The sequence below is a fragment of the Triticum urartu genome, chromosome 1A (assembly GCF_056163025.1).
Source record: "Triticum urartu cultivar PI428250 chromosome 1A, HENAU_Tu73, whole genome shotgun sequence".
NCBI lineage: Eukaryota > Viridiplantae > Streptophyta > Magnoliopsida > Poales > Poaceae > Triticum > Triticum urartu.
The window spans coordinates 47,647,921-47,720,009 of record NC_141873.1 but is presented as its reverse complement, the minus strand read 5'-3'; the positions used below and the strand labels follow the sequence as shown (position 1 = coordinate 47,720,009).

The 72,089-nt window shown below is 41.9% G+C and overlaps 1 pseudogene; it reads left to right on the top strand.

Annotated features, from left to right (window-relative positions):
- Positions 1–27,004: 27,004 nt before the first annotated feature.
- Positions 27,005–29,189, top strand: LOC125532674 (uncharacterized; annotated as a pseudogene).
- The last annotated feature ends 42,900 nt before the right edge of the window (positions 29,190–72,089 follow it).

Genomic DNA, 72,089 nt, shown 5'->3' with positions numbered 1-72,089 from the left:
AAGGATTCATCATGTTTTACGATACGGAGCCGCCGCCAAGCCCTAATCTCTCTAGGGAGGGCTGATCTGGAGTCCATTCGGGGCTCCGAGGAGGGGAATCCGTCGCCATCGTCATCATCAACAATCCTACACCAATTTCATGATGCCCACCGCCGTGCGTGAGCAATTCCATCGTATGCTTGCTGGACGGTGATGGGTTGGATGAGATTTACCATGTAATTGTTGGGGAACATAGTAATTTCAAAAAAATTCCTACGCACACGCAGGATCATGGTGATGCATAGCAACGAGAGGGGAGAGTGTTGTCCACGTACCCTCATAGACCGAAAGCGGAAGCGTTAGCACAACGCGGTTGATGTAGTCGTACATCTTCACGATCCGACCGATCCAAGTACCGAACGTACGGCACCTCCGAGTTTAGCACACGTTCAGCTCGATGATGTCCCGCGAACTCTGATCCATCAGAGCTTCACGGGAGAGTTCCATCAGCACGATGGCATGATGACGGTGATGATGTTGCTACCGACGCAGGGCTTTGCCTAAGCACCGCTACGATATGACCGAGGTGGAATATGGTGGAGGGGGCACCGCACATGGCTGGAATAGATCAACATATCAACTTGTGTGTCTAGAGGTGCCCCCTGCCCCCATATATAAATGAGCAAGGGGGAGGCGGCCGGCCAGGAGGAGGGCGCGCCAAGGGGGGAGTCCTACTCCCGCTGAGTGGGACTCCTCCTTTTCCTTGTTGGAGTAGGAGAGAGAAGGAAGGAAGAGAGCAGGAGAAGGAAAAAGGGGGGGCGCCACCCCCCTACTTGTCCAATTCGGACTAGAGGGGGAGGGGCGCGCGGCTGCCCTAGCCGCCCCTCATCTTCTCCCACTAAGGCCCATGAGGCCCAATTAACTCCCCGGGAGGTTCCGGTAACCCCCCGGCACTCCGGTTTTCTCCAAAACCACTCAGAACACTTCCGGTGTCCGAATAAAGTCGTCCAATATATCGATCTTTACGTCTCAACCATTTCGAGACTCCTCGTCATGTTTGTGATCATATCCAGGACTCCGAATTACCTTCGGTACATCAAAACGCAAAAACTCATAATACCGATCGTCACCAAACTTTAAGCGTGCGGACCCTACGGGTTCGAGAACTATGTACACATGACCAAGACATGTCTCCGGTTAATAACCAATAGAGGAACCTGGATGCTCATATTGGCTCCTACATATTCTATGAAGATCTTTATCAGTCAAACCGCATAACAACATACATTGTTCCCTTTGTCATCGGTATGTTACTTGCCCGAGATTCGATCGTCGGTATCTCAATAGCTAGTTCAATCACGTTACCGGCAAGTCTCTTTATTCGTTCTGTAATGCATCATCCCGCAACTAACTCATTAGTCACATTGCTTGCATGGCTTATAGTGATGTGCATTACCGAGAGGGCCCAGAGATACCTCTCTGACAATCGGAGTGACAAATCCTAATCTCGAAATACGCCAACTCAACAAGTACCTTCGGAGACACCTGTAGAGCACCTTTATAATCACCCAGTTATGTTGTGAAGTTTGGTAGTACACACAGTGTTCCTCCGGTAAACGGGAGTTGCATAATCTCATAGTCATAGGAACATGTATAAGTCATGAAGAAAGCAATAACAACATACTAAATGATCAAGTGCTAAGCTAACGGAATGGGTCAAGTCAATCACATCATTCTCCTAATGATGTGATCCCATTAATCAAGTGACAACTCATGTCCATGGCTAGGAAACTCAACCATCTTTGATTAACGAGCTAGTCAAGTAGAGGCATACTAGTGACAGTATGTTTGTCTATGTATTCACACATGTATTATGTTTCTGGTTAATACAATTCTACTATGAATAATAAACATTTATCATGATATGAGGAAATAAATAATATCTTTATTATTGCCTCTGGGGCATATTTCCTTAAGTCTCCCAGTTGCACTAGAGTCAATAATCTAGATTACACAGTAATGATTCTAACACCCATGGAGTTTTGATGCTGATCATGTTTTGCTCGTGGAAGAGGGTTAGTCAACGGGTCTGCAACATTCAGATCCGTATGTATCTTACAAATCTCTATGTCTCCCACCTGGACATGGTCCCAGATGGAATTGAAGCGTCTCTTGATGTGCTTGGTCCTCTTGTGAAATCTGGATTCCTTTGCCAATGCAATTGCACCAGTATTGTCACCAAAGATTTTCATTGGACCCGATGCACTAGGTATGACACCTAGATCAGATATGAACTCCTTCATCCAGACTCCTTCATTTGTTGCTTCCGAAGCAGCTATGTACTCCGCTTAACACGTAGATCCCGCCACGAAGGTTTGTTTAGAACTGCACCAACTGACACCTCCTCCGTTCAATGTAAACACGTATCCGGTTTGCGATTTAGAATCGTCCAGATCAGTGTCAAAGCTTGCATCGACGTAACCATTTATGACTAGCTCTTTGTCACCTCCATAAACGAGAAACATATCCTTAGTCCTTTTCAGGTATTTGAGGATGGTCTTGACCGTTGTCCAGTGATCCACTCCTAGATTACTTTGGTACCTCCCTGCTAGGCTAATATCAAGGCACACACCAGGTCTGGTACACAGCATTGCATACATGATAGAGCCTATGGCTGAAGCATAGGGAACATCTTTCATTTTCTCTCTATCTTCTACAGTGGCCGGGTATTGAGTCTGACTCAACTTCACACGTTGTGACATAGGCAAGAACCCTTTCTTTGCTTCATCCATTTTGAACTTCTTCAAAACTTTGTCAAGGTATGTGCTTTGTGAAAGTCCTATCAAGCGCCTTGATCTATCTCTATAGATCTTGATGCCTAATATGTAAGCAGCTACACCGAGGTCTTTCATTGATAAACTCTTATTCAAGTATCCTTTTATGCTATCCAAAAATTCTATATCATTTCCAATCAGCAATATGTCATCCACATATAATATCAGAAATGTTGTAGAGCTCCCACTCACTTTCTTGTAAATACAGTCTTCTCCAAAAGTCTGTATAAAACCATATGCTTTGATCACACTATCAAAACGTTTATTCCAACTCTGAGAGGCTTGCACCAGTCCATAAATGGATCGCTTGAGCCTGTACACTTTGTTAGCTCCCTTTGGATCGACAAAACCTTCTGTTGCATCATATACAACTCTTCTTCCAGAAATCCATTCAGGAATCCAGTTTTGACATCCATTGCCAAATTTTCATAATCATAAAATTTGGCAATTGCTAACATGATTCGGACAGACTTAAGCATGGCTACGGGTGAGAAAGTCTCATCGTAGTCAATCCCTTGAACTTGTCAAAAACCTTTCGCAACAAGTCGAGCTTTATAGACAGTAACATTACCGTCAGCGTCAGTCTTCTTCTTGAAGATCCATTTATTCTCAATGGCTTGCCGATCATCGGGCAAGTCAACCAAAGTCCACACTTTGTTCTCGTACATGGATCCCATCTCAGATTTCATGGCCTCAAGCCATCTTGCGGAATCTGGGCTCACCATCGCTTCTTCATAGTTCGTAGGTTCGCCTTGGTCAAGTAACATGACCTCCAGAATAGGATTACCGTACCACTCTGTTGCGGATCTCACTCTGGTTGACCTACGAGGTTCAGTAGTAACTTGATCTGAAGTTTCATGATCAATATCATTAGTTTCCTTACTAATTGGTGTAGGTGTCACAGGAACCGGTTTCTGTGATGAACTACTTTCCAATAAGGGAGCAGGTACAGTTACCTCATCAAGTTCTACTTTCCTCCCACTCCCTTCTTTCGAGAGAAACTCCTTATCTAGAAAGGATCCATTCTTAGCGATGAATGTCTTGCCTTTGGATCTATGATAGAAGGTGTACCCAACAGTTTCCTTTGGGTATCCTGTGAAGACACATTTCTCCAATTTGGGTTTGAGCTTATCAGCTTGAACTTTTTTCACATAAGCATCGCAGCCCCAAACTTTAAGAAACGACAACTTTGGTTTCTTGCCAAACCACAGTTCATAAGGCGTCGTCTCAACGGATTTCGATGGTGCCCTATTTAACGTGAATGCAGCCATGTCTAAAGCATAACCCCAAAACGATAGCGGTAAATCAGTAATAGACATCATAGATCGCACCATATCTAGTAAAGTATGATTACAACGTTCGGACACACCATTACGCTGTGGTGTTCCGAGTGGCGTGAGTTGCGAAACTATTCCGCATTCTTTCAAATGTAAACCAAACTCGTAACTCAAATATTCTCCTCCACGATCAGATCGTAGAAACTTTATTTTCTTGTTACGATGATTTTCCACTTCACTCTGAAATTCTTTGAACTTTTCAAATGGTTCATACTTATGTTTCATTAAGTAGATATACCCATATCTGCTCAAATCATCTGTGAAGGTGAGAAAATAATGATACCCACCGCGAGCCTCAACATTCATCGGACCACATACATCAGTATGTATGATCTCCAACAAATCTGTTGCAAGCTCCATTGTTTCGGAGAATGGCGTCTTAGTCATCTTGCCCATAAGGCATGGTTCACAAGTACCAAGTGATTCATAATCAAGTGATTCCAAAAGTCCATCAGTATGGACTTTCTTCATGCGCTTTACACCACTATGACCCAAACGGCAGTGCCACAAATAAGTTGCACTATCATTATCAACTCTACATCTTTTGGCTTCAACATTATGAATATGTGTATCACTACTATCGAGATTCAACAAAAATAGACCATTCTTCAAGGGTGCATGACCATAAAAGATATTACTCATATAAATAGAACAGCCATTTTTCTCAAATTTAAATGAATAACTGTCTCGCATCAAACAAGATACAGATATAATGTTCATGCTTAACGTTGGCACCAAATAACAATTATTTAGGTCTAAAACTAATCCCGAAGGTAGATGTAGAGGTAGTGTGCCGACGGCGATCACATACACTTTAGAACCATTTCCCACGCACATCGTCACCTCGTCCTTAGCCTGTCTTCGCTTAATCCGTAGTCCCTGTTTCGAGTTGCAAATATTAGCAACAGAACCAGTATCATATAACCAGGTGCTACTGCGAGCTCTAGTAAGGTACACATCAATAACATGTATATCACATATACCTTTGTTCACCTTGCCATCCTTCTTATCCGCCAAATACTTGTGGCAGTTCCGCTTCTAGTGACCAATCTGTTTGAAGTAGAAGCACTCAATCTCAGGCTTAGGTCCAGACTTGGGTTTCTTCTCTTGAGCAGCAACTTGTTTGCTGTTCTTCTTGAAGTTCCCCTTCTTATTCCCTTTGCCCTTTTTCTTGAAACTGGTGGACTTGTTGACCATCAACACTTGATGCTCCTTCTTGATTTCTACCTCCGCAGCCTTTAGCATTGCGAAGAGCTCGGGAATTGTCTTATCCATCCCTTGCATATTATAGTTCATCACGAAGCTCTTGTAGCTTGGTGGCAGTGATTGAAGAATTCTGTCAATGACACTATCATCCGGAAGATTAACTCCTAGTTGAATCAAGTGATTGTTAAACCCGGACATTTTGAGTATATGTTCACTGACAGAACTATTCTCCTCCATCTTGCAACTGTAGAACTTATTGGAGACTTCATATCTCTCAATCCAGGCATTTGCTTGAAATATTAACTTCAACTCCTAGAACATCTCATATGCTCCATGACGTTCAAAACGTCATTGAAGTCCCGGTTCTAAGCCGTAAAGCATGGCACACTGAACTATCGAGTAGTCATCAGCTTTCTCTGCCAGACGCTCTTAACGTTGTCAGTTGCATCTGCAGCAGGCCTGGCACCCAGCGGTGCTTCGAGGACATAATTCTTCTATGCAGCAATGAGGATAATCCTCAAGATACGGACCCGGTCCGTGTAATTGCTACCATCATCTTTCAACTTTGCTTTCTCAAGGAACGCATTAAAATTCAACGGAACAGCAGCACGGGCCATCTATCTACAATTAACATAGACAAGAAAAATACTATCAGGTACTAAGTTCATGATAAATTTAAGTTCAATTAATCATATTACTTAAGAACTCCCACTTAGATAGACATCCCTATAATCATCTAAGTGATCACGTGATCCAAATCAACTAAACCATGTACGGTCATCACGTGAGATGGAGTAGTTTTCAATGGTGAACATCACTATGTTGATCATATCTACTATATGATTCACACTCGACCTTTCGGTCTCAGTGTTTTGAGGCCATATCTGCATATGCTAGGCTCGTCAAGTTTAACCCGAGTATTATGCGTGTGCAAAACTGGCTTGCACCCATTGTAGATGAACGTAGAGCTTATCACACCCGATCATCACGTGGTGTCTCGGCACGACGAACTTTGGCAACGGTGCATACTCAGGGAGAACAATTTTATCTTTAAATTTTAGTGAGATATCATCTTATAATGCAACCGTCAATCAAAGCAAAATAAGATGGATAAAAGATAAACATCACATGCAATCAATATAAGTGATATGATATGGCCATCATCATCTTGTGCTTGTGATCTCCATCTCCGAAGCACCGTCATGATCACCATCGTCACCGGCGTGACACCTTGACCTCCATCGTAGCATCGTTGTCGTCTCGCCAACTATTGCTTCTACGACTATCGCTACCGCTTAGTGATAAAGTAAAGCAATTAATGGGCGATTGCATTGCATACAATAAAGCGACAACCATATGGCTCCTGCCAGTTGCCGATAACTCGGTTACAAAACATGATCATCTCATAAAATAAAATATAGCATCATGCCTTGACCATATCACATCACAACATGCCCTACAAAAACAAGTTAGACGTCCTCTACTTTGTTGTTGCAAGTTTTTTCGTGGCTGCTACGGGCTGAGCAAGAACTGTTCTTACCTACGCATCAAAACCACAACGATAGTTCGTCAAGTTAGTGTTGTTTTAACCTTCTCAAGGACCGGGCGTAGCCACACTCGGTTCAACTAAAGTTGGAGAAACTGACACCCGCCAACCACCTATGTGCAAAGCACGTCGGTAGAACCAGTCTCGCGTAAGCGTACACGTAATGTCGGTCCAGGCCGCTTCATCCAACAATACCGCTGAACCAAAGTATGACATGCTGGTAAGCAGTATGACTTGTATCGCCCACAACTCACTTGTGTTCTACTCGTGCATATAACATCTACGCATAAAACCTGGCTCGGATGCCACTGTTGGGGAACGTAGTAATTTCAAAAAAATTCCTACGCACACGCAGGATAATAGTGATGCATAGCAACGAGAGGGGAGAGTGTTGTCCACGTACCCTCGTAGACCGAAAGCGGAAGCATTAGCACAACGCGGTTGATGTAGTCGTACGTCTTCACGATCCGACCGATCCAAGTACCGAACGTACGGCACCTCCGAGTTCAGCACACGTTCAGCTCGATGACGTCCCGCGAACTCCGATCCATCAGAGCTTCACGAGAGAGTTCCGTCAGCACGATGGCGTGATAACGGTGATGATGTTGCTACCGACGCAGGGCTTTGCCTAAGCACCGCTATGATATGACCGAGGTGGAATATGGTGGAGGGGGGCATCGCACACGGCTGGAATAGATCAACATATCAACTTGTGTGTCTAGAGGTGCCCCCTGCCCCCATATATAAAGGAGCAAGGGGGAGGCGGCCGGCCAGGAGGAGGGTGCGCCAAGGGGGGAGTCCTACTCCCGGTGAGTGGGACTCCTCCTTTTCCTTGTTGGAGTAGGAGAGGGAAGGAAGGGAGAGAGGAGGAGAAGGAAAAAGGGGGGCACCGACCCCCCTCCTTGTCCAATTTGTACTAGAGGGGGAGGGGGCATGCGGCTGCCCTAGCCACCCCTCCTCTTCTCCCACTAAGGCCCATGAGGCCCAATTAACTCCCCGGGGGGTTCCGGTAACCCCCCGGCACTCCTATTTTCTCCGAAACCCCTCGAAACACTTCCGGTGTCCGAATAAAGTCATCCAATATATCGATCTTTACATCTCGACCATTTCTAGACCCCTCGTCATGTTCGTGATCATATCCGGGACTCCGAACAACCTTCGGTACGTCAAAACACAAAAACTCATAATACCGATCGTCACCAAACTTTAAGCGTGCGGACCCTACGGCTTCGAGAACTATGTACACATGACCGAGACACGTCTCCGATCAATAACCAATAGCGGAACCTGGATGCTCATATTGGCTCCTACATATTCTATGAAGATCTTTATCGGTCAAACCGCATCACAACATACGTTGTTCCCTTTGTCATCGATATGTTACTTTCCCGAGATTCGATCGTCGGTATCTCAATTCCTAGTTCAATGTCGTTACCGGCAAGTCTCTTTACTCATTCCGTAATGCATCATCCCACAACTAACTCATTAGTCACATTGCTTGCAAGGCTTATAGTGATGTGCATTACCGAGAGGGCCCAGAGATACCTCTCCGACAATCGGAGTGACAAATCCTAATCTCGAAATACACCGACTGAACAAGTACCTTTGGAGACACCTGTAGAGCACCTTTATAATCACCCAGTTACGTTGTGATGTTTGGTAGCACACAAAGTGTTCCTCCGGTAAACGGGAGTTGCATAATCTCATAGTCATAGGAACATGTATAAGTCATGAAGAAAGCAATAGCAACATACTAAACGATCAAGTGCTAAGCTAACGGAATGGGTCGAGTCAATCACATCATTCTAGGAAACTCAACCATCTTTGATTAACGAGCTAGTCAAGTAGAGGCATACTAGTGACACTATGTTTGTCTATGTATTCACAGATGTATTATGTTTCCGGTTAATACAATTCTAGCATGAATAATAAACATTTATCATGATATGAGGAAATAAATAATAACTTTATTATTGCCTCTAGGGCATATTTTCTTTAGTAATCGAGTTAGTTTTGTTAGGGTTTGATCCCTAGTATCCATTATGTTCTAAGATTGATGTTGCTATGACTTTGCTATGCTTAATGCTTGTCACTAGGGCCCGAGTGCCATGATTTCAGATCTGAACCTATTATGTTTTCATGAATATATGTGATTTCTTGATCCTATCTTGCAAGTCAATAGTCACCTACTATGTGTTATGATCCGACAACCCCGAAGTGACAATAATCGGGACCACTCCCGGTGATGACCATAGTTTGAGGAGTTCATGTATTCACTATGTGTTAATGCTTTGGTCTAGTACTCTATTAAAAGGAGGCCTTAATATCCCTTAGTTTCCAATAGGACCCCGCTGCCACGGGAGGGTAGGACAAAAGATGTCATGCAAGTTCTTTTCCATAAGCACGTATGACTATATTCGGAATACATGCGTACATTACATTGATGAACTGGAGCTAGTTTTGTGTCACCTTATGTTATAACTGTTGCATGAGGAATCGCATCCGACATAATTCTCCATCATTGATCCATTCCCGACGAGCTTTTCACATATTGATCTTTGCTTAGTTACTTTTCCGTTGCCACTGTTACAATTACTACAAAACTACTACTGTTACTTTTGCCACCTTTACCGTTACTTCCATACTACTTTGCTGCAGATATTAAGTCTTCCAGATGTGGTTGAATTGACAACTCAACTACTAATACTTGAGAATATTCTTTGGCTCCCCTTGTGTCGAAACAATAAATTTGGGTTGAATACTCTACCCTCGAAAACTGTTGCGGTCCCCTATACTTGTGGGTTATCAAGTACTTTGATGTAAGAACATGGTGCGATAGACATATATTGTATGCTCTAGAAATAGGAACATGATACGTCTCCAACGTATCTATAATTTTTTTATTGTTCCATGCTATTATATTATCTGTTCTGGATGTTTAATGGGCTTTAATATGCTGTTTTATATTATTTTTGGGACTAACCTATTAACCGGAGGCCCAGTGCCAGTTTCTGTTTTTTGTCTATTTTAGAGTTCCGCAAAAAGGAATATAAAACGGAATCCAAATGGAATGAAACCTTCGCGATGATCTTTATTGGACCGAAAGCAATCCAAAAGACTTGGAGTTGAAGTTTGGAACGCCACGAGGCAGCCACGAGGCAGGAGGGCGCGCTGCCCACCCTCGTGGGTCCCTTGTAGCTCCACCGGCGTACTTCTTTCACCTATATATACTCTTATACCCTGGATCGATCAGAGAGATCCACGAAACCACTTTTCCACCGCCGCAACCTTCTGTACCTGTGAGATCCCATCTTGGGGCCTTTTTCGGCGATCTGCCGGAGGGGGAATCGATCACGGAGGGCTTCTACATCAACATCATTGCCTCTCCGATGAAGCGTGAGTAGTTTACCACAGACCTTCGGGTCCATAGTTATTAGCTAGATGGCTTCTTCTCTCTCTTTGATTCTCAATACAAAGTACTCCTCGATGTTCTTGGAGATCTATTCGATGTAATACTCTTTTGCGGTGTGTTTGCCGAGATCCGATAAATTGTGGATTTATGAACAAGATTATCTATGAATATTATTTGGTTCTTCTCTGAATTCTTATATGCATGATTTGATATCTTTGCAAGTCTCTTCAAATTATCGGTTTAGTTTGGCCTACTAGATTGATCTTTCTTGCAATGGGAGAAGTGCTTAGCTTTGGGTTCAATCTTGTGGTGTCCTTTCTCAATGACAGTAGGGGCAGCAAGGCACGTATTTTATTGTTGCCATCGAGGATAAAAATATGGGGTTTATATCATATTGCTTGAGTTTATCCCTCTACATCATGTCATCTTGCTTAATGCGTTACTCCGTTCTTATGAACTTAATAATCTAGATGCATGCTGGATAGCGGTCGATGTGTGGAGTAATAGTAGTAGATGCAGAATCGTTTCGATCTACTTGACACAGACGTGATGCCTATATTAATGATCATTGCCTTATATATCTTCATAACTATGCGCTTTTCTATCAATTGCTCGGCAGTAATTTGTTCACCCACCGTAATACATGCTATCTTGAGAGAAGCCACTAGTGAAACCTATGGCCCCCGGGTCTCTTTCTTATTATATTTGCATCTCTTTTATTTTCATCGCATCTTGTTTACTATTTTGCAATCTTTATTTTCCAATCTATACAACAAAAATACCAAAAATATTTACTTTACTATCTTTATTAGATCTCACTTTTGCGAGTGACCGTGAAGGGATTGACAACCCCTTTATCGCGTTGGTTGCAAGGTTCTTGATTGTGTGTGCAGGTACTAGGTGACCTGTGTGTTTTCTCCTACTGGATTGATACCTTGGTTCTCAAAACTGAGGGAAATACTTACGCTACTTTGCTGCATCACCCTTTCCTCTTCAAGGGAAAACCAACACATGCTCAAAAGGTAGCAAGAAGGATTTCTGGTGCCGTTGCCGGGGAGATCTACGCCAAGTCAAGACATACCAAGTAACCATCATAAACTCTTCTCCCTCGCATTACATTATTTGCCATTCGCCTCTCATTTTCCTCTTCCTCGCTTCGATAACGATTTTTTAAAACCTTTGCCTTTCTATCGCCATGGCCGAACCAAAAGGGGCTAAGGGTTTTCTCTCGGGTTTTAATACTTTGGATAGTCCCTCTGTCCTTTCTAAGCTCATAAATAATGATGCTATGGAAAGACCTACCGGGAGTATCGATGAGAGTTTGAATAATTTTTATGAAGATGACCCTGGAATTTTTCGTTATTTGCTTGATGAATCTTTGAAAGATGCTTGGGATAGGCTATTAAGGATCTGATCCAGCTATGCGCCCCAATATCAAATCGAGATTTACTTAAAAAGTTTTTATGTTGGCTTACCTTCTTCTTTCAAGCAAATTTTGGATTCTATTTTTGAAGAAGGTTTTCTTGAGGGGGATGCCATCGATACCTATGAAAAGATGAAAGCTATATTTGGGCACCCCATGAGTGAAAAGGTTGAATCCACCTCTCTATTGTGTTTTTATCAAAATGAAATTATCAAAGAGATGAAGGCTAGCTTAGATACAAATTTCCGTAGTGTGCTTAATCTTTCTTCTACCATTAACGGCCACGTACTCTCACAAAATATAAAGATAAGTGCTTTAGATATGAAATTGTCTCTTTATCATCAAAAGGGAGAAGATTACAATACATAGATCTATTCTTGCTTTTATGCCTAGGTAGGGGCGTTAAACAATAGCGCTTGTTGGGAGGCAACCCAATTTTATTTTTGTTCTTTACTTTTTGCTCCTGTTTAGTAATAAATAATTCATATATCTTCTGTTTAGATGTGGTTTTATGTTTTAATTAGTGTTTGTGCCAAGTAGAACCTTTGGGAAGACTTGGGTGAAGTCTTTGCGATCTTGCTATAAAAAACAGAAACTTTTGCGCTCACGAGATTAGCTGCCATTTTTTTTACTGGAGAGTGATTTTAGGTTGATTATTTTTGCACATGATTAATAGACAAATTACTCACATCCACCAATTTATTTCAGAATTTTTGGAGTTCCAGAAGTATTCGAATAAGTCAGATTACTACATATTGTTCTGTTTTGACAGATTCTATTTTTGTGTGTTGTTTCCTTATTTTGATGAATCTATGAGTAGTATCGGGGGGTATGAACCATAGAGAAGTTGGAATACAGTAGGTTTAACACCAATATAAATGAAGAATGAGTTCATTACATTACCTTAAAGTGGTGGTTTATTTTCTTATACTAACGGAGCTCATGAGATTTTCTGTTGAAGTTTTGTGTTGTGAAGTTTTCAAGTTTTTGGGTAAAGATTTGATGGATTTTGGAATAAGGAGTGGCAAGAGACTAAGCTTGGGGATGCCCAAGGCATCCCAAGGTAAAATTCAAGGACAACTAAAAGCCTAAGCTTGGGGAAGCCCCGGAAGGCATCCCCTCTTTCGTCTTCGTCTATCGGTAATTTTACTTGAGGCTATATTTTTATTCACCACATGATATGTGTTTTGCTTGGAGCGTCTTGTATGATTTGAGTCTTTGATTTCTAGTTTACCACAATCATCCTTACTGTACACATCTTTTGGGAGAGACACGCATGAATCAGAATTTATTAGAATACTCTATGTGCTTCACTTATATCTTTTGAGCTAGATAATTTTGCTCTAGTGCTTCACTTATATCTTTTTAGAGCACGGTGGTGGTTTTATTTTATAGAAATTATTGATCTCTCATGCTTAACTTATATTATTTTGACAGTCTTTTAGAACAGCATGGTAATTTTTTTTGGTTATAAAATTAGTCCTAATATGATGGGCATCCAAGATGGGTATAATAAAAACTTTCATATAAAGTGAATTGAATACTATGAGAAGTTTGATTCCTTATGATTGTTTTGAGATATGAAGATGGTGATATTAGAGTCATGCTAGTTGAGTAGTTGTGAATTTAAGAGATACTTGTGTTAAAGTTTGTGATTCTCGTAGCATGCACGTATGGTGAACCGTTATGTCATGAAGTCGGAGCATGATTTATTTTTTGATTGTCTTCCTTATGAGTGGCGGTCGGGGAAGAGCGATGGTATTTTCCTACCAATCTATCCCCCTAGGAGCATGCGCGTAGCACTTCGTTTTGATAACTAATATATTTTTGCAATAAGTATGTGAGTTCTTTATGACTAATGTTGAGTCCATGGATTATACGCACTCTCACCCTTCCACCGTTGCTAGCCTCTCTAGTACCATGTAACTTTCGCCGGTATCATAAACCCACCATTTACCTTCCTCAAAACAGCCACCATACCTACCTATTATGGCATTTCCATAGCCATTCCGAGATATATTGCCATGCAACTTTCCACCTTTCCGTTTATTATGACACGCTTCATCATTGTCATATTGCTTTGCATGATCATGTAGTTGACATTGTATTTGTGGCAAAGCCACCATTCATAAATCTTTCATACATGTCACTCTTGATTCATTGCACATCCCGGTACACCGCCGAAGGCATTCACATAGAGTCATATTTTTTCTAATAATTGAGTTGTAATTTTTGAGTTGTAAGTAAATAAAAGTGTGATGATCTTCATTATTAGAGCATTGTCCCAGTGAGGAAAGGATGATGGAGACTATGATTCCCCCACAAGTCGGGATGAGACTCCGGACGAATAAAACGAAAGAGGCCATAAAAAAGAGAAAAGGCCCAAATAAAAAAATGAGAGAAAAAAAGAGAAGGAGAAATGCTACTATCCTTTTTCCACACTTGTGCTTCAAAGTAGCACCATGATCTTCATGATAGAGAGTCTCCTATGTTGTCACTTTCATATACTAGTGGGAATCTTTCATTATAAAACTTGGCTTGTATGTTCCAATGATGAGCTACCTCAAATTGCCCGAGGTCTTCGTGAGCAAGCGAGTTGGATGCACACCCACTTAGTTTCTTTTTGAGCTTTCATACACTTATAGCTCTCGTGCATCCGTTGCATGGCAATCCCTACTCACTCACATTGATATCTATTGGTGGGCATCTCCATAGTCCGTTGATACGCCTAGTTGATGTGAGACTATCTTCTTCCTTTTTGTCTTCTCCACAACCACCATTCTATTCCATCTATAGTGCTATGTCCATGGCTCACGCTCATGTATTGTGTGAAGATTGAAAAAGTTTGAGAACATCAAAAGTATGAAACAATTGCTTGGCTTGTCATCGGGGTTGTGCATGATTTAAATATTTTGTGTGATGAAGATAGAGCATAGCCAGACTATATGATTTTTTAGGGATAGCTTTCTTTGGCCATGTTATTTTGAGAAGACATGATTGCTTTATTAAGTATTATTATTTTTATGTCAATATTAAACTTTTGTTTTGAATCTTTCGGATCTGAACATTCATGCCACGATAAAGAAAATTACATTGATAATTATGATAGGTAGCATTCCACATCAAAAATTCTATTTTTATCATTTACCTACTCGGAGACGAGCAGGAATTAAGCTTAGGGATGCTTGATACATCTCCAACGTATCTATAATTTTTTATTGTTCCATGCTATTATATTATCTGTTCTGGATGTTTAATGGGCTTTAATATGCTCTTTTATATTATTTTTGGGACTAACCTATTAACCGGAGGCCCAGTGCCAGTTTCTGTTTTTTGTCTATTTTAGAGTTTCGCAAAAAGGAATATCAGATGGAATCCAAACGGAATGAAACCTTCGCGATGATCTTTCTTGGACCGAAGGCAATCCACAAGACTTGGAGTTGAAGTTTGGAACGCCACGAGGTAGCCACGAGGCAGGAGGGCGCGCCCAGGAGGGTAGGCGCGCCCCCCACCCTCGTGGGCGCCTCGTAGCTCCACCGACGTACTTCTTTCGCCTATATATACTCTTATACCCTAGATCAATCGGAGACAGCCACGAAACCACTTTTCCAGCGCTGCAACCTTCTGTACCCGCGAGATCCTATCTTGGGGCCTTTTCCGGCGATCTGTCGAAGGGCGAAATGGGAGAAGTGCTTAGCTTTGGGTTCAATCTTGCGGTGTCCTTTCCCAGTGACAGTAGGGGCAGCAAGGCACATATTGTATTGTTGTCATCGAGGATAAAAAGATGGGGTTTATATCATATTGCTTGAGTTTATCCCTCTACATCATGTCATCTTGCTTAATGCGTTATTTCATTATTATGAACTTAATACTCTAGATGCATGCTGGATAGCGATCAATGTGTGGAGTAATAGTAGTAGATGCAGAATGTTTCGATCTACTTGACATGGACGTGATGCCTATATTCATGATCATTGCCTTAGATATCTTCATAACTATGCGCTTTTCTATCAATTGCTCGGCAGTAATTTGTTCACCCACCATAATACATGCTATCTTGAGAGAAGCCACTAGTGAAACCTATGGCCCCCGGGTCTCTTTCTTATTATATTTGCATCTCTTTTATTTTCATCGCATCTCGTTTACTATTTTGCAATCTTTACTTTCCAATCTATACAACAAAAATACAAAAAATATTTACTTTACTATCTTTATTAGATCTCACTCTTGCGAGTGATCGTGAAGGGATTGACAACCCCTTGATCGCATTGGTTGCAAGGTTCTTAATTGTTTGTGCAGGTACTAGGTGACTTATGGGTTGTCTCCTACTGGATTGATACCTTTGTTCTCAAAATTGAGGGAAATACTTACGCTACTTTACTGCATCACCCTTTGCTCTTCAAGGGAAAACCATCGCATGCTCAAGAGGTAGTAGAACACGTGTCTTATTCACAAGTATAAATGTGTAAAGTAAGCAGATGGAATTCAATAAAATTAGAAGCAATACAAGCTAGACATCATACATAATATGCAACCACATATAACAGTGCCAAGTTAGAGGGAGCACCTGTGATGGTGCACTAGGGGAGACGTGCTCATCATCAGCACAACTACGTTGAGTGTCTATGCATGTGTTGTCTTGCAAATCTTCTTGGGGTGGCGGAGTAGAATCTGTAGAGGCTCTTCGTTTGGAAGGAGCAACTTTATCCGTTGTCTTGCTACTTTACCTCCACTTTATTGATTCTGAATTGTCAAGTAAAACCGACAAGAAAAAGCAATACAATTCACTCTTCAGAACTCATTCGTGTATGGTACCACTACAACAAAATAGGCATGTAAGGACGTTTTCGTGTTGACGCTTGTATATACATCTCATTATTCAAAATCACTTTGTGCATAGGGACGATTTATGAGGCGCAAAGGACATCGTCCCTTGATTCCAATTAAAAAAAAGATCCCGGTGGTTCAGAATATCTTGCTCCACCACCATCACCATAATCCCCCATCGTGCGAGATGTCCCAAGAAAGTAGTAACTACCATGTAAAAAGGGTGCGATCTCTAGCCTAAACCTAGCACCGCCATGCCACACCGCCGCCTCTGCCAAGATCCTGCTCCTCCTCACCTCAGAAGCTCAGACTCGCTGTAGCAGGTCCACCCCCCTCGTCCGTCGGCATCCAACAGCAGGCCCGGGGACGCCGGCCTCCAGGCGGCGGCCCAGCCCCACTCCGGCCGCCTCGACCTGCAGCTCCGGCACACGGTGCACTCCGGCTGAAAGGGAAGATGACAGGTGGCGGAGTGGGCAACAGATCCGAACTGGACATCGCACCTTCTCCTACTGAGATTGTAGTGACATACGACCCGACAGGAAACATGGTAGAAGATGAACAAGATCGACGAGGAGGACAAAAGGTATTGATCAGTTAGGCACTCTTTTATTTGTATGTTCGCTGTCCTTGTCGTTCATACTAAGATTGAGATCCACCTTTCTGTATGTTGCGGTTTTACTTGGTCGCCCACTGCATCAATGTTACTCCTGTGACGACTCCCACCCGGCCCTCCATTTGCTCGCCGGCATCCTCTGTCTCTAAGAACCCGACGTCTTGCGACCAAAAAATCCTCCAAGTGTCCTCCGCCATGTGAAGCTCGTTTCCATCAGGTAGGCTGACCTCGTGCTTGCCACTGTCGACCAGCAGCAAGGCGGCAAGTTCATTTATATGTGAGTCGATCTACTTTTTTATTTTAGTTTTTCTATCAATTCGTTCCAAGTAAGAATTGGAGCTGCTCCCATGATGCGTACTTAAGTGTGGAGGAGAATCTTGACATTGTAATTTAGATTATCCTATTAAGATAGGACAACGCTGCTTTGTCGGGGTTTTTTTTCTGAACTTTCGTCTGTTTACTGATTAAACATTTAGACTACTACAATTTAAAGTCGATCTTACACATAGCTTTCTTCGTTGTTTGCTCCCAAATTATTGGCACTCACGTATGCAGGTTCTTGATAAAAAGCCTCTGAGAATATCCTGATAGAATAAGATGGTCAGTGTTCTTAACACATTTTCTTTTTCATGCAGTTAATAATGCTCGTGTATCAACTATCAAATCACCTTCACCCTCCTCCCCTCCCATAACTAAAATTAAGAGCTTTGCACCCACGTTCTAACATTTCTTAGAATTAATATGGCTTCTACTCTAAACGAAGAGATCAACACATACATGCAGTTTCTCACCTGCAGAAACTTTTCTCCTGTTATCTGATAAAGAGCACCGTGGATGGATATATTATCATGTTTGGTAAGATTTAATCACGTGTGTTGCACTATGTCTAGAGCAGCTAAATGGTATCATGCTCGCTTAAATACGTAGATATTGTGTTAGACTGAAGATAATTAATATGAACTACCATGAGAATTCAGTATTTTTTATGGTAACCCGCCCCCTTAATAAGTAGAGCTAGTATTAAGGCTTAGAGATTATCAGTGTCAACAACCATTAGAATTCAGTCCCTGTATGTTAAGCTGCTGTTATTTCTTTACAATATATGTGCTTCGTATGGTAATACTTACTTAGTTAATTGTTATTTTTCTAACAAATACACTTCAAGCATTCTCACCTTGGCCAATCTATCGATGACATAATCATTTTCTTCTTAATACATTATGGCCATGTTTGGAACTTCCCCACTCCGCGGAGTTGGGGAGCTGGGTTTTGGCAGCTCCGGCAATTTAGGCTAAAGTGTGTTCCCCTCCGGGAGCGGAGTTAAAGGAGTGGAGAGAAACCGAACGCAGCCTATGTATCTATATTTCATATGGGCACATGAAATCTACACGGCTAGATTGAAATTCTGAAGTGCATGTTTACTCATGTGGTATATGTAATACCGTTCTTCTCTATTCTTATGGCTGTATGTTCAGCAAATGAAAACTTACTGATAGAAGTTCCAGTAAATTTATGTATATCTCATTGGGCTTTCTTGGCAGAAAAACTTCTATGTGCGGATTTTGAAGGCAGTTGCCACAAGGATGAACTAGAGAAGCAGAGAAAGCAAGGAACCATTGTTCCATTATCAGCATGTAGAAACAAAAAATCATATAGATATGTTTCACCTACTTTGTGACATGTAATTGTTCATAGGTGATGTCTACAATTAAGTTTGTAAGCTACTACTACTACTCTCAGTAATACAATGTTATTATTTTGTGCCATGCCATACAATTTTTGAATATTTTCTGATATGTAAATGAGAATCCAAGTATTTCATAGGAGCAAGTAATTCTATTAAGCGCAGTTGATTAAAAAAATTACACAATAGAAAGAGGATATATGAAGTTGCATCTAGCATGAATTTATCAAAGCATCCCTAGGGGCATAAAGATTCTCTCAAAACACCTCGTATCCATGCTGACACACGTTTTTGGGACGCTCTTAAAACGTTTCATATCCATGTTGACACGCTTTGTAAGGACGCTCTTAAACGTCTCATTTTCGTGTAGACACGCTTCCTCCGCGTCTCAATTGTCTTTGAGACGGTGCGTGAGGAGACGCTCCTAGGACGCTTTAGTGAGCGACTCTAAAATCAGCTAGAGATGATTTAGTGCGTCTTTAACACCTACATTTAGCGTCTCTACGTGGCATTTTTGTTGTAGTGTACTAACAATCACTACTTTGATGTAAGGCAACACATGATATCAGGATGGAATATGTATGAAAAATAGGACGGCATGGCATATTCACAACTGTTTGTGTAAACTAAGCAGAAGCCATTTCAACAAATAAGAAGCAATGCAAACTAGACACCACATGAAAGATGCAACCAATACGACTCAGCCAAGTTAAAAGCGTCCCATCATAAATGGCATTTCAACAAATTAGAAGCAGCACATGCTATAAATCATATGAAAGATGCAACTAATATCACACTGCATATACTAAAGGTGTCTTGTCATATTGATTCATGCGGGATACAAAAAACAATAGTTTTATGTAAGGACATGCTTAATAGACAGATGTACTATGTACTAAAAATAGGAAGGCATGTCACATTAACAGGTATAATGTACTCCCTCCATCCCAAAATACAAGAATGTTTTTGACACTACGCTAGTGTCAAAAACGTTCTTATATTTTGGGACGGAGGGAGTATAAACTAAGCAAAATAGCACATGCAATTTAACCAGATTGGAAGAATTACAGTCTAGACACCATATGCAACATGCAACCACATATCACGCTGCCAAGTTAGAGTAGGCACCTGCGATGCTCGTGTAGGGGAAATACGGTAATCAACTACAGAGCTACGTTCACTATCTTCATCTAGCCTTGCTATTTCTTGAGAATCATATCGGGAGGCTGACGCTGCATTCTTTAAATGAGAATCTTGACTCACAGTAGTCCACTGGCCTGATTACCTCATCATAAGTGATTGATGAGGGATACACAAGAACATTAGTTTGATGTAAGGACATGGTTAATAGATAGATGTAAAAGCATGTACCAAAAACAGGAAGGCATGTCATATTCAAAGGTATAATGTGTAAGCTAAGCAGATGCAATTTAACCAATTTGGAAGCAATACAAGCTAGACATCCGGCTGGAGTGGTGAGCATGATCATCTAGGACCTGAGAGCCTGGTGGGAGGCGGGCTGCTTCTCCACCATCGTGGCTTTTTAGTTGGCTTCCAGGTGATGCCTGTTTGTGCTGGGCTTGTCACTGGCTCGGCCAGTGCCCTGACTAGCTATTTGTCTTCTGGTGCTCCCGGGATGGTGGTTCATGTAAAAATATCTTTCTTTATCTTAATAAAGACCAACTTCAGCCTTTCGAATACAAGCTAGACACCATATGCAACATGCAACCACATATGACACCACGAAGTTAAAGCAATCACCTGGGATAGTGGTTCATTGCGAGCGAGATCATCAACTCCAGAGCTACGTTTACCATCTCCATCTGCTGACACTACACCCTTTAAAAACAAAATATGAATTGGTTTTATACAGTACTTATAGTAGTGGTTTGCTTTCTTACACCAACGAATCTCATGGAGGTTTTGTTGAGTTTTGTGTGATTGAAGTTTTCAAGTTTTGGGTTATCTTACGATGGATGAAGGAAGGATGGAAGAGCCTAAGCTTTGGGATGCCCTGGCATCCCAAGCTATTATCCAAAAATGAGCAACCAACTAAGCTTGGGGATGCCCCTGAGTGGCATCCCCGCTTTCTTCCAATGATCATCGGTATTTTATTCGAAACTATATTTTTATTCGTCACATGATATGTGTTTTGCTTGGAGCGTCTTGTATGATATGAGTCTTTGCTTGTTTCATTTTGTGTTTTAAGTCATCAATCCTTTCTAGACACACCTATTTGAGAGAGCCAAAATTATGTCATGACTTGTTAGAATTGCTCTCTATGCTTCACTTAAATTTTTATGAGCAATGGACTTGCTCTAGTGATTCATTTATATCTTTTTTAGCACGGTGTGCTTAGTATTTTTGAAGAAATTGTCTCTTGCTTCACTTAGATTTATTTGAGAGTTAGTAAAATTTTCAAGAAATTCTCTCTTGCTTCACCTAAATTATTTTGAGAGAAATAAAAAGAAAAATTATGCTCATGATCTTCACTTATATTTGTTTGAGCTTATGAAAAGCAACACATGAAAATTAGTCCCAAAGTGATAGATATCCAAGAAGGATATAATAAAAACTTTCATGAAGATCATTGGACAAAATAAACTTGATTCTTAGTAATAGTTTTGAGATATGATGATGTGATATGTGAGTTATGTTGATGAGTAATTATGCTTTAGTAATAATATTGGTGTTAAGGTTTGTGATTCCCTATGCAAGTACGAAAGTCAATAGTCATGCAATGAAATTATATCCTACTTGTGGGGCATTATTCGGTGTTATTTATGCTTAATGCTTGCTTATGAGATTATTCGTTTCTTGGTTGGTCGCTTCTCAATCTATTGCTAGCCTTCACTTTGCACTAAGTATGATCTCTACTTGTGCATCCAAAATCCTTTAAACCAATTTTGCCACATGAGTCCACTATATCTATCTATATGAGGTATTCTTTTGTCGTTCTAAGCAAATTTGCATGTGCCATCTCTAATTTTCAAAATAAACTTCTCTTTTGTGTGTTTGTTTCACTTGCGGAGCGCTAATATTTTCCATGCTAGATGTGTTATTCTCATGATGAGTGTTTATTCCCTTGTCATTGCATGAGAGTAAGGCAATGGTTTTAGGAATGCCCAGTCCCGAAATGCAAAAATGAATTTACTTTATGTTATCAAATAATAAATTCCTCGGAAAGTGTTGATATGGTGGGCAACCGTGGATATGGCTAGCCATGGAAAGTGAAAGTATGGTGGAAAAAGGAATAAACTTTATTTTCTGTTTGGGAACCGCCTATGATATATCTAGCATGGAAAGTGTTCGGAACTCTAAGTCGTTTTCATTGGTGGGATGGATACACCTCCCAAAATGTTTTTATCTCTGATTTTTTCCCTTTGAGCTCTGGCACCTCTACAAATTCCTACTTCCCTCCGAAGGACTTTCTTTTACTGTATGCAATTTTTATTTTGAATTTGAGTCTCCATCCTCTCTTACAAAAGCACCAACTATCAGGCAAGATGATTGTACTTAAGGTATTGGGTGTAGCAAATATTTGAGTGTGTTTCATGAATGGATCAATGTTTGAGCATGATGGGCTAGGGATAACTTATTTTAGCGTTGATATTTTGAAAGACATGGTTGCTTCTTGATATGCTTGAGTATCTAAATTATTGTGTCAAAACTAGACTGTTGCTTTGAATCACATAAAAAGTCCAAATGTCCATGCTATAAAGAAAAGAATATGATATGACATGTTAGCCAGCATTCCACATCAAAAATTCTATTTTTATCACTTACCTACTTGAGGACAAGTAGGATTTAAGCTTGGGGATGCTGATACGTCTCCAACGTATCTATAATTTTTTATTGTTCCATGTTGTTATATTATCACTCTTGGATGTTTTATAATCATTTATATCATTTTTTGGTACTAACCTATTGACATAGTGCCAAGTGCCAGATGCTGTTTTTTCATGTTTTTTACATCGCAGAAAATCAATATCAAACGGAGTCCAAATGCCACGAAACTCCATAGAGATTTTTTATGGGCCAGAAGGAACGCAATGGGCCCTGGCTGCGCTTGGGGGGTGCCCCGAGGGGGGCACAACCCACCAGGGCGCGCCAGGAGGCCCAGGCGCGCTCTGGTGGGTTGTGCCCATCTAGGGTCCCCCCCGGACCGCCTCTTTGCTCTATAAATACCCCAATATTTCAGAAACCCTAGGGGAGTCGATGAAATATTCATTCAGCCACCGCAGAGTCCAGAACCATCAGATCCAATCTAGACACTATCTCGGATGGGGTTCACCACCTCCATTGGTGCCTCTCCGATGATGCGTGAGTAGTTCTTTGTAGACCTTCAGGTCCGTAGTTAGTAGCTAGATGGCTTTCTCTCTCTTGCTAAATTCTAAATACAATGGTCTCTTGGAGATCCATATGATGTAACTCTTTTGCGGTGTGTTTGTTGGGATCGATGAATTTTGAGTTTATGATCAGATCAATCTTATTATATCCATGAAAGTATTTGAGTTTCTTTGATCTTTTTTATGCATAATAGCCTCGTATTTCTTCTTCGATATTTGGGTTTTGTTTGACCAACTTGATCTATTTATCTTGCAATGGGAAGAGGTGCTTTGTAGTGGGTTCGATCTTACGGTGCTTGATCCCAGTGACAAAAAGGGAAACGACACGTATGTATCGTTGCTACTAAGGATGAAACGATGGGGTCTATCTCTACATAGATAGATCTTGTCTACATCATGTCATCGTTCTTATTGCATTACTCCGTTTCTTCATGAACTTAATACACTAGATGCATGCTGGATATCGGTCGATGTGTGAAGTAATAGTATTAGATGCAGGTAGGAGTCGGTCTACTAATCTTGGATGTGATGCCTATATAATGATCATTTCCTGGATATCGTCATAATTATTTGAAGTTCTGTCAATTGCCCAACAGTAATTTGTTCACCCACCGTTTGCTATTTTTCTTGAGAGAAGCCACTAGTGAAACCTACGACCCCCGGGTCTTTCTTCTCATATATTTGCCTTTGCGATCTACTTTTTTTTGCATTTATTTTCAGATTCATTAAACCAAAAATATAAAAATACCTTGCTGCGTTTTATTTCTATTTATTTTATTTGCAATCTATCTATCAAATTACTACAAAATTATCTCACGTATGTTTCCCTATCTTGAGGCGCCGTATCCCGAAAGGGATTGACAACCCCTTTAAAAGAGACTTTTTCTAGTCCCTATACCAAAAGGTCCCTGAAAACAAACACCCCCAAAACTTCCCTACATGTCAACGCCTCCAGAAAAAGGTGGATTTTATTGCTGACGCCCCAAGTACTTGCCTGTTACGTCTGTGCATATTGCGCTATATGATCCTTTAAAAGTGTTCCTTGACAAAGGCCTGTCAACTCAACTTTTTTGGAGGAAAGAAGAATGCTTAGTTTTTTTATTTTGAGACAAAAAAGAATGCTTAGTAGCAATAAGCATTTTCTACTCTCCTCGAACATGGGCCGGTAGAGGAGGTGTTAGAGCAACTCCAATGGGCCGACCCATACGGACGGCAATTTCGTCCCCTTTTTGTCTGTTTGGGCCGGCCGGCCGCCCTGTTTTTGATATGGGTCGGCAGCGCGCCCAATGCACCGACCCATATGTGCAGGCGTGGCCGGCTGGCCGCCGAATTTTACATTGATTTGCATTCAAACATATTGTGAAATGAAAATGTTAAAACAAGCCAAATAGTCTGGCCGCCCAAATAAATAGTATAGTTTTACAAGCCAAATACAAATAAAAATGTTTCTCATAGTTTTGCAAACGAATAAAAGAAGATACAATCTATTGGTTGCCAACATGAGTCCACATATACTCAACCAAATCATTTTGTAGTTGCTCGTGAGTTTCCCAATCACGCATGTCTTCATGAAACTGAGTGAACTGCTCAAATGTTGTCGCTACTCCATGCTCAGGCACAACATTTTCACCTTGAAACTGAAAGCCTTGATCGTACAGACGTTTCGGGCGCTCGTCTTCTACGATCATATTGTGCATGATCACACAAGCAGTCATCACCTCCCATAGTTTCTGCGTGCTCCAAGTATTAGCAGGATACTGAACGATACCCCATCGAGATTGAAAAACACCAAAGGCACGCTCGACATCCTTCCTAGCACTCTCTTGCTCTTGGGCAAATCTTTTCCTTTTCTCTCCGACAGGGTTGGGTATTGTCTTGGCAATAGTGGTCCACTGAGGATAGATACCGTCGCTCAAATAGTATCCTTTGTCGTAGTTGTGGCCGTTGACAGTAAAGTTCACCGGTGGGCTGTTGCCTTCGGCAAGCCTAGCAAACACCGGCGAGCGCTGAAGCACGTTAATATCATTGTGTGATCCAACCATGCCAAAGAAAGAGTGCCAGATCCAGAGATCTTGAGACGCCACGGCCTCTAGTATGACAGTGCAAGCCCTGACATGTCTCTTATACTGCCCTTGCCAAACAGAAGGGCAGTTCTTCCACTCCCAGTGCATGCAGTCTATGCTGCCAAGCATCCCCGGGAAGCCCCTACTGTCATTCATTGCCAGCAAACGGGCTGTATCTTTAGCTGTCAGCTCTCTCAAGTGCTCAGGGCCAAACACAGCAATCACAGCCTTGCAGAACTTATACAGAGACTCTAGGCATGTAGACTCGCTCATACGAACGTACTCGTCAATGAGATCACCGGGCACTCCATATGCAAGCATTTGGATGGCGGCAGTGCATTTCTGATAAGGGAGAAACCAATCTTGCCGACGGCATCTTCTTTGCACTCGAAGTAGTCATCATAGCCGACCACTCCCTCTCTAATACGGTTAAAAACATGTCTACTCATACGGAACCGGCGACGGAATTTGTGATGTTTGAACAACGGTTTGTTGTACCAAAGTAGTCCTTCCAGAGAAGGAAATGCCCGCTCTCTCGATTGTGATTCAACGCTGGAAGGTGGCCCGGAATGGAGCCACGAAACGACGGCCGCTGGCTGTTGAGGTGGTGATGGACCAACACGAGTCGTCGGAGTCGCAAAGGAATTTGTGAAAAAAGAACTCGTCGGCGGAGTCCATCTCGTACCTTGGCAAACTGTCGAACAGTTTGCGGGCGTCGACGAAGGAGAAGGTCGGCGAGGGGAGTCGCGGCGCCCACAGAACCAGCTAGCTTCCCTGCCGGCGTCCGACGAGTGTGACGGCGTGCGAGGAGCGTGCCGGTCGGATGTGGCAGGGGCGGCGAGGCGACTTCTTGGTCGTGGGCGGCTGTGCGGTGGGGGAAGCGGAGGTGGGAAGCAGTTTGCTCCCCGGCGACAAAACGGCGGCGGAGGGCGACGGAGGGAGGGAGGGGGAGGGGGCGGCGTTGCTGGGCGGATGTGGAGGCGGCGGCAGCTGAAAGAGTCGCCGGAAAAAATGGGCGGCGGCGTTGGCGACGGAGGAGACGGGAGGGTTGCTTTGTTGGCCGCAGGGTGAGACGGGAGGCCAATGTGCCACAGACCAGCAGGCCCAGGGACAGGAGTAGGCAAGCGCACGCGTCCGTCATGTGTCCGCGCCGACGCAAATCAAGCTTAAAAATGGGCCGGGAATGGGTCGCCCGTGGACGAAAAACGGACGCGCGTCCGTTTGAGTCGGTGCGTTGGACCGCCTTTTCTGTCCGCGCCAACCCAAACAAACGGCCGCGGATGAGAAAGATCACCCCATTGGTGGAGTTGCTCTTAGTCCACGAGGTTTATAATTTCCAAAGCCCACCCTCCCAAACTTAAAGCTCGAAGAAGCCCTACCGGCCGCCGCCGACCACCTCCGGGGGGTTTCCATAGCCCACTCCGGCCTAACTCGGCGCTCAGCCAAGTCGACGCCGTCGAGGGCGTCCACATCCATACCCTCGCCGCGGCGCCGCGCCGTGGCAGGCATTCCCTTCGTCGAGCGCCACCGGCCTTGACTCGTGCGCAACAGGCTCGACCTCGAGCCCGAGGTCAACTCTATCCATTCCGCGCTGCGCCCGGGCAGCCACTTGTCCTCCCTCTTCGCCTGCTGCATTTCGCCGATCTGCTCACCGGCGAGAATGCAGAGCAAGGGCTGAAGGTGGTGCTGCAAGCCGTGCTGAGGGTGTGGATGCCTGTCGCTTTGGTGGTCATGACTGATAAGGTGCTTGTCGAGTGCACTCCTGAACTCATTGCTGCCCAGACATTCAGAATGGCGAGTTTGATGCTGGATATGGAGGTCGGGCCAGGGGTAGCTGCTGATTGTGCCGCCAGTGGCAACAAATGCAGTGTTCTTGGTGTTTGCGCGGTTCTCCGGCAGAGTCCTCCATGCAGGGCAGAAATTGTTTGTGCTATAACCGCTGTATGATCCTGTGAAAGGGGACACAATGCACAAGCATTTCCAGGCTGTCAAGCTGCCGCACGAGTATGAGATGCTAGGATAGTCAGAGGCCAGTTGCCAGCATAGCTTCTGGGATGTGCTCGCTATCCAGAGCCTCGGAATCACTTACTGAAGACAGCCACACTGTCATGCACGAACTGTTGGCCCTTTTTGAGCATGATGTTTCAGGTGTCCCTAAGCTCTTAAGATCGCCGTTGGGCCGTCCAAACTGGCTGATCTGAAAGTGCATTGGGAAGGGCTTATGCTTCTTAACCAGGCAGATCCATTTGTTCAGTGTCTTTGCTGCAGTTGGTGAGATGCGTTTGGAGCATTGTGTAATTTGCGTGTGAGATTTGCAGAGGTCCAAATGTCCAAATGGCGGTCTCAAAATGATTGGTGTCTTTCAAGGAGACTGTCCAAGGAGAAGGTGTTGGTTTAGTAGTGAGCTTGAAGGGCTGGCCATAATTTGTTGAGAGGACTACTCTAGATGGGAAATTTGCTGTGATTCTCGAGAGTTGCCAGTCAGTCTTCGAGATCTGTTGATTCAGATCCTTAAGTAAAGTGTAGAATTAACTTGGCCAAGGAAGGGCATGATTGGATTATGTGTTCTCGGAGTGATGCCAGTTCTGCTTCAAAGCTAGCCATTCCTGTGCAAGTGGAAAAGAAATTCTCGAGAGTTGTAGGAAGACACTTCTTGGGTACTTTCAGAGGGTCTGGGTCCCTAAGTCCTTTGCAGGTTGGCTAAATATTATCCTCTTGCCTGATGTAGAATCAAGCGGTGGCGTGGGAAGCGGCAAAGATAGAAGGGAAGTTAATCCTATGTGTGGTACATTTCACATCTCCGACAGATTGGGTTTTTTGGGTGTGTCTGATGCAGAAACTAATAATGGCATTGATAATTGTGAATCGTCCACCGAGGCACTGAGGAATAACATTGTCTCAACATTTCAGTTTACCACAAATACAGGGAGTTTGTGTGATGAACCTTTGTGGACAACTCTGATGCTGTCAATCAATCTTATCAGTACAACATTTTCAGTGGGCAAGTAATTACTGCAGTCAAGGAACTATGCCGAGCAGCCATGCTTCAGAGCAAGCCAAGACTTGTCAAACCCAGTGGCGAAGCCAGTACCCGGCGACCTGGGGCAGCTGCTCGGGCTCGCCGGTGAGTTGCCATCTAAACATAGCTACGACTTGATGTAGTTACTGGCTGAATTTAGCATGATTTGGCCGGGCTAATAGTTCTTGAGACTTGCTTGGTGCTTCTTGCCCCGGCTCCTAATCTTTTCTGGCTCCTCCACTGGTCGAACCCGTGTACTTTTGTTTATTGACCACACCTACAAAGTAGTTAAGTGCAGTACATGGTGTTCCTCGGTGATTGTCGAGCAAGGGTGCTGAAAGAAGAGATGCAAGAGGAAAGGAATTTCATTCGTGGTGAGTGCATAATTGCGAGTTGCTGTGGGCTCTGAACTCTCTGAGAATCTTAGGAATAGAACTGCAGGTGCCGCCAATGCGCTTCTTGCTTTTAGTCCGTGGAGCTATTCCTCAGGATCCCTTCTTTGTTCTGAAAACTCAGGAGGAGATTGAAGAATTTGGAGATAGTTCAGACATTGGACCAAACTTGGCTAAGATGCTCATGAATTTGGTGAGACGAAGAAATGGGCTACATGTAACAGCGTATCTTGCTATGAAAGTATAGTTATGTTATTGGGATGCACAAACTGTACCTTCTGTTCCATAATTTTCCCTAGTAAACTGAACTATGGTAGGATATGTAACTATGTGGTTCTATAATTCCATATGCCGAGGAGTTCAAGTGGAGATTGGCAGTTTTGAGATGTGTAGCATGCCCTTAGAATCCTTAGAGGGATTTGTAATAGTTACTGATTTATGCTCTTCTGGCAATGTGGTTTGAGTTTTATGGTATCAACCGACATGACTTAGAACAATTAAGTGATCTGTGAGGCTAGAAAGTTCCAAAAGGTAATGCTTTCAGACTTCCAGAGTATACAGGTTCTCAATGTTGATTTCAATCGACTGATGAAACTTATGTGGTTTCAGGTTCTTGCTGAGCACAATCACTCATTGTCGCTGAAGCTCTTTCAAAGCTTATGAACTCCCTGACATTGCAAGGTATGTTTGTTCTTTTTGGTCTAGCATGTTATGTCATCATGGCTATTGTTTCGGCAGCATTTTTCTTGCCCTACCTCTAGTACTGATTTTATCTTGATGTTCTTCTACTGGGTCCCCCCCTCCCCCCCCCCCCCCCCCCCCCCCCCCCCTTATGTTCTTTGTGCACATAGCGATAGACACTCTAAAGATGTTGTGAACAGACTTTGTACTGCTTCTGAACACCCCACAGGTTGTCCATAGCACATCTCAAATTGCACTCAATCATGTCAAAACATTGAGGTCTGTCCCTTGTCTGTTTGGCTGATTCAATTTGGAATTAGCTGATGATAGCACAAATTAGAATGCTGGCACAACTTTGCGGATTAATTCAAGCTGATGGTTAAACGATACTGTTTTAATGCTTATTAGCATCCCTATTCTAGTGGACAATTTAACCTTCGCTGCATTCTCCCATGGCATGGCAGTATGAACTATAAAACGCCAGTTTGTTGATGTGCTTTCATCAGTGAAGTTGTATTATCATTCAAGATTTCCAATGGAAATAAGCTCCTTCTCCTGTTCCGTTAGCTCAAATGTGTTTATAGTTGGCAGCTCTTTCTGTGAATGCATATGCAGCTCCAACGGAAATAAGCTCCTTCTCCTGCTCCATGTTAACATCATTGCAAAAGAATTTGTGTGCAAACTTTATGCTTCAGTCAACTACCATTTACTCGTTCTGGACTTTTAGTGGGCGAAGTCTTTCAATCAACTAGCATATGGTGTGTGCAGGATAAGCATATGTGACACAAACTAGTCAGACAAGCACAGTGAAAGAAGCAACTAATGATATAATTGACTGCTGCAATTTGTATTTGCATAGTTTATTTTGGTCATCTATTGTCATTTAAATCTTCAATTTCATGTTGCAGTTTGTGGAAGTGCCCTGCTACATGTTAGTTATAGTTTAGGTGGCTTCTACATGCAGTTAAGGATCTCTTTATTGAGGTACATCATACATGTGTTCTGCACTGAATCATGAATAAGGGAAGCAGCTGGCTATTCTTGCTGGTGTCAGTAAAGAAATGAATTGTAGCCATTATGTTGCATTGCTGGTTATATCAGATAATACCAAAAGATATCTCTTCTTTACTCAAGTCTTAGTTGTACCAAGGCAAATACTTTGTTTTATCAGAACACGATGAATTTGCATTCACATCAGTGGATCAAAAGCTTTGGGAACAGATTAGCATCATGCATTTGCTTCAATATCATAAGCTCAAAATACCATGACCACAATGTTGCTAATATTGTCTTGTTCCCTAGTTTACTGGCTTAGTAATTGCCTGGTGGAAGATGGGATCGAAGGGTGTTTCTTGATTCTTTGTTTTCTATCATAGCTATTCCCTGCATCGAAGTTGCCATATTCTTCATATGAAACTATCTCTGTCTGAAAATAACATTGCAGTGGCTAAAATCTCTAGGGTTCAATCCCCGCAGCAAGATAAGCTGTCTTCATCTGTCCTAGAAAATATTGTACAACAACTTAGCCCATAAGCTTTCGATTTTACTCTTTAGCAGAATAATAACAGTTTCGCTACATTATGTATGCTTGACTTTCTCTACTGTCTGATCCATTTGTACTAGATACCTGATGAAGTATAAAATCTTATAGAATCCCTGATTGGACATTTATTATCCTTTGACCTGGCTGGACATTTATTATCAAACAAGAAATGGGCATTGCTAGCTGGGAAAAATTGGCCTGACCCATTTGATGTGGGATCAGTGGACTTTCCAAGAATGGATAGCAATCTTCCACGTCTGGCAATACCATTTTATATGCCCCTATAACCTCGTATGATATGTGCACCACGTCACTGCCACGTTCCATTTCCACACACAGAAAACAGCAATAACCCACATCTAGCCCACATTTGCCACTTTGTGGGCTCCTTTCCTTTGTAAAACTGTCCTCAACTTGGACTAGGTCAGATGGCTTGTTTAATCATCTCTAGGTTTTGCTTATTCTAATCTAGGAGCTGATGTATCACCCTCCCTGGCTGCAGCTGGCACCCCAACTAATCCTTCCGACAGAAAGAAAACCAGTGACCCGAGAAAAAATGTCCCACATCGTGCTGCTGCTGATACTATGCATAGCATATGCTAAAGGATTAATGTCTGCTAAAGGAATTAACAGTGTTTGCTTTTGATAGCTTAAAGAAACGGAACTGGGTTCCAGGGGAACCTATATACCGAGGTCAAGCAACTGAACTGTCATGTTGGTGGACAGGAAGAATCACTTTACTGGGTGTTGATTGCTGGGAAATTATACCAAAAGCCTAATAATGCTTTTCTTTCGTGTGATTTTGATGGGTTCCTGTGATCAGTCTTGCAAGGGGATTTGTTTATCATGATTCGCCAAAACGGGTATGCGTCTAGAAGCATCAAATTCAAATCTGTGCATGCACCTAATTACTGATAGGACGCATCTATAGCACTTGGAGAAATGGTCTGCACCTGTTAGAACACTCAGAGGACCCGGTAACTTATTCCCCGGTATGCCCGCGAAAAGCAGAGAATTTTCATGTCCACCATATTCCCCGGCGCATCTCTGCATTTGGCGAATCGATGCTTGAATAATTGGTCAGATGGTTGCTGTCATTCGGGTATAATAGGCTTTACTTACCCATCTGGCCATAATAATTATCTAAGAACACTATGATGTACAAGGACTGGATTCTGTCCAGAGACAGCGCGCCTTGCTCCCCATGAAGCGGATTCCTCCGATGGTGCATTGTCTAATCGGTCGATCATAAGCACTAGGTCTGGTAGTCCAGTTGTTTAGTTAATCTCTTCCCCGATGATTAAGCTAGTTAATGGATGTAATTTAGGTAAGCATATCCAGGTAGTACAAAAGGATAAAGGCAAAGCATATATTGCAAAGTTTCTAACCTAGGAGTCAAACATGGGTGGTTTAGCTGTCTCACACATTGGCTGCTACTGTCTAAGGTTTGGAAGGGGGCATGAGATGAGAGTCTACCTACCTATACCTAGCTAACAACAACAACATGTGTCTGAGAGCGAAATGCGAACCAATTAGACGCATGGGGTCATTGCTGAATAGGAGCTGGACAGGACCACGATTGTACCACATAGGTAAGTTCTTCTTAGCACAAGAGTAGGTGCTACAAGTAGCCAGTCAAGTACACCTCCATGATGCATCAGTTGCATCTCCCAGCTGCCGCCTGCCGCCATGGATATGCTTTCTTCCCCTTACCTTATCCTAGAAGCAACTGCCCTGCAAGTTGCAACGCCCTGCAGTGACCTCTGAGGCAAGTGGTGTTGCCTTTGGTGCAGCACCAAAATGTTGGGGAAATTTTTAAGCTATCTTCCTTTTTAGTAACTACCCATGTTGGCATTTAAGCTGTATATAACCTACTATTTGCGACAAATGATTGTGCAAACTGATATGATGTACCTAAAGTATATGTGCTTTTTCGGTACATACTACTAGTATATTCTTACATGGTCGTTTCGGAAACAGCTTACTGGACTGATTCTTCTGTTGATTAAGTCTGAAAATCAAGCACCTAATTATAGTATAGTGACATAGCCCGGGATAGTTTTTGATTGATTGAACTTTTGTGGGGTCTATTTTTTTTGGAGTGTTATGTTTCCTATTGACCTGATGGGCCTGCGGTCTAATCTGATGCAGGTGGATGAATGGAAAGGGGGAGCATCCTAGCGGGGGCCCTTTTGTCTTTGCATCCCACTGTCGGCACTACCATTTCTGGTTACTACACGAGCAATTGCATTTGCATCTACTGCACCCGTCGTATGTTGGCGGCAAGAAAGGTACTGCTCAGGGAATCCACATGAAGCAAGCAGCACGCTGTAAGCTCCAGGTATCATCATCCACTTCAGCGAGATTCCTGAATTTTGTTGCATAATAGCAGTGTTATGATAATTGCGCGTTGATTTTGTACCCGAGGCGGCAAGGCATATGAACCGGATCTTATGTGCCCCCTGTTTCTGCGTAGCCATCATTGTCTTCTCCACTAGAAATCGTGTTCTGTCCATTACCGTTGTCACTACCCATATATATTCGAACTCTCATCCTGTCTAGCACTCAACAATAAGATTGACCTGCAAATTAAGGCATTCTTTCTGGGCTGAGTTTTTTCTCCCATTCTGTTTTCTATTTGTAAGTTCACGCTAGCTAGACAGCCGCAATCACTGACTGTGAGAGCCCTATATAGGCTTGGTAAAGTACTCCTAGCTTGTACCTCCTCCGCAGTTTCCTGGACTTCTTGTTCTAGGTTTATTGTCGGCAGACAATAGCTTGCAGAGTATATTTATGCTGTAAAATACCTAGCGCTCTTCTGTTCAGATTACACACAACACTATTCAGATTCGCAACATAGAATCTATATACTGGCAGATTCGTCGTCGAGAGTATTTCTAATATACAAGTTAGTAACCTGACGATCGTCAAGAAGTAGAGTAACAATCTAGAAGTGCTGCTGATATACGATGAAGTGGTTACTGGTTAGCTCACCTGTCACACAGTCACTCATAGGTTGCTGGCCATTGAGGAGTTCAGTTGAACCTCCAGGTCACGACTAAAGTCAATACACACACCCAACCAAGTAATCAAATTAGCCCAGCCACTGGCGCCACTAGTGGGCCATGCACGAGACCACTGCGTGCGGTGTTGCCCCTGGCCAGCTTCCTAGCCCCTGCTGCGCCCCAAAGGGCAAGTAGTGAAACCTGTGTGCTGCCTTGGCTGCATGCAGCCAAGGAGGAAACCTACCTGAAAGCGACGCCAAAGTTTTCTCTTCCTCCCTTTCTTAACTTATCAGAAGAATATAGTAATTAGGATAACGAACTCAGAGGAGCCACAGACAGACAGAGGCCATGGCTGGCGGCGACCTCCCTCCCTCCCTCCCTCCGAGGTTGTGCCGCAGAGTTGCAACTGGCACTAGCAGCAGCTGCAGCATCCCGAGAATGGCAACTTGCCCACCTCCCCCTTTTAGTATTCCATACGTGCCCCCTTTCTGTATCGCCTACTGAAGTGCCGCTGCTCCTCCCTTTTACTTTGCTTTGTCTCATGTTGCCTACCCTGCACTGCACACCTTGTTGCATGTGCGTATAAGTATCTGTCTCTGCCTGGCCTCTTTCGCTTTGGTTCGAAGGATAGCGTTGGAATCTTTTGAAAAAGAAACTGTGTGTGGGCTGGTTTTCGTTTGATTTGTAGGATTGTAGCTCCACTGGTATTTTCTTTCATACAAGATTTTTTTTTCCATTTTGTGACTTAAAAGATGCATTTGCTTTTTCATATGGTACAATCTAGACCAAGGCATAGCCCGGGCCAGGCTCTGCAGAGCTCAACCTGAAAATGTCAAACCCAGGCATGACCTGGTCCGGCCCAAGAACATGGAAATTTTCTCTTTGAATTTTAAAACAATGAAGAAGTCATATTTAGGATTAAAAAACAATGAAATACTACTGTAATTATTTTTACTAAAAATATGCGAAAACACTCATTTTGGGCCTTTTGGGTTTCCAAGGCTGGTCTTCAGTCGGAAAAATGAGCCGAGCCTAGCCCGCATGTGGGCCTTTTGGACCAGGCTGCCCATGCCCAGGTTTACTGCAATCAAACAAACAATTGCAGTCACAAATTCAATCAGGTAGGGTTCAAATCAATCTTATAGGCTTCACTACTCCTGTAGCTCTTTGACACCCCGGGAATCAACGAGGCCATACTATTCTTCTTGATGAAAAGATTCTGATATCCCCTGTTCTTCTTAATAATTGTATACATCGGCAACATGGCCGCATAAAAATATCCTCGGCCTCCTACAAGGCCGGTGATGTGCGTTGCACATAATCCCTGCGCTGCTGCGCCATCAGAGATCCAGAAATCAATGTTGATTATACAAACATAGTATTATCTAGTATTATGTATATAGCAGCAGTACCATCGATCCTATCCTGTGTGCAGAGCGTCGCCAGGAAAACCAGCAGCGGCCAATTTGACCACGCGAGAAGAACGCTGTACTACGTTGCGCAGGACCCGGTCTTGAACCTCGACGCAACTAGAATTTAAATAGGCGCCCCCATGCTTTGCATAATCGGCACTCCATGCATTATCGTACAAGATGTATGTAGTAGTTAAATGGACATAAGATTCCGTGGCACGTATGTGCAGCTGGTCACTGGTCAGTACGTACGTATGCCCTTGCGTACCTTGGTCTTGCAAATTGCACTAGGTTTATTTATTTATGGTTATAAATCTACTGCAATTTGCACGGTCTTGCGTATGGAGAAGTTCGTGGGGATGTGCAAAGGATTCCTTCCCATGCCTTTGAACCCAATCTTTAGCGATTTCCGAAAAGCATGGTGGTACTAGTTGAATCCAAGCATGTAAGCAAGGTGCGTATCCATAATAATATCATGAAATTTACACAGGCAAAGTAACCATTAATTTTTTTTATTTCACACAGAAGATTTGTTCTCTCATAATCATCTTGGAAAGTATTGTGCAGGGCAAGTGTGGAAATTGGAATCGAGTACGCACATCATGTTCGGATTGCAGATACTCGGAGCACATTTGGAGAGCCATGGCTTCCTAGATTGGGAGGCCGGCCTCTTTGCTTGTCGTCACCGTTGTTTGGAACAACTGCACGCATCACATGCAATGGTGCATTCTCCAGGCACCTCCAATCAATTGCCATCCACGCCTGCTGGGTACCATGGAAGGAGCGAACTTCTCGTGTTTCCAAGAGACGTCCGTCTTCCAATAAGTCGTCAATGCCATCCACACCTGTGTGACCTTGTCGAGAATCAAGGAGGAAGGAGCAGTGTGGATCATCACTGGGCAAAAATACAAACGCCCCAGTTTTTGTCTTTTTTGAAAATTCTGAGGTTAGTTTTCTCTAGATTTTCCATAAAATTTCTTCCCGCGCCCGGCTGTTATCTGTTTCCTTGTCGGCGCATACAAGCCCGATCGAGACTCGGGGGAGAGGGACAGTAACAAGAGACGAAGAGCCGAGAAGGGTAGATGGGAGATATTCCCTGCCCCGCGCGTGGAAGACGGGTGAGGCAACCCCAACATGCATGCAAGCAGCCGGTCAAGTGGGCCTCGACGCTCGAGCCTCCCGGCCCGCACGTTTCGGATCGGAAGCAATCAAACCAACGGTGACGGTGACGAGGACGGAGCGCGAGAAAGAAGATCGATCCGTCCGTCCATGAATCCATCCATTCCCATCATCACACGACAGCAAGTACGGCGGGGCCCGCCACCACCCACGATCGGTCCAGGCCCGGCCCAGACGGACGGACGGACGAATAATTGGCCCGCGCCGGTCGACCGGCGGCAGGCGGTGGCCACCTCACCTTTCCCGAACGCGGCATACGAGGTCGGGGAGTGGTAGGTTTAAGGTTTACCAGATCTGGGCCGCCGAATGAACCACCGGAGAAAGAAAAGTAAAAGGCTCCTTCAAAGTTCAAACCCGCCACCTACTCCTGCCACTAGCAGGCAGCAACCGGACTGAGTACTACTCCCTCCGTTTTAAAATATAGTGTTTTCTCTATTTTCATGCTTCAACTTTGACCATAAATTTAACCAATGAGACCGACTACGACGGAAGCAAAAGTTATACCAGTGAATTCGTATTTAAAAGAAGTTTTCAATTATATAACCTTTTCTCCCACCACAGTCGGTCTCATTAGTTAAATTTATCGTTAAAGTTGGACCTTAAAAAACGCGGACGCACTATATTTTGAGATGGAGGGAGTAAGATTTTTCTCCTCCCTCCTCTCCAGTCTCCACCGTGCAAGCACTAGCACTGGCCAGCAGTACTGAACCTTTGATCTGTGCAACTCCCATTGGATCCCTTTCCCAATGGTGAACTTCTTCTTCCCCTTGCATGCAGTGCAGAGCCGCGGCAGCAGCTATCTTTTTCCGGATGGACCAGCCCCGGTGGTGTTCCTGTCAGTGTTTTTTGCTCCCACATCTCTCTCTCTCTCGATTCTGATGGGGGTGAGAGAGAGATTCATGCCTATCCTGGGCTCTGTTGCCGGCAGCCACACAAATGCGCAATAATTGGACATGTGCAATAACATAATGCGTGTGCACCATACAAATATGAGTAAAACAAGGTTGTGTCCCCATCCATGATATCCTCCGATTTCTTCCCATTTTTTCTTATTGCAGAAAGCAAGATATATACTCTTTTTTTAAGCTGGCAGCAAGATGTGTCTGTGCTCATCTTACCTTGTCGAACCTTATTTGCGCAACAGCCTGTTTTCCCAAAACGGTGTGCTCCTAGTACTTTGCTTGATTGACAGGCCTCTGCATGCACCCCTGGCTCTCCTCCCAAATAATGCATGCATGCATGCTTCCTTCTGACTTGACCTTGAAGTGACATGATTGTACCTTCACAGTGTGCTAGTAGTACGCACCCCAACTTTGAAAAGTCCAAGGTCGACCAACGATTGCATCGCACTGTATCGATCCACTGTTGCAGTACTGCTACCTCCGTCGACCCTCCAAGCAAGTACACGTCCACAAGTGATCAACAGCCACAGAAAAAATGCATATGTATGTATGTATAAACAAAGTCTCCCCTTTCCTTTTCTCCTTTGTTATCTCTACAGGGCTTCCTGCTGGTAGCTCATTGATGGTTAGCACGCTGAGATCGCTTTTGATCCACTCCTTTTCGAATATCGTATCCATTTCCTCCCCAGAAAATCACGGAAACAATATAGAATCCGTGCATGTGTGATGATGCACGCATGCCGCGTGCGGCTTAGTTTAACATATCTCTCCACATCTTCTTTTTTTTGCTTTTCTTTTCTCGTTGTAAAGTCTAGCAAACGAACTAAGAGAAGCGTAGCTACAGTGGCGTACAGTAACGCGCCCGGCGTGATCGGGAAGCACGTAGCGCTACTACTGTTCCCTGCCTGCATGGGAAGGGGATCGGTCGACATTCGACAAGCAGCAAGATGGTCACATCTCCGGCCGTTGCGTGGTTAATTACTGCGATCAAAAGCTAGCTGCTTGCTTCATCTCGTGACCCTAGCTTTGCTTTATCCATCCGCATACATGCATGTAACTGACCTCGTCTAGTACATGCACTATAAGTTGTTTTTTCATCTGACACTACACTCAACTTAATTCTGAGGAGGAGTTTCCGGTTGGCCGCTCGCACGTCCGTGTTGGCTCGACGGCGACGCCGGCCGGGGAGAGCTATAGCTTAGCTAAGCTAAAGCAGGTAGTAGAGCGCAAAGGTATCCATCGCGAGCCTTTCCTCTTCTGGACCTCGTCATTAACGTTAACTCTAGCCTAGCCTAGCTATAGCTATATTCAGGTTACAATATGCATCGATCGACGTCCATCATATCGCCGTTCAAATCGGAATTCAATCAGGGCGACATCGACGGCGGGTGGGGCGGGGCGGCCCGCCGGACGGACGGACGGGCGGTGGCCGGACGGCCGTACCCCTCGGCGCGCCATGGAATTAAACGTGCGCGGTGGGCGTGCGTGTGGTCCTCCTTCGGCTAAGGTGGTAGTAGTAGCTGCTAGCTGCTGTGAGCGAGACGCCTCTTGAAAGCAAGGCAGCCGAAGAAAACCTAGACACATCTGGTTGGTCGGACCTCTGCCTCTCTCCCTCTCCGGCCGTCTGATAATTTTTCCCGTTGGTCCAGGAGATTAAATTCGATAGCTCGGGCACACAGGAGATTAGATGTGAAGTTATGGCACTGTGGGCAGACCGGAACAAACAACAGGGCATAGGGGAATTGAATGTGATTTGATGGATTTAGATGCCTCGCCTGCAGCCGATCACCAGCAGCTTCTTTAAGCATCATTATTGTTCCTGTGAAATGCAACCCCAGCCCTGATCCTCTCTGCTACCTGCACTGATCGCACTAATTAATCGCCCAAGTGGATCGCTCATGCGTGTAGTATGTAGCTCAGCCATGTACGTGTACGTACGAGGGTCTTGATGGCGCGGCTAGGAGGCGCCGTACATGCCATGCATCCATGGAGCATTTGGGCATTGCTACAAGGGCAACGGTACTAATAAATTAAATTACTGCCTGGGTCCATCTGCATCCATGCTTTGCCACTCTTCTGCATTTCTCTTAAGGCATCTACTATAGTAGAGTTAATAATAATGGACATTTTGTACTAGGATGTGTTGTGTCGACTATTAAGTGGTTTACACTTAGAATTAACATTGGCTTACATGTAAAAATATACGGTCTCTAAAAAACATATTGATACAAGGGCCACTTTCAGTGGCGGAGGCAGGGGGGTGCTGGCAGGGGCCAAGCCCCCCCCCCCCCCCCCCCCCCCTATGCTCTCAGAAATACAACTATATGTGCTCTTAATCCTCCATTTGTCAAACAAAATTGGCAAGATTTAGATGATTTGGCCCTATCTAGCATTATATAACATGTTTGGCCCCCTCCATATTGTGTTTCTGGCTCCGCCATTGGCCACTTTAATTATGAAATGTAGGAATAAGAAAGAAAGAGAAACTAGCCGTAGGTCGGGTGAAGAGAGCTAGTTGGCTGACTCCGGTTCGTCCGATCTTAGCAACAACCAACAAATACTAATTTCCTTGCGCAGAACAATTCTGCAGCACCATCGCAATATTTTTCTCATGCTATGTCAAAAGAATTGCATTTTTTTGCAACATTTCAAATATATCCAAATGTAATAATTTTTCTATGGATGAAACAAGTTCTTGTTGGTCGAGGTGAATCACTAATAAAAATCACTACTCGAGACCATTCCCGTTGGCTATCCTCCTCGAGCTCTTACCGCCAAACATGTCAATAAGCTATGTTAGTTCAATCTGGAATTTGATATGGGGCAAAAGGAAGGAGTAAGGGATGATGTCAAAAGCACTTGTGGGGCAGAAGTGGAGGACGAGGGTTGAGCTCCACTACGGCTCCATCCATGGCAGACTCGTTGGTTGTTGCGCTAGCTCGCGATGGCACTATGATCATAGAAACGAGCTCGAGGTGGGGGGCATGGTCATAGAATTTGGGATGTGGCATGTGTTACAGTGAAACATGGCAGAAGGGGTGGTTTGTGATGCTCAGTGTGAGCGATTAGTCGATGAGAATTGTTTTCCAAAAAGATGTAGGATTAGATCGTTAATTCTTCAATATTGAATTTGCACAAATATTTGCTTAGTTGCACCACAGGAAAAATGAAGGTTTTTCTTTTCTTTCAAAGAGCTTTGAAGCTTCTTCAAAATATAGTGCAATGTAATTCTTAGGAAAAAATAACATCGACATTTAGTTATGAAAATCAAATAACTCACTGAAAATGTAATCTCTAAAACTGCATCATGAAAAAAATAGGTGGACTCTAGATAGTTTGCATGTGGAAGTCCCTTTCTACACCCGAGCTCAATGAGCTTGGGATGAACAGTAACTAAAAAATAGTTTTAAAATATTAAAAAACATCTGATTTTTTATGGAAACTTTTGACATATGTTCTAACAGCTTGCAAAATTTCATCACGAAATCACATTAGTGGAAGTCATGGCAAACAAAAAACAAAATCTCTCCAAAATGTTTTCCAAAGTAGCATTTTCAGAGTATTGATTTTGCTTTTTGTGCCATGACTTTCACAAATGTGATTTCATGATGAAACTTTGCAATCTTTTAGAACATTTGTCAAAGTTTGCCGTAAAAAAATTCAGATTTTTTTCAACATTTTTAAATATTTTCCGATTTTACTGTTCACCCAAGCTCATTTGCAAAAACTCCACATCCGCATGCATGGCATACCTTCGTTCCCATTGGTATAGGCGCGGTTTATATTTATATGGGGTATTGCTGAATTTACACATGCGCCCTTCTGGAGACGCCGGCCCCACCTGTCGTACACGCCAACCACATGCTAGATTTCCCGACGGGCCCCACCCCACCCCACCCCACCCCTCCCCGCTCGATCCAATCTCACCGCGCTGCAGCACTGTCGCCCCTTGGAAATGTCAAGGGCCAGAGACAGGGACAGGGGGGTCGCATCCGGAGCGCGCGCGCGCGCGCGGCGATCCGTTGCCAGGGAAATATCTGCGGGTTGTGCGTGCATGTGATGTCGTAGGTTTTCTATTGTTATCTTCTCTGTTGGATTGGCTCCCTGCCTGCAGTACAACGTTGGCCAGCCGCAACGCCGCTGGTAGTACAACTCCATTTTCTATCCCTCTCCTCCGCGCAAGTGGGGAGCACTGGTTAACTTATAGAGCAATTTCAACGGACCGACTCAAACGGACGACAAATATATATATTTTTTGTTCGTTTGAGTCGGCCAGGCGGACATGAATACCCGCTTTCGTGTTTGGGTCGGCGCGTGCGCCCGTCGCTGGCCTGAACCCATTTTGACGGCGCTAGAAAAAAAATGAACGCATGCATATTAAAAAAAGAAACAACATTAATTAAATATTAAAGCCGGCCACAAAGGCCGGCGAGAGTCCACGCGTCCACATTTATATTTTAAAAAATAAAAACAGCCTAAACTACGAGGCGGCGTCGTCCTCCTCCTCGGGGTCCGTGAGGTCGATGAGCGTCGGCGTCGGCGCTGGCCCGACCCAGGCGAACGCCGTGTTCCAGAGCGCCGTCATGTCGGGATGTGCCGGCGCGCGGGGGGGGGGGGGGGGGGGGGGGGGTGCGGCCGCCTGTGCAGCCGCGGCCTGGCACGCCTCCTCCTCGGCCTCGCGCTGCTCCTCCTCGAGGTCGCGCTCGAGCATCTTGAGGTACTCGCCGTCGCGGCGCTCCTCGGCCACCTGGATCTTGTGCCAGTGCTCGAGGTGCGCCGCCTCCTGTGCCGACGTCGCTCCCAACCAGACCGGCGGCGCGCGTACCCACTCGCGCACTACTCCTGTCCAGGAGTAGCAATCGATGGGGGACAGCTCCCGCTCGGGCTCCGGCTTGATAGGGGACGGCGGGGCCACCGGCGGCACCCACGCTGTCGCCCGCGCGGAGAGGGTAAGTGCCTGCGCCATTGCCGCCTCATACCGAGCCTCCTCTTCCGCCTCCGTCCTGCGCCCCTCGTCCTAGCGCTCTCGCGGTAGACGGCCACAAGGGCCGCCTTGTAGGCGTCCTCCGCCGCATGGTCCTCCTCGCGGACGACGAGCGCCGGCGGCGGCGAGCTCCGGTCGACCTCGCGGACGCCCTGTTGCCTCGCCTCCTCGTGCTCGAAGGCGAACCACCTCGCCCAGTTGGGCGAGTCGGATGCGTAGGCGGCCTCGCGGCGCTGCTCCGGCGTCAGCAGCGCCCGCCGACGCCGCACCTCCTCTGCATGAGCCCGAGCCGTCCGCGGCACCGCCGGCACTGGGATCCTGTCTGGATCCAGATGCCAGTCGTGCGGCAGGGTCACGTAGGGATACGACAGAGGCTGGCGGTGCTGCCAGTGCCACTCCGTCTGGTGCACTGGCACGTTCACGCGCTGCCTCTGCCGGCGGAGGCGGGAGGAACTCTGAGGGGAAAGGGGTGGCGGGGGGCCTTGCCCTTGGCCTTGCTGCCGCTGGCACCGAAGAAGAGGCCCATCTCGCTGTGGTTGTGGTGGCCAGGGTTTGCCGGCAACGGGGAAGCAAAGCTTGGCAGATGTGGACGGCGAGTTTGGATGAGGACGGCCCCGCCGCACGGTCAACTTAAAAAAGGACGAGCGTCGTCGCTGACACGTGAGCCCATGGTCATAAATTAAACTGACAGCGTGGGCAGCGGGTAGTTGGACGGCCGCCATGTGCGGACGCGGCGAACAGCGGGAAGGCGCGCGAAGCGTCCATTTGATGTCTGCGCCGACGTATTTGGGGCGCAAATTTGGGCCGCAAATGCGTTGGCGCGGATGCGACGCGGACGTGATTTGGGTTTGGGTCGGCGCGTTGGGCCGTCACTTTTGTCCATGCCGATCCAAACGAACGCAGGCGGACGAAATGGGTGAAGTTGCTTTGATTACCATCGAAAGCTGAGTATATTGTTTTTGATTCAAACCAGTGCTGATTTTTGTTTTGTTTGTTTGAGGCGAGTTATTGGCCGGTTACTAGGTTATTACGTGGTCTTGGTCAGCCCGTCGCCGTCCGTGGCCCTGTCGACGTGAGGTGACTTGTCTGCCGGCGATTGGGTGGAGAGAGGGACACGTCGGCCGGCCGGGACGGTCCGGTGAGGCGACGTGGTGCCCGGCCACTTGAGGTGAAAACGAAGGCGATCGCATGTGTGACGGGAAAAGAAAGGTAGGGTTCATGGATGGGTAGGGGACAGGACGAAAGTGAAATCCCATCGAGTAGTGCTAATCTCTTGATCAAGTACACATACGACTTTTGAGCAACCATGAACTCCGGAGGGGCTGTGCATGATAGGATGGGAGACCCAAAATGATGGCCTCTTGGCTGGATCACTTGGTGATGAGAAGTGTGGTGTACACTTTCATCACCCAGGCTCGAGCTCCTTTTTTTTTTTCAGAATTACGTTTTGTTTTGGTACACCCGCTTAAATTTTTACACGAATCTTATTGTTACTGAAAAAGAGTTTTCTTGTAAATATACGATACTAATTTTAATCACTGCTCTCCTAATGGATCAAATAAAAGATCAGGACAGTCTAAGAAGAAATAAGGACTAACTTATAATCTCCACCTTTAATCCGCATCAAAATCTGTATACTTTTCTAAGTGGGTGTATCGGAGCAAAAAATGAAAGTTCTAAATTGGTTATTTGTAAAAGTAGTATGATCTTACTGCATCGCAAGAGGGGAAAAAAATCAAGTAAGAGTTCCTCGAAAAAAATCAACCAAGACGAAAGGACAACTAAGAACACGGGACAATACCTGGTAGTAACAAAAAGTTTCATTGGAAGTACAAAGTAAATAGAACTATCATCAAGCAGGACACTTAAACTGACATGCATGACGATGCGAAGGCTAGGCCGCCACCCATGACATGGGAGCCTTGGATCCTCTTAGCTTGACGATTTTAGTTGTACCTTATTGGTATGTTTCTATACTGATAATAATTCATGCGATATAAACCTAATGACCCACATATGAGATGAAGTGTAGAGTGGCCACTAGTTACTTTTTTTTGATATATAAACTATAGTAAGTAAGTACTCCCTCCGTTCCAAATTACTCGTCGCAGAAATGGATATATTTAGAACTAAAACACATCTAGATACATCCATACCTGCGACAAGTAATTCGGAACGGAGGGAGTATTATAATTGGCCAGACCTGTATCACTTCCAGCATAGAATGGCCATGCTTAATATGACCATTCTTCCGCTTTATAATCACTGCTCTCCTAATGGATCAAATAAAAGATACTAATTTTAATTCGGAATGGAGGGAGTATTATACTTTTCGCTTAAATTTTTACGCAAATCTTATTGTTACTGAAAAAGAGTTTTCTTGTAAATATACGATACTAATTTTAATCACTGCTCTCCTAATGGATCAAATAAAAGATCAGGACAGTCTAAGAAGAAATAAGGACTAACTTATAATCTCCACCTTTAATCCGCATCAAAATCTGTATACTTTTCTAAGTGGGTGTATCGGAGCAAAAAATGAAAGTTCTAAATTGGTTATTTGTAAAAGTAGTATGATCTTAGTGCATCGCAAGAGGGGGGAAAATCAAGTAAGAGTTCCTCGAAAAAAATCAACCAAGACGAAAGGACAACTAAGAACACGGGACAATACCTGGTAGTAACAAAAAGTTTCATTGGAAGTACAAAGTAAATAGAACTATCATCAAGCAGGACACTTAAACTGACATGCATGACGATGCGAAGGCTAGGCCGCCACCCATGACATGGGAGCCTTGGATCCTCTTAGCTTGACGATTTTAGTTGTACCTTATTGGTATGTTTCTATACTGATAATAATTCATGCGATATAAACCTAATGACCCACATATGAGATGAAGTGTAGAGTGGCCACTAGTTACTTTTTTTTGATATATAAACTATAGTAAGTAAGTACTCCCTCCGTTCCAAATTACTCGTCGCAGAAATGGATATATTTAGAACTAAAACACATCTAGATACATCCATACCTGCGACAAGTAATTCGGAACGGAGGGAGTATTATAATTGGCCAGACCTGTATCACTTCCAGCATAGAATGGCCATGCTTAATATGACCATTCTTCCGCTTTATAATCACTGCTCTCCTAATGGATCAAATAAAAGATACTAATTTTAATTCGGAATGGAGGGAGTATTATACTTTTCGCTTAAATTTTTACGCAAATCTTATTGTTACTGAAAAAGAGTTTTCTTGTAAATATACGATACTAATTTTAATCACTGCTCTCCTAATGGATCAAATAAAAGATCAGGACAGTCTAAGAAGAAATAAGGACTAACTTATAATCTCCACCTTTAATCCGCATCAAAATCTGTATACTTTTCTAAGTGGGTGTATCGGAGCAAAAAATGAAAGTTCTAAATTGGTTATTTGTAAAAGTAGTATGATCTTAGTGCATCGCAAGAGGGGGGAAAATCAAGTAAGAGTTCCTCGAAAAAAATCAACCAAGACGAAAGGACAACTAAGAACACGGGACAATACCTGGTAGTAACAAAAAGTTTCATTGGAAGTACAAAGTAAATAGAACTATCATCAAGCAGGACACTTAAACTGACATGCATGACGATGCGAAGGCTAGGCCGCCACCCATGACATGGGAGCCTTGGATCCTCTTAGCTTGACGATTTTAGTTGTACCTTATTGGTATGTTTCTATACTGATAATAATTCATGCGATATAAACCTAATGACCCACATATGAGATGAAGTGTAGAGTGGCCACTAGTTACTTTTTTTTGATATATAAACTATAGTAAGTAAGTACTCCCTCCGTTCCAAATTACTCGTCGCAGAAATGGATATATTTAGAACTAAAACACATCTAGATACATCCATACCTGCGACAAGTAATTCGGAACGGAGGGAGTATTATAATTGGCCAGACCTGTATCACTTCCAGCATAGAATGGCCATGCTTAATATGACCATTCTTCCGCTTTATAATCACTGCTCTCCTAATGGATCAAATAAAAGGTACTAATTTTAATTCGGAATGGAGGGAGTATTATACTTTTCGCTTAAATTTTTACGCAAATCTTATTGTTACTGAAAAAGAGTTTTCTTGTAAATATACGATACTAATTTTAATCACTGCTCTCCTAATGGATCAAATAAAAGATCAGGACAGTCTAAGAAGAAAGAAGGACTAACTTATAATCTCCACCTTTAATCCGCATCAAAATCTGTATACTTTTCTAAGTGGGTGTATCGGAGCAAAAAATGAAAGTTCTAAATTGGTTATTTGTAAAAGTAGTATGATCTTAGTGCATCGCAAGAGGGGGGAAAATCAAGTAAGAGTTCCTCGAAAAAAATCAACCAAGACGAAAGGACAACTAAGAACACGGGACAAAACCTGGTTATAACAAAAAGTTTCATTGGAAGTACAAAGTAAATAGAACTATCATCAAGCAAGACACTTAAACTGGCATGCATGATGCGAAGGCTAAGCCGCCACCCATGACATGGGAGCCTTGGATCCTCTTAGCTTGACGATTTTAGTTGTACCTTATTGGTATGTTTCTATACTGATAATAATGCCTGCGGTATAAACCTAATGACCCACATATGAGATGAAGTGTAGAGTGGCCACTAGTTACTTTTGTTTTAGATAAATAAACTACAGTAAGTAAGTATTATAATTGGCCAGACCTGTATCACTTCTAGCATAGAATGGCCATGCATGCTTAATATTCTCAAGCCTTTAATTTTTCAAAGAGTACAACAATATATTTGATTCAAGTGTACGTGCATAGCTATCACTTAATTCTGGGAATAGGTAATATTCCTGATCTCTCAACTATTGTCGGAAAGTTTGGATTGCGGGCCAATGTCACACCCGTGGCAGCCTAGTTAGCACAATAAATAAATAAATAAATAAATTTGAATAAACTAAAGAGTACATAAAAAATTATCAGACAGTATCTCATCAAACTTACTAAAGATTTTATTTCAATTAAAAAGTATAGAATACTAAAAAAATCATGGAACACGAAAAGTTTGCTAAATTTTTGTATCACTTTTTATTTCATTTATTCATGACTTATCGATATTCACATTATGTTTTCTTCTTTTCCTTCAGTTTTACTATTTTCCAATTCTGTGTTTTTTTTTGTAAAATTACAAAATTAAAGCAGTTTCCAATACATTACCACTTTCCTATTTATTTTATAAAATGGTGTCGACCACTTTTTCTTTCAAACCAGTCGGATTTTTAATGACAAGAAAGATTCAACGTTTTTTATTTGAACTTCTCTAGATTTTTCATATCTTTATCAATTTTATGGAAAGTAGTATTCTTGATCGCTCAACTTCTGCGGAATAACTTCTTGGTAGAATGGTGGGATTGATGCCACACACATGATGGTAGACTAGCTAGCACAAAAAAAACAGAATAAAGACAAAATTATCAAAATATAGTGAACGAAATATACTTCAAACTTATGAAATATTTTTCAAGTTTTAAAAGCATATAGAATATTAAAAATATTCAGAAAATCCTGAAACACAATAAGGCCCAAAAGTTCTCACTCTAATTTCATCATTTCATTTATCCATGATTTATGTATCTATACTACTATGTTTGCTGCTTCTTCCTTCACTTTTACTATTTTTCATTTTCCTGAACTTTTTTTTAAAAGTAGTATCTGATACATTTTCCTATTTATTATGTGGAATGTACTCGATTTTCCGATCACTTTTTCAATCAAAACCATTGAGTTTTCTGAGATAGTAAGCTTCATTTTTCTATTTATTATCCTGACTTCTCTAGATTTTCTATCCATAAATTTTGCCAATTTTTCGAAGATTTGGCTACGGGTGCAAGACCCTCACCACGTTAATGCTCAACCACTTTTGATGGTGCAAATGACCAAATTTAGATTCTTCTAATACTTTAGTGACCAATGATTTCCTGGTATTATAACATGATAATTAATAATGAAGGAACCAAAGTGTACTTTTTGTTTATTTTCTTTGCTTTTGTGCAAATACATTTCACAGAGTATAGACATAGTTTTTTCTGAACTAGACAAAAGGCTTACCATTAATTAACGCGACTATGGGTACAATGACCACTGGATTTTTCTTCAAGATATATTAATTCTGACCAGGAGGATAAATGATTAATCTCATCAAATTAAGTATCACAATCAGCAACAATTAAATGGATTGGAGGGAGTACAATGCACAGGCAACTGGGCCCAGAACGATCAGCATAGCCCCTAAGTTTATTTTGTGAAGAAAGAAGTGCATAACAAGCAGCATGGCTGCCATTTAATTTCGCAGTACAATCTTTTTGCCCTGGTCTTATCCTCGCCTCTCACACGGTGTTAATCAAGATCGATCCATTTAAGGTACTCCTTCCTTCCATCTATATAAAGCCTAATATATTTTTTAAAACCGCCTTTGATTATTGACAAGATTAATAGTACATGACATGCATAATGTGAAAATTATATCCTTAAAAGCTCCTTTCACACATGAATTTAACGGTGTACTTTGTGTAACTTGCATGTCATATATTATTTCTTTAATACTTGGTTAAAGTTAGCCTTGAAAAATGCATTAGGCTCTGTATAGATCGAATTACCTAAAACGGAAGATGAGCTGACGATAAAGGCACACCACTTGTAGTACTACCGCCGGGCTCCATCGGCCCCAAGTGGACATTTGATGCGCCCATTTTCGCGGCTGCCATAATTTTTCCCGCTCGTACGTACGTCCTCGGCTCTGCTCATGCGCCGTACCAACATGGCCGTCAATCCAAGGCAAGGTGATGTTACTTATTTTGCGTGGAAAGGCAAGGTAAATTGAGCTGAGCATTTGACGTTGGCTCTGTTTGGTTACTCTAACACAGTTAAAGTTAGAATTATTTTCTAACCCACTCTAACCCAAATAAGCATCTCTTCATCGGTATAGTTGGGTTAGATGGAACTAACCCACTCTAATCCTCCCTGTTTGGATACTTTTGAGTTATTTGAGCCTCCAACTAACCCAAACTAACTCTAACCCCATGATCCAAACAGGACCGTTGAAAGGAAGATATTTTTACCTTGCTCTAGCTTTAGCTGCTGGCCAGCAACCCCGGTACAGACGTCGTACACCGTCTTTTCTATCTATATGGTGGGGGAACTGGATGCGGACACGGAGATATGTCCGGTGCGTGCGGTGTGTGGTGGGGCCAGCCCCACCCCCCGAAACGGTAACGTGCGGCATGATTATGTCCACTCCCCTCAATAATTGAGCACATATATGGCAACATGTATATACTCCACATTTAGTAGTGGCCGCACTGCTCGTCGTAGGCTCCATTTGGCGTCAGTTTGAGGGGTACGCGTTGATTGGACAGCCTTCTGGTGTTGCATTTTTCGTTCTCCTTTTCTCGCTGGCGGTGCACCCTACTAGAAGATACCTTTGCTCGTTCCTCAACACTACAGGCATTTGTTCACTGATTGATATGAAAACAGCGTGTGGTCACTAACTAAGGTCTAAAATTATGAAAAGGCGAATTTTCCAAACGCGCCGAAATGGCGTCGGTGTGCCGCTGCGGCTGGCCGTGCACGCCGGCTTCCTGTCTCCGGTAGGCTTTGCAATATCCGTGCGTGTAACTAGCGCCGGGAACGGCAAGTCAGTGCTTCTTCAACGTTCAACGGTCTACTGTTCGCACGGCTCATAAAACGTAACCAGCACTGCCTGCTACGTCGTTACATAATCCCAAGCGGCAAATTGCATGTCCACGTAGACACTCGCATAAATGAAATATGCTCATACTTTTGTATAAGCGAAAACTTTCCTTTTCTCGCCGGTACGTACGTCATGAAGAGGGTTCAGTGCAATAATTTAATAAGCTGTCTTAGCATACGTGTAGTATTTGTGAACAGGGATGTGTTGGCGACTGCCACTTGGCGATAACATGTACTTCAGTTTAGGTATCTTTCTATTCCAGGAATATATGTATCACGAGTAGTTGCTTCAAGCTTGCATCACATCTCTTTTTATCAATACAAAGTTGAATAACTGACCGATGATTTTTCAAGATGACAAGTGGCTCTAGAATAGAGCTAGTAATACTAAATTAACAGCGGATCAACTAAGGTGAATGGTATGTATAGATTGTCTTAATTTATCTGAGCTAAAAGCCAGTAAACTAAAAAGATGGTTGACAATATATTTGGAACTCTAAATCATATTCAACTATGCAAATGTACAACTTCACAATGGGATCAACGGATCACGTCTGATACGTCTCCATCGTATCTACTTTTCCAAACACTTTTGCTCTTATTTTGAACTCTAACTTGCATGATTTGAATGAAACTAATCCGGACTGATGCTGTTTTCAGCAGAATTTTCATGGTGTTATTTTTGTGCAGAAATAAAAGTTATCGAAATGACATGAAAATCAACGGAGAATATTTTTGGAATATATAAAAAATATTGGCGAAATAATCAAGACCAGGGGGCCCACACCCTGTCCACGAGGGTGGGGGGCGCACCTAACCCCCTGGACGCAAGGTCTTCATGAGCAAGCAAGTTGGATGCACACCCACTTAGTTTCTTTTGTTGAGCTTTCATACACTTATAGCTCTATTGCATCCGTTGCATGACAATCCCTACTCACTCACATTGATATCTATTGATGGACATCTCCATAGCCTGTTGATACGCCTAGTTGATGTGAGACTATCTTCTCCTTTTTGTCTTCTCCACAACCACCATCCTATTCCACCTATAGTGCTATGTCCATGGCTCACGCTCATGTATTGCGTGAGGATTGAAAAAGTTTGAGAACATCAAAAGTATGAAACAATTGCTTGGCTTGTCATCGGGGTTGTGCATGATTTAAATATTTTGTGTGGTGAAGATAGAGCATAGCCAGACTATATGATTTTGTAGGGATAACTTTCTTTGACCATGTTATTTTGAGAAAACATAATTGCTTAGTTAGTATACTTGAAGTATTAATATTTTTATGTCAATATTAAACTTTTGTCTTGAATCTTTCGGATCTGAACATTCATGCCGCAATAAATAAAATTACATTGAGAATTATTCTAGGTAGCATTCCACATCAAAATTCTGTTTTTATCATTTACCTACTCGAGGACGAGCAGGAATTAAGCTTGGAGATGCTTGATACGTCTCCAACGTATCTATAATTTTTGATTGTTCCATGCTATTATATTATCTGTTTTGGATGTTAATGGGCTTATTTATACACTTTTATATTATTTTTGGGACTAACCTACTAACCCAAGGCCCAGTGCAAATTGCTGTTTTTTTGCCTATTTCAGTGTTTCGCAGAAAACGAATATCAAACGGAATCCAAACGGAATGAAACCTTCGGGAGAGTTATTTTTGGAAGAAACGTGATCTAGGGGACTTGGAGTGGACGCCAAGAAATCAACGAGGAGGCCACGAGGTCAAGAAATCTTTCGGATTGAAAAGTATGATATTACTCTCTACGAATGTGAAAATTTTGACATACTTAAATATTGCTATGAAAACTATGCTCATAATGTGTATGTCAAAGAATTTAATGAAAGAATGACCGTTGAAAATAATGATATGCATGAATCTATAGATAATTATGATTCCGATGATTTGATTGAAATATGCCTTGATGAACATGATGGTTGCTATTCTTGTGGCCATGATGCCAATATTTATGAAGATGAATTTGCTATAGTTCCTTAGGTTAAACATGAGATCCTTGCTATTGCACCCATACTTGATAGTTCCTTCGATGAAAAGCATGATTGCAATGATGTTATCACAAATTATCTTAATGTCAATTGTGTTAATGATATGTAAAACCTCAAGCTTGGGGACACTAGTTTTGCTATGAATAGTTTTTGTTGCAATGATCATGATTGGGGTGATTCATCTTATGATCTTGAAAATTTATTTAAGCCCCATGATGAATATGAGATTGATAATAGTGTTTGAAATAATATTGAAAGTGGGTTTGGAAAAGTGTCAACTTTAGATCCCACATATTTTGAGAATGTTCAATCTTATGAAGTTTTTGATAAAAGTGGGTTTGGAGAGGTCATGACTTTAGTTAATGTTAATCCCACTATTTTGGAAGAGAGTCAACTTTGCATGCATGTGGATCATGTAGAGAAAATTTTATGTGAGAGGTATATTGTTGAATTTGAATATGATCCCACATGTAATTATTATGAGAGAGGAAAATATGGTTGTAGAAATTTTCATGTTACTAAATTACCTCTCGTTATGTTGAGATTGCTATTGTCTCTTTCTTCTTCCCTGCATGTGCTAGTTTTTGTTCGCCTTGATAATTTGTTTGCTTATAAAATACCTATGCATAGGAAGTATGTTAGACTTAAGTGTTTTTTTCACATGTTTTATGATGCTCTCTTTGTGCTTCAATTCTTGTGTTTCATGTGAGCATCATCGAAATTATCAATGCCTAGCTAGGGGCGTTAAACGATAGCGCTTGTTGGGAGGCAACCCAATTTTATTTTTTTTCCTTGCTTTTTGTTCCTATTTAGTAATAAATAATTTATCTAGCCTCTGTTTAGATGTGGTTTTATGCTTTTAATTAGTGTTTGTGCCAAGTAGAACCTTTGGGAAGACTTGGGGAAAGTCTTTGCGATCTTGCTGTAAAAAACATAAACTTTAGCACTCACGAGATTTGCTGCCATTTTTTACTGGACAGTGCGATTAGGTTGATTATTTTTGCAGATGATTAATAGATAAATTACTCACGTCTAGCAATTTATTTTAGAATTGTTTGGGTTACAGAAGTAGTCGAAACCTACATATTACTACAGACTGTTTTGTTTTTGACAGATTCTGTTTTTCGTGTGTTGTTTGCTTATTTTGATGAATCTATGCCTAGTATCGGAGGGTATGAACCATAGAGAAGTTGTAATAAAGTAGGTTTAACATCAATATAAATAAAGAATGAGTTCATTACAGTACCTTAAGTGGTGGTTTATTTTCTTATACTAACGGAGCTCATGAGATTTTCTGTTTAAGTTTTGTGTTGTGATGTTTTCAAGTTTTGGGTAAAGATTTGATGGATTATGGAATAAGGAGTGGCAAGAGCCTAAGCTTGGGGATGCCCAAGGCACTCCAAGGTAAAATTCAAGGACAAGCAAAAGCCTAAACTTGGGGATGCCCCGGAAGGCATCCCCTCTTTCATCTTCTTCTATCGGTAACTTTACTTGAGGCTATATTTCTATTCACCACATGATATGTGTTTTGCTTGGAGCATATTGGATGATTTATGTCTTTTCTTTTTATTTTACCACAATAATCCTTGCTGTACACACCTTTTGGGAGAGACACACCTGAATTGGAATTTATTAGAATACTCTATGTGCTTCACTTATATCTTTTGAGCTAGATAATTTTGCTCTATTGCTTCACTTATATCTTTTAGAGCACGGTAGTGGTTTTGTTTTATAGAAATGATTGATCTCTCATGCTTCACTTATATTATTTTGAGAGTCTTTTAGAACAGCATGGTAATATGCCTTGGTTATGAAATTAGTCCTAAGATGATAGGCATCCAAGATGGGTATAATAAAAACTATCATAAAAAGTGCATTGAATACTATGAGAAGTTTGATACTTGATGATTGTTTTGAGATATGAATATGGTGATATTAGTGTCATGCTAGTTGTGTAGTTGTAAATTTGAGAAATACTTGTTCTAAATTTTGTGATTCCCGTAGCATGCACATATGGTGAACCGTTATGTGATGAAGTCGGAGCATGATTTATTTATTGATTATCTTCCTTATGAGTGGCGGTCGGGGACGAGCGATGGTCTTTTCCTACCAATCTTCCCCCTAGGAGCATGCACGTAGTACTTTGTTTCGATAACTAATAAATTTTTGCAATAAGTATGTGAGTTCTTTATGACTAATGTTGAGTCCATGGATTATACGCACTCTCACCCATCCACCATTGCTAGCGTCTCTAGTACCGCGCAACTTTCGCCGGTACTATAAACCCACCATATACCTTCCTCAAAACAGCCACCATACCTACCTATTATGGCATCTTCATAGCCATTCCGAGATATATTGCCATGCAACTTTCCACCGTTCCGTTTATTATGACACGCTTCATCATTGTCATATTGCTTTGCATGATCATGTAGTTGACATCGTATTTGTGGCAAAGCCACCATTCATAATTCTTTCATACATGTCACTCATGAGTCATTGCACATCCCGGTACACCGCCGGAGGCATTCACATAGAGTCATATCTTGTTCTAAGAATTGAGTTGTAATTTTTTAGTTGTAAGTAAATAGAAGTGTGATGATCATTATTATTAGAGCATTGTCCCATGTGAGGAAAGGATGATGGAGACTATGACTCCCCCACAAGTCGGGATGAGACTCCGGATGAAAAAAAGGGAGAAAGAGGCCATAAAAAAAGAGAAAAGGCCCAAATAAAAAAAGAAAAAAATGAAAAATGAGAGAAAAAGGGAGAAGGGACAATGTTACTATCCTTTTATCACACTTGTGCTTCAAAGAAGCACCATGATCTTCATGATAGAGTCTCCTATGTTGTCACTTTCATATACTAGTGGGAAGTTTACATTATAGAACTTGGCTTGTATATTCCAATGACGGGCTTCCTCAAAATGCCCTAGGTCTTCGTGAGCAAGCAAGTTGGATGCACACCCACTTAGTTTCTTTTGTTGAGCTTTCATACACTTATAGCTCTAGTGCATCCGTTGCATGGCAATCCCTACTCACTCACATTGATATCTATTGATGGGCATCTCCATAGCCTGTTGATACGCCTAGTTGATGTCAGACTATCTTCTCCTTTTTGTCTTCTCCACAACCACCATCCTATTCCACCTATAGTGCTATGTCCATGGCTCACGCTCATGTATTGCGTGAGGATTGAAAAAGTTTGAGAACATCAAAAGTATGAAACAATTGCTTGGCTTGTCATCGGGGTTGTGCATGATTTAAATATTTTGTGTGGTGAAGATAGAGCATAACCAGACTATATGATTTTGTAGTGATAACTTTATTTGGCCATGTTATTTTGAGAAGACATAATTGCTTAGTTAGTATACTTGAAGTATTATTATTTTTATGTCAATATTAAACTTGTGTCTTGAATCTTTCGGATCTGAACATTCATGCCGCAATAAAGAAAATTACATTGAGAATTATGCTAGGTAGCATTCCACATCAAAAAATTTGTTTTTATCATTTACCTACTCGAGGACAAGCAGGAATTAAGCTTGGGGATGCTTGATACGTCTCCAACGTATCTATAGTTTTTTATTGTTCCATGCTATTATATTATATGTTTTGGATGTTAATGGGCTTATTTATACACTTTTATATTATTTTTGGGACTAACCTAGTAACCCAAGGCCCAGTGCAAATTGTTGTTCTTTTGCCTATTTCAGTGTTTCGTAGAAAAGGAATATCAAACGGAATGAAACCTTCGGGAGAGTTATATTTGGAACAAACATGATCCAGGGGACTTGGAGTGGACGTCAAAAAATCAACGAGGAGGCCACGAGGTAGGGAGGCGCGCCCACACCCTCGTGGGTCCCTCGTAGCTCCACCGACCTACTTCTTCCTCCTATATATGTCCACATACCCCGAAAACATCCAGGAGCACCACGAAACCCTATTTCCACCACCGCAACCTTCTGTACCCAAGAGATCCCATCTTGGGGCCTTTTCCGGAGCTCCGCCGGAGGGGGAATCGATCACGGAGGGCTTCTACATCAACACCATAGCCTCTCCGATGATGTGTGAGTATTTTACCACAGACCTTCGGATCCATAGTTATTAGCTAGATGGCTTCTTCTCTCTCTTTTGATCTCAATACAAAGTTCTCCTCGATCTTCTTGGAGATCTATCCGATGTAACTCTTTTTGCGGTGTGTTTGTCGAGATTCGATGAATTGTGGGTTTATGATCAAGTTTATCTATGAACAATATTTGATTCTTCTCTAAAATCTTTTATGTATGATTGGTTATCTATGCAAGTCTCTTCAAATTATCTGTTTGGTTTGGCCTACTAGATTGATCTTTCTTGCAATGGGAGAAGTGCTTAGCTTTGGGTTCAGTCTTGTGGTGTCCTTTCCCAGTGACAGCAGGGGCAGCAAGGCACGTATTGTATTGTTGCCATCGAGGATAAAAAGATGGGGTTTATATCATATTGCTTGAGTTTATCCCTCTAAATCATGTCATCTTGCCTAATGCGTTACTCTGTTCTTATGAACTTAATACTCTAGATGCATGCTGGATAGCGGTCGATGTGTGGAGTAATAGTAGTAGATGCAGAATCGTTTCGGTCTACTTGTCACGGACGTGATGCCTATATACATGATCATGCCTAGATATTCTCATAATTATGCACTTTTCTATGAATTGCTCGACAGTAATTCATTCACCCACCGTAATACTTATGCTATCTTGAGAGAAGCCACTAGTGAAACCTATGCCCCTCGGGTCTATCTTTTATCATATAAAGTTTCCAATCTATTTTACTTTGCAATTTTTACTTTCAATCTATATCATAAAAATACCAAAAATATTTATTTATCTTATTATCTCTATCAGATCTCACTCTCGTAAGTGACCGCGAAGGGATTGACAACCCCTTTATCGCGTTGGTTGCGAGGTTCTTATTTGTTTGTGCAGGTACGAGGGACTTGTGTGTAGTCTCCTACTGGATTGATACCTTGGTTCTCAAAAACTGAGGGAAATACTTATGCCCCCCGGGTCTATCTTTTATCATATAAAGTTTCCAATCTATTTTACTTTGCAATTTTTACTTTCAATCTATATCATAAAAATACCAAAAATATTTATTTATCTTATTATCTCTATCAGATCTCACTCTCGTAAGTGACCGCGAAGGGATTGACAACCCCTTTATCGCGTTGGTTGCGAGGTTCTTATTTGTTTGTGCGGGTACGAGGGACTTGTGTGTAGTCTCCTACTGGATTGATACCTTGGTTCTCAAAAACTGAGGGAAATACTTACGCTACTTTGCTGCATCACCCTTTCCTCTTCAAGGGAAAACCAGCGCAGTGCTCAAGAGGTAGCATCTTGCAAGTCAATAGTCACCTATTATGTGTTATGATCCGTTAACCCCGAAGTGACAATAATCGGGATACTTACCGGTGATGACCGTAGTTTGAGGAGTTCATGTATTCACTATGTGTTAATGCTTTGGTCCGGTACTCTATTAAAAGGAGGCCTTAATATCCCTTAGTTTCCAATAGGACCCTGCTGCCACGGGAGGGTAGGACAAAAGATGTCATGCAAGTTCTTTTCCATAAGCACATATGACTATATTCGGAATATATGCCTACATTACATTGATGAACTGGAGCTAGTTTTGTGTCACCCTATGTTATAACTGTTGCATGATTGATCGCATCCGACATAATTATCCATCACTGATCCATTGCCTACGAGCTTTTCATATATTGTTCTTCGCTTATTTACTTTTCCGTTGCTACTGTTACAATCACTATAAAACCAAAACTGCTACCGTTACTTTTGCCGCCGTTACCACTACTATCATATTACTTTGCTACTAAATACCTTGCTGCAGATATTAAGTTATCCAGGCGTGGTTTAATTGACAACTCAGCTGCTAATACTTGAGAATATTCTTTGGCTCCCCTTGTGTCGAATCAATAAATTTGGGTTGAATACTCTACCCTTGAAAACTTTTGCGATCCCCTATACTTGTGGGTTATCAAGACTATTTTCTGGCGTCGTTACCGGGGAGCATAGCTCTATTCTTTGAGTCACTTGGGATTTGTATCTGCTGATCACCATGAAGAACTTGAAAGATCAAAGAACCAAGATTTTCCCCTCAGCTACGAGGGGAGGTAAGGAACTGCCATCTAGCTCTGCACTTGATTCACCTTCTGTTTTCATTAAACTTGCGAAACCTACACATGCTATTGATTCTGATAGGTCGCATGTTATTGATGATGCCGCTTCTGCTTTGCATGATACTTCTGATAAAACTACTTCTATGCTTGATACTACTGTGCCACTAGGTGAATTTCTTGATGAACAACTTGCTAGGGTTAGAGAGAATGAAATTATTGAAACTGATAATATTGAGGAAAGTGATGATGAAGATTCTCCCCCTAGATATGAACTGCCTGTTGTGCCTGAGGGTAACGTTATGGATGAAGAAACCGCTAGAGACTTCTTAGCTTGCAATGATAGATCTGATCTTAAGAAATTATTAGCTAAGCTTAAAGAAAAATCTTTGAATGCTAGAATGAAATATGACCCTGCCTTTGCTACTTCCCCTATCTTTATTTTCGATAAGCATTATGATTTCTCTGTCGATCCTGAGTTAATTACTTTGGTTGAATCTGATCCTTTCTATGCCTATGAATCTGAAACTGTTGTGGCACATCTTACTAAATTAAATGATATAGCCACCCTGTTCACTAATGATGAGAAAACTCGCTATTACTTTATCCTTAAGTTGTTTCCGTTTTCATTAAAGGGTGATGCTAAAACATGGTTTAATTCTCTTGAATCTGATTATGTGCGTAGTCCCCAGGATATGATGTATTACTTATCTGCTAAATATTTCCCCACTCATAAGAAACAAGCTGCTCTAAGGGAAATATATAATTTTGTGCAAATTGAAGAAGAGAGTATCCCACAAGCTTGGGGGAGGCTTCTCTGATTACTTAATCTTTTGCCTGATCACCCTCTTAAGAAAAATGAAATACTTGATATCTTTTATAATGGACTAACCGATGCTTCTAGAGACCACCTAGATAGTTGTGCTGGTTGTGTTTTCAGGGAAAGAACAGTTGATCAAGCTGAATTGCTATTGAATAATATGCTGAGTAATGAAAATGATTGTACACTTCCCGAACCAACTCCTAAGCCAACTCCGAAGAAAAGAGGCATTCTGTTTCTCAGTCCTTAAGATATGTAAGAGGCAAAGAAATCTATGAAAGAAAAAGGTATTAAAGCTGAAGATGTTAAGAATTTACCACCTATTGAAGAAATACATGGTCTTGATAACCCAACACAGGTAGTAAAGGTAAATTCTCTCTATAGATTTGATGAAGGTGATATTCCTCGTTATAAGTCTGCTAGCCAATGCTTAGATGAGTTTAATAAAATTATTGTTAAACAAGAAAACTTCAATGCTTATGTTGGTAGACAATTGAAACGCAATGCTGATATGCTTGAACGCTTGAGTGATTATATGTCTAGAGTTAAAGGTAAACTTAAACTTATTAGTAAACATGCTTCTATGGTTACCACTCAAGTAGAACAAGTACTTAAGGCTCAGAATGATTTGCTCAGTGAATTAAATAATAAGAAAAATGATAATGCTGTTATAGTTGTGACTAGAGGGGGTAAAATGACTCAGAAACCTTTGTATCCTGAGGGCCAACCTAAGAGAATTGAGCAAGATTCTCAGATAATTAATATTGATGCACCTAGTTCTTCTAAGAATAAGAAAAAGAAAAATGATAGGACTGTGCATGCTTCTAGTGAACCTGTTGTTGACACACCTGAGAATCCCAATGATATTTCTATTTCTGATGTTGAAACACAATCTGATAATGAACATGAACCTAGTGATAATATTAATGATGATGTTCATGTTGATGCTCAACCTAGCAATGACAATGATGTAGAGATTGAACATGTTGTTGATCTTGATAACCCACAATCAAAGAATGAATGTTATGATAAGAGAGATTTTGTTGCTAGAAAGCACAGTAAAGAAAGAGAACCGTGGGTTCAGAAACCCATGCCTTTTCCTCCTAAACCATCCAAGAAAAAGGATGGTGAGGATTTTGCGCGCTTTGCTGAAATGATTAGACCTATCTTGTTGCGTATGCGTTTGACTGATATGCTTGAAATGAATCCTTATGCTAAGTACATGAAAGATATTGTTACAAATAAAAGAAAGATACCGGAAGCTGAAATTTCCACCATGCTTGCTAATTATACTTTCAAGGGTGGAATACCAAAGAAACTTGGAGATCCAGGAGTACCAACTATACCATGGTCCATTAAAAGAAATTATGTTAAAACTTCTTTATGTGATCTTGGAGCTGGTGTTAGTGTTATGCCTCTCTCTTTATACCGTAGACTTGATTTGAATAAGTTGACACCTACAAAAATATCTTTGCAAATGGCTGATAAATCAACTACTATACCTGTCGGTATTTGTGAGGATGTGCCTGTCGTGGTTGCAAACGTTACTATTTTAACGAACTTTGTTATTCTTGATATTCCCGAGGACGATAGTATGTCGATTATCCTTGGAAGACCCTTTTTGAATAGTGTAGGGGCTGTTATTGCTTGCACCAAAGGAAATGTCACTTTTCATGTTAATGGTAATGAGCATACGGTACACTTTCCGAGGAAACAACCTCAAATCCATAGTATCAATTCTATTGGAAAAATTTCAATGATTACTATTAGAGGTTTTGAATTTCCTCTTCCTACTGTCAAGAAGAAATATGATATTATTATTGTTGGGGATGTGCATATCCCCGTTGAGGTAACTCAGTGTTATTCAAAAATTCTCTGGTTTCATGTTATTCGAAAAGAGTTTGTTAACATGACTTGATCAACCTTATTAGTGGATCCCTTTTGATGAGCATGAGATGGATGAATTTAGAAAACACAACTCTCTGTACCCTCTTTTTACTTCCTGTTATTTATATTAAATATAGTAAAAATAGTATTTTCTGTCTGTTTTATGAATTATCCAGGCAATAGAAAATACCCCGAAAATAAAAGTTCTCCAAATGCCCTGAAAATTTAATATGATTTTTTCTACAATATTTCAAAATATCTAGCACTGAGAACACACCAGGGGGACCCACCACGTGCCCACGAGGGTGGAGGGCACGCCCTATCCCCCTAGGCGTGCCCCCTGCCTCGTGGACCCCACGTGGGTCCCCTCCACTTATCCTTGCACCCACACACTTCGTCTTGCTCCATAAAAAATCACCCACCAGCTCAAACCCGAGTTCTAGCTCATCTTGCTGCCATTTTCGATCTCCTTGCTCAAAGCTCCATTCACAAAACTGCTTTGGGGGATTGTTCTTCGGTATGTGAGTCCTCTAACGGTCGAATTAGTTTTTGTTCTAGTGATTTATTTATTGCAAATTTTTGCTGCTTAGGTGACCCTGTTCTTGAGCTTGCATGTCAAATTTATGTGGTCAAAAGTAGTTTTAATGCATGATATGGCCTCTAGGAACTTGTAGGAGTAGTTGCTATCAATTTTGTTGAATTTGGTTCACTTTTATTTTGAGTTAATAGAAATTTCAGAAATTTTTCAAAGGAAGAAACATGTTTAGGAAAAATGTACCAAGGTGGTTCCTCAAGGAAGCAAGGCCCAAGGCCCGTAATACGTGAGCCGGACAATGAACTACCAAGGGAGGCTGAAGTGCGGCCTTGTGAATGGCCGTCAGAGGATTTCATGGTCCGGGCAGGCATCAAGGAAGAATTTGACGCATATGTGTGTAACATTGATCTTGAGAGCTTCGAGTGAGATAAGTGCCGGCAGTACCTCTACCTAACTGATTCCTTTGTTAGAAGATTTAAATTCACATCATCACGCAATTCTCAAACTGTCCTATTTGATCTTTATGATAAATCTTATACCATGGACTTAGAAGACTTTAATACTGCTTGTAAACTCCCGCAGTGGGATAGTGCTAGTGAGCCTCACAAATCTGAATATAAAGACTTTCTTGCTAGTATAACTGTGGGGGAATCTAGGGAAATCACGCAAGCTACCATAGGGAGCATTCATTTTCCTGCCATACATTATTTTGCTCTCTTTATAGGCAGATGCATTAACGGTAAGGACGAGGCATGTCACATGTGCGTTCCCGATCTTAGTGTTCTCAAGAGTGTTGTATTAGGAGATAGACAATATAACTTGGGGGCCATTGTTGCACGTAGGTTGCATAATTATAGTATTAATGGGGATTTCTTCGGTGGGATTTATGCAACCGGTTTAGCTGCTTTTCTTGAGATACCCATACGCGGAGATGATATTGAGTTGCCTCCTGCTTATTTAGATTATAATGCTATGGTTCGTCATCAGTTTGTTGAGAGGAATGATCAGTCCCTCGAGTACCGACTAATCTTTGACATACGACGCACCTATCATGTTGCTCTCCCTGCTCCTACTTTCTTTGACTTTCAGGCAAAAGGGAGATATGTTATAACCAGGGAGGAGGCGAATGAGTACGAGAGGAGGACGGAGGCAGCCCGCCTCCAAGCTACAGCCCTTCAGGCAGTAGCTGATGCATCTCAGTATGACCCCAGCTTCAACTTCGGATATCCACCAGGCCACCCATGGGCATAGACCAACTTAGGCCAAAAGCCTAAGCTTGAGGGAGTACGTATCTCTCATCGACATTACATTCATGTTCACACACTCATGCCAGTTGTCGGTGCTCATACTTTTTCATTGTATCATCCATGCTAGTTTATTTTCTTTTTAAGCTTTCTTCTTGTGTGTTTGAAAAAACCTTAAGAAAAACCCAAAAAAATTAGTTGTAGCTTTTAGCTAAGTTTACTTTCCATGCCTGTAGTAGTAATTAAAAAGAAAACCCAAAAAGATTTCTCGTTCTTCTTTTGCTTGTTGGGAGCTTTCCCGTGTAAATAGTTTTATTTCTTTTCTTTGGGGGTCAAGAGGAGAAGACCATGATGAAAATGTTGAGTGGCTCTCATATGCATTATTGTTGATCTAACAAAGATCCCATATTACCTTGTCTTCTCTCTTGAATTGAATGCTTGCAGATTCCAGCTTAGTCCAATGCACGTGCACTATTATTATTATCCACACTATTCGGTTGTGCAAGTGAAAGGCAATAATGACGATATATGATGGACTGATTGAGATGAGAGAAGCTGGTATGAACTCGACCTCTCTTGTTTTTGTAAATATGATTAGTTCATCATTCCTTATTCAGCCTATTATGAATAAACATGTTTGCAATGACAATTAGAGATTATAGTTGCTCATGTCATGCTTAATTTGCTAGGAGTTTATAATGGTTTATCTGGCGTGCCAACATGCTATTAAAATGGTTGTGATGTGGTATGATGGGGTAGTATCCTCCTTCGAACGATTCGAGTGGCTTGACTTGGCACATGTTCATGCATGTAGTTGAAGCAAAATCAACATAGCCTCCACGATATTTATGTTCATGGTGAATTATATCCTACTCATGCTTGCATTCAGTGTTGATTAATTTTAATGCATGTTCATGACTGTTGTCACTCTCTAGCTGGTTGCTTCCCAGTCTCTTTCTAGACTTCACTTGTACTAAGCGGAATACTGCTTGTGCATCCAACTCTATAAACCCCAAAAGTTATTTCATATGAGTCCACCATACCTTCCTATATGCGGTATCTACCTGCCGTTCCAAGTAAATTTGTATGTGCCAAACTCTAAACCTTCAAATAAAATTATGTTTTGTATGCTCGAATAGCTCATGTATCAACTAGGGCTGTATGTATCTCCCATTCTAGGCGGGTTATTCTCAAGAGGAGTGGACTCCGCTCCTCATTTACGAGAAAATGGTTGGTCACCGGGATGCCCAGTCCCATGCTCAAGTCAAATCAAAATATTTACAAACAAAACTCCCCCAGGATTGTTGTTAGTTGGAGGCACCCGTTGTTTCGGGCAAGCCATGGATTGATGCTTGTTGGTGGTGGGGGAGTATAAACTTTACCATTCTGCTTGGGAACCGCCTATAATGTGTGTAGCATGGAAGATATCGAGATTTCTCGGTTGTTATATTGACAATGAAAGTATACCGCTCAAAATATTATTCATCTCTATTTCAAAACCGAGCTCTAGCACCTCTACAAATCCCCGCTTCCCTCTGTGAAGGGCCTATACATTTACTTTTATGTTGAGTCATCATCCTCTTATTAAAACGCACCAGTTGGAGAGCACAACTGTCATTTGCATGTATTATTGTTAGTTTACATTGAGTATGACTTGACTGGATCTCTTTTACCATGAATTACAATTTCTAGTCAGCCCTTGATCTTTAAAGGTGCTCTGCATTTATATTTTGTGGTCTCAGAAAGGTCTAGCGAGATACCATCTTGTTATATCATATTATGATTGTTTTGAGAAAGTGTTGTCATCTGAGATTTATTATCATTGCTCGCTAGTTGATTATGCCATTGATATGAGTAAACATGAGACCTAAATGTTATTGTGAATATTGTCAATTCATAATCTTTGCTAAAAACTTGAACGCTAGCTTTACATATTTGCAACAACAAGAGCAAACAGAGTTTGTAAAAGTTTTTCTTTATCACTTTCAGTTTATCAACTGAATTGCTTGAGGACAAGCAAAGGTTTAAGCTTGGGGGAGTTCATACGTGTCCGTCGTATCTACTTTTCCAAACACTTTTGCCCTTGTTTTGGACTCTAACTTGCATGATTTGAATGGAACTAACCTGGACTGATGCTGTTTTCAGCAGAATTGCCATGGTGTTATTTTTGTGCAGAAATAAAAGTTCTAGGAATGACCTGAAAATCAACGGAGAATATTTTTGGAATATATAAAAATACTGGCGAAAGAATAAACGTCAGGGGGCCCACACCCTGCCCACGAGGGTGGGGGCGCGCCTACCCCCCTGGGCGGGCCCCCTGCCTCGTGGCTTCCTTGTTGCTTTCTTGACATGGACTCCAAGTCTCCCGAGTTGCTTTCTTTCCAAAAATAACTTTTCCGAAGGTTTCATTCCATTTGGACTCCGTTTGATATTCCTTTTCTTCGAAACCCTAAAACAAGGAAAAAACAGAAACTGGCACTGGGCTCTAGGTTAATAGGTTAGTCCCAAAAATTATATTAAATAGCATATAAATGCATATAAAACATCCAAGGTTGATAATATAATAGCATGGAACAATCAAAAATTATAGATACGTTGGAGACGTATCAGCATCCCCAAGCTTAATTCCTGCTCGTCCTCGAGTAGGTAAATGATAAAAACAGAATTTTTGATGTGGAATGCTACCTAACATATTTATCCATCTAATTCTCTTTATTGTGGCAAGAATATTCAGATCCATAATATTCAAGACAAAAGTTTAATATTGACATAAAAATAATAATACTTCAAGCATACTAACTAAGCAATCATGTCTTCTCAAAATAACATGGCCAAAGAAAGTTTATCCCTAAAAAATCATATAGTTTGGTCATGCTCCATTTTCATCACACAAGAATGCTCTCATCATGCACAACCCCGATGACAAGCCAAACAATTGTTTCATACTTTAGTAATCTCAAACTTTTTTCAACTTTCACGCAATACATGAGCGTGAGCCATGGATATAGCACTATGGGTGGAATAGAATATAATGAGGGGGTTATGTGGAGAAGACAAAAAGGAGAAAGTCTCACATCGACGCGGCTAATCAATGGGCTAGGGAGATGCCCATCAATTTATGTCAATGCAAGGAGTAGGGATTTCCATGGAACGGATGCACTAGAGCTATAAATGTATGAAAGCTCAACAAAAGAACTAAGTGGGTGTGCATCCAACTTGCTTGCTCACAAAGACCTAGGGCACTTGAGGAGGCCCATTGTTGGAATATACAAGCCAAGTTCTATAATGAAAATTTCCCACTAGTATATGAAAGTGACAAAACAAGAGACTCTCTATCATGAAGATCATGGTGCTACTTTGAAGCACAAGTGTGGAAAAAGGATAGTAGCATTGTCCCTTTTATTTATTATTTTATTTTTTATTAGGCCTTTCCCCTTTTTTGGCCTTTTTTGGGACAATGCTCTATGAATGATGATCATCGCACTTCTATTTACTTACAACTCAAGAATTACAACTCGATACTTAGAACAAGATATGACTCTATATGAATGCCTCCGGCAGTGTACCGGGATTGCGATGAATCAAGTGTGACATGTATGAAAAATTATGAACGGTGGCTTTGCCACGAATACGATGTCAACTACATGATCATGCAAAGCAATATGAAAATGATGAACGTCTCATGATAAACGGAATGGTGGAAAATTGCATGGCAATATATCTTGGAATGTCTATGGAAATGCCATAATAGGTAGGTATGGTGGCTGTTTTGAGGAAGATATAAGGAGGTTTATGTGTGAAAGAGTGTATCATATCACAGGGTTTGGATGCACCAGCGAAGTTTGCACCAACTCTCAATGTGAGAAAGGGCAATGCGCGGTACCGAAGAGGCTAGCAATGATGGAAGGGTAAGAGTGCGTATAATCCATGAACTCAACATTAGTCATAAAGAACTCACATACTTATTGCAAAAATCTACAAGTCATCAAAAACCAAGTATTACGCGCATGCTCCTAGGGGGATAGATTGGTAGGAAAATACCATCGCTCGTCCCCGACCGCCACTCATAAGGAATACAATCAAATAACACCTCATGTTTCAAATTTGTTACACAACGTTTACCATACGTGCATGCTACGGGACTTGCAAACTTCAACACAAGTATTCCTCAAATTCACAATTACCCAACTAGCACAACTTTGATATCACTATCTCCATATCTCAAAACAATCATCAAGTATCAAACTTCTCTTAGTATTCAATGCACTTATATGAAAGTTTTTATTATATCCCTCTTGGATGCCCATCATATTAGGACTAAATTCATAACCAAAGAAAACTACCATGCTGTTATAAAGACTCTCAAAATAATATAAGTGAGGCATGATAATTCATCTATTTCTACAAAATAAAACCACCGCCGTGCTCTAAAAAGATATAAGTGAAGCACTAGAGCAAACGACAAACTACTCCGAAAGATATAAGTGAAGATCAATGAGTAGTAGAACAATTATGCAACTATGTAAAGACTCTCTAACATTTAAGAATTTCAGATCTTGGTATTTTATTCAAACATCAAGAAAAACAAAAGAAAATAAAATGACGCTCCATGCAAAACACATATCATGTGGCGAATAAAAATATAGCTCCAAGTAAAGTTACCGATGAACGAAGACGAAAGAGGGGATGCCTTCCGGGGCATCCCCAAGCTTAGGCTCTTTGTTGTCCTTGAATATTACCTTGGGGTGCCTTGGGCATCCCCAAGATTAGGCTCTTTCCACTCCTTATTCCATAGTCCATCGAATCTTTACCCAAAACTTGAAAACTTCACAACACAAAACTTAACGGAAAACTCGTAAGCTCCGTTAGCGAAAGAAAACAAAACACCACTTCAAGGTACTGTAATGAACTCATTATTTATTTATATTGGTGTAATATCTACTGTATTCGAACTTATCTATGGTTCATACCCTCTGATACTACTCATAGATTCATCAAAATAAGCAAACAACACATATAAAACAGAATCTGTCAAAAACAAAACAGTCTGTAGTAATCTGTAACTAACGCAAACTTCTGGAACTCATAAAATTCTCAAATAAATTGGTGGACCTGACTAATTTGTCTATTAATCATCTGAAAAAAGAATTAACTAAATATAACTCTCCAATAAAAAATGGAAGAAATTCTCGTGAGCGCTAAAGTTTCTGTTTTTTACAGCATGACCGCAAAGACTTTCCCCAAGTCTTCCCAAAGCTTCTAATTTGCACAAACACTAATTAAAAGCATAAAACCACATCTAAACAGAGGCTAGATGAATTATTTATTACTAAACAGGAACAAAAAGCAAGGAACAAAAATAAAATTGGGTTGCCTCCCAACAAGCGCTATCGTTTAACGCCCATAGCTAGGCATGATGATTTCAATGACGCTCACATAAAGGATAAGAATTGAAACATAAAGAGAGCATCATGAAGAATATGACTAACACATTTAAGTCTAACCCACTTCCCATGCATAGGGATTTTGTGAGCAAACAACTTATGGGAACAATAATCAACTAGCATAGGAAGGTAAAACAAGCATAACTTTGAAACTTTAAGCACATAGAGAGGAAACTTGCACTACAAAAAAAATACACTTCCGTGATGATACATGTTTGTCACAGTAGGTCGCGTTTTTGTCATGCATGTACATCCATGACAAATTATGACAGAATCAAGATAGTCATACCTGTGCTGTCGTAGAAGTGTTCCATGACATTACCAAAATTATCATCACGGAAGTGCCCACTTCCATGACGATAAATCGCGCATCACAGAAGTGCTTTCGTCAAGGATGACCGACACGTGGCATCCACCGTAACGGAATGCCGTTAAGCTATCGGGTCGGGTTTTGGATCCGATAACCCGTTAACATCCCCGACCAATGGGGATTTTCCACGTGTAAAATCATCATTAGCTGGAGGAAACACGTGTCGGCTCATCGCCGGGACATATGTCATCCACTCATTGGACAGAAGGCGCCTATGATACGTTGACACATGGCATGGCCCAACAGAGGCCCATTCATGTAAAAAGGCCGACCCGTTTGACTTGGTCAAAAGGTGGCGGGCCGGCCCATGGAAAGTCTGTTAACGGCATGTTCGCATATAGCCCATTTGCAGCCCGCTAACCCAAGGCCCGTTACGCCCTATCCGAATTAGGCCCAGTAGCGTCATCTGGGCCATCCAATATGATTCCAGCCCGTTTTCACTTCTGGCCCATGACGTCTTTCGGCCCATATGAGGCCCTATGTAACTCTTGCCTATTAACGGCCCGTGGTGAAACTGGCTCGTAATGAACAATGTATCACTTTACACCCATTAACGGCCTGTGGTGAAACTGGCCCGTAATGAACAGTGTATCACTTTATACCCATTAACGGCCCGGTATTCCATTGGGCCGTCTCCAGCCCATGTTATCTTTCAGCCTTCTCAGAGCCCATTTATTCTTGGGCTCATTTCCAGCATTCGTTTACTTACAGCACGTTACTGTCATTTTCTGCTTGTGGGCCAAATTCAGCCCGTGGTTACAGTCGGCCTGTTTGTGGTCCGTTAATACGTTGGGCCGTTTTCATAGCATTATCAAATACGGCCTATTAACGATGGCCCGTTATGGTCGGCCCATGAACGGACGATTCCAACTCTAGCCCGTTTACGGCCAGAATGCGGTCTGTTTGGCCCGTATAAGGCCCATTGATGATACAACCCATAGAAGGCCCATTGATGATACGGCCCGTAGAAGGCCCATTGTCTCTACGGCCCGTAGAAGGCCCACTGTTTCTACGGCCCATAGAAGGCCCACTGTTTATACGGCCCGTAGAAGGCCCACTGTTTCTACGGCCCCAGTGTCACTACAGTAAATATTAGCCCATGGTTATTGTGGCCTAGTTTTAAAAAATAGGTTATTGCAGCCACTAGCAAACCGCAAAAAAAGAACTGCACTGACTACAAGCAAACAAATAAACAAGACAACAAGGAAATAAATAAGCAAGCAACTTACACTAGGCTATCATGGCTATTACACATATTACATCCACTGGGCATCAAATTTCGCCACCAGTGCAAATATAGGGAACACAACATCATATAAATGCCGCAGCAAAACAAGTCCAGAACTGAAACCACTTCAGAAGAGCTCAGGAAACAATATCCTGGGTACCCATAATGCTGGCATGATGCTTAGCAAGCTTATTAACTTTCTCTTGTTTGGCGCTTAAGTCCTCCGGCGCTTGCTGTTGCACCAGAAAGTATGCATCTGAATTCTGCAGGGACTTCCTCAGTCCTTCGGCTTCTTGTCGCATAACATCTGATCGATGTCTTTCAACTTGAAGTTGAGAGTCAAGAAGCCGAACTGATTCAGGCAATGAGTTCGAAGAGCTGGTGCCAGCAGTGGTAGCCAGTAACTCGAGCACTACATCAAGACAGGACTTTGGGGTTGTCTCAGTGTCTTCAATATATTTTTATCAGCTTTCTTGGAGACCAATAGGAATGTCTCACTATCTTGAACTTTATCTGCATTACTTCCTTTACCATTGCATAACAGGGTACTCTTCTCCAATATTTTATCCGCATTCTAAAAGAGAAACAAACAAACACATCTCAGGTTTACAATGTAGTATATGAAACTCATTTTGGTAAACTAGTTCAATAGTAAGGTGGACAGGATAACAGCATGAAACAAACATATATCTATGTAGTATGGTCACCGTATGGTCTATATCATTCTAGTTTATGTTGCCAAATCAAGATAGATACAGTTCGAATCATATCTATTTAAGACAAAGCAGCATAGACAGAATATAAGTGTGGGAAACTACACAGCAATAACAACACTTGTAATGTGCATGGCATGAGATAACTGTTTATTCAATTGAAACTGAAATCAACATAGAGCAAGTTACAACAGCAAACAGCCAAACACGTTGAAGAAACAGGTTTAAAACATACCTATTGCGCCATTGGAGTTTCAATTGCATCCTTCAAATTTGAAATTAGTTGGTATCAGTAAATACAATGATGCAAGAGCAAAGTAGTATGAACCATAGCTACGGAACCTGACTTGAGAACAATTCTTCTTCTGCTTTAAGCGTTGACTTCGGATTCGGAGTGGTGGTCCTCGTGATTTGGGCACTGCAGTTGCCTTACTAACTGCTCGTGTTTGGGTGCTCTGTGGTGGAGATGGTGCTGTGTCAACGGGAACTGGGTGTCTATCTGCTGGGGTTGGGGTTAGAAGGGGTGTAGCTGGTTCTCTGTCCAACTGGGTAGGGGTACAATCTGCATGAGTGTGGGTTATGTGTGGTGGGGCTGGTTCTTGGGCAAGTACAACCGTGGTTCTATCTGCATCGACAGGTAGCATGATATTTTCTGAAGACCGTGTTTTTACTCCCACAGATACTGCCATCACTCCCTCCAATTGAAATGGCTGATAAACAAGAAAAGTAATTGAATGTACAGACATTGTAAGATAGACAGGTGCAATGGATAGTAGGGAAGAAAACATGGCATGAAATAATTCACATTTATGTTGTCTAAGCAAATAGAATAGCATGACATAATTTCACATATATGATGGCTAATTAAATAGGATATCATGACACAATTTCACATGTATGATGGCTAACTAAACAGGATAGAATGACATACTTCAAAATATGATGACTATGTAAACAGGATGACACGATATAACTATACGATGTGTCTATTAATGTGGTTGGCATGCCATAAATCACAAACATGCCGTCGATGGAAACATGATGGCATGATATAATTCACGGATAGAATGACATAATTTAATTATGATGACTATGTAAAAAGGATGAGATGATATAACTATATTATGTCTTTAGAAAATGGGTTGGCATGCCATAATTCAGATACATGCTGTCTATGTAAACATCATTGCATGACATAATTCAAATATATGATTTATATACTAAGGAAGTGAGCAGAGGGCAATCGCATATATGATGTGTCAACTAAGGAGATGACATTCAATATTGTGTATATGATGTAAAAACTAAGCATTGCAATACAACATATGCATTATATGAGTAATATAACCCTGCCAAGTTTGAGCATACATCTCAGGGGGATAATAGGACTGGTCATCTACCTCTAAATCCTCCTCTGAAGAGCTATCTGTAACCAGCAAGATATCTGCTTTAGCTGGTAGCATTGTCTGCTCTGAAGACCTTGTTTTCACTCCAGATTTCTCCATCACCAATTCAAATGGTTGATG